Here is a 72,089-nt window from a genome sequence, read left to right as displayed (position 1 = left end):
TTCCCCAGTTTAGAAGGAACATTGCTATTTGAACTACCTAGTGTTTTATCACCCCGGTGGTTTGTATTAGAAGAGAAACAGGAAGGTTTTTACCCCATGCAATGCATTTCATATCATAGAATTTCAAAGTAAAAAAGAAGACTGTGGAATGAAAGCAATCAGGACGGCAAAGGAATTTTTAAGTCATTCCAAAATTATTGCACAGAAATAGCCACATATTCTGAAAATACATAGGACTACTCTAGCATTGCAGAAGAGCTATTATTTTAGAGTCTTACTGTTTTATTCTGGTGGGGTTGGTTTGTTTTACAGAATCACACGCTTCCCAGAACTTCTACAAACTGTTTAAGATATACAGATTAGTACCCTTATTCAGAAGTTTTATAAATTTATTTATTTATTTATTTATTTTGACTGTGTTGGGTCTTCGTTTCTGTGCGAGGGCATTCTCTAGTTGCGGCAAGCAGGGGCCACTCTTCATCGCGGTGCGCGGGCCTCTCACTGTCGCGGCCTCTCTTGTTGAGGAGCACAGGCTCCAGACGCGCAGGCTGAGTAGTTGTGGCTCACGGGCTTAGTTGCTCCGCGGCATGTGGGATCCTCCCAGACCAGGGCTCGAACCCGTGTCCCCTGCATTGGCAGGCAGACTCCCAACCACTGCGCCACCAGGGAAGCCCCCGGAAGTTTTAACAAAGTGGATTAATGATCAGCCTTTCTGCCACAATAGTAAAGAGAGCCAGCTCTGCAGACAACCTGCCTCAAATATCATACAATCACCCAGCAGCAGAGTGCCAACCATACCTCAATATCTCATCTGTAGCTTGACTCGGAGGAAAATGAAACTAAACGATGAATGTAAACTACTAAGTCTTCAATAAAGAGTAATTCTTGTTGAAGGGCAGTACAGTTGACTCTCACTATTCATGATAATTTTGTTCTATACAGTTGCTGTGAACAATAAATTAACCAATACTGAAAAGTTGTTTCCAAAAGAAATGCAGGGTTAAATTCCTGTGAACCTCTTGTCACATTTTTGTCAACTGATCAATAATACAAAATCATGTTTTATGTGTGTGCTGTTTAAAGACACTTTATTTCATACATATGGTTCATTCATTGACATTGAACTCACAGACAACAGCACTATAACTCAAGCCTAAACGATGCTTATCTAAACACACATATTTTCTCTCTAATGCTTATGACAGCCTTTTTGCCTTTTGGAAAGCAAGACAGCACTTCACCTCTTCTGCTTGAGTGCCATTTTTAAACAGAGAAATCCTCAACAAACATTACCAAAATGCAAAAACTGTGGCACTAAGTAGACCATGAGAAGAATACTTGCTTACAGTATGAAAGCCCCAACGATGACAGAGTATTGCCCTGTTGGACATCAGCTGGGAATGTACATGTCTAGTGACTCAAATTTTTGGCTGCTCTGCACATGTCTGCAAATGACCACAAAAGTGCAGCAGGTATTGGTTTGGGAGTTAGAAATAAATTTTAGCAAGTAGGTGAATTCAAGAACATAGAATCCAGGAATATTGCAGATCAACTGTATAATGTTGTAGTGAAGGGTCTGTAGTCTGTAACCATCAGTCTGCCCTAACTGCTCATCATCTGTGTAGTTTGGAGAAAGTGTCAGTTTCCTTACCTGTGAAATAAAAATAACCACAACTCCAACCTCTTGTGTATGTGATGAGACTTAAATGAGAAACTGCATGTAAGGTGGCACATGACCAGTTATCAAAAATTACTAATGCAAGGAACACTAAATAAGGCAGCAAGAATTAACTTTAACATAGGTGGAATTTTCTTACTAACACTTCTCAAAATGCTGGGGAAAAAAGATCTGACTGAATAATTTACTTTTTCCTCTTATTTCCTATGTATGAGCAGAACCAATTTTTGTGACAGATATAATGGTGTTATATTCGAATACAAAAATCATTTTGGTGAAGTATTATAAATCAATAGTGTCGTTTTAAGGATCTTAACTAAAGTATGCAGATGCTAAGTTTTAAATGGAGCCTTGTGCTAGAATTTCAATTAATGTAAATGGAAAGTTGAACTGTAAGTACTAATTTTATTTGCCTAGATTAAGCCAGGAAAAAATGAGCTCATGTCTCTAAGGATCTGATCTCAATGCTGAAAGATAAATGCACAGAAACATAGTCACATGACCTAAAATTTCATCTTTTTTGATGTGTTTTAAATAGTTTCTATTTTAGATAAACACTAGCTTTTGCTGGAAATCCTAATATTTCCAAACTTTACCATCCTTCTGTACATCGGTGATAACAAAAATTTAAAAATGAAAAACTGCCTTATTAGTTATTAAGCCAAGAATTCCTGCTCAAAAACAGTGGCCGGGCTTCCCTGGTGGTGCAGTGGTTGAGAGTCCGCCTGCCGATGCAGGGGACACAGGTTCGTGCCGCGGTCCGGGAAGATCCTACATGCCGTGGAGCGGCTGGGCCCGTGAGCCATGGCCACTGAGCCTGCGTGTCCGGAGCCTGTGCTGCGCAACGGGAGGGGCCGCAGCAGTGAGAGGCCCGCGTACCGCAAAAAAAACCCCAAAAAACAGCAGCCACTTAATTCACTGAAAGGATACTTAAATTATGTCTCACTTTATTTCTATTAGGTGTATGCAATACTCAAAATTTCACCAGATAGTGCAAAACAGAACAATGAATGATGAAAACTGATGAAATCATAAAGAGAGCAAATGAGTGGGAAGTGGTTTTTTCGTGTGGTACGTTGTGATTATAGACTGCCAGGTAGTGGTGAAATGACAAACTTTTCAGGTTGACCATACTTCATTCAATTTAAAACGTTACCAAAATGATTTAGAAAAAAATATACTAAATAAGTATGGTTCTCGATCATTTTGGGACTGCTTCAAAAATCTAAAAAAATAAATACATAAACTAAAACTAAGGAACTTTCTCCCCAGAAAAGTTCACGATACATATACACACTTAAAAAAATACACATATGCATTTTTTATAATGTTACTGTGCTTAAGGATGTACCCCAAGTTAATAATCTTCTCCAAAGTGATGGGAAAAAGTCACATTTAATTGCACATAAATTGATTTTCATGTATGAAGCTTTTGAAAATAATAAAAGATAATAATTTAAACCACTTTTAGGGAAGTCAAAATATATGTTTCTATTTCTATAGAATTTTGTAATTTCATTTCCCCCAACACTCTCCCATAGATATTAACTGAAAATTGCTGCTTAGAATAAACAAAGCAACTTTACCTCTTTTTAGCCTTTTTGTACTGACAGAATTTTGTGGATTTTCATTAAATTGGTATAGACCTTCAGGGTCTTGTCCAGTGGAAAATCTGTACATACTGTTGATTTCAATAAGGAAGGCAAAATCGGCAAATTGTGAAGGAAAACAACTCTAAAAACAAGAACTAAGAATATATCATTCCATTCTGTGATGTTTGATGGGTACTATTTGAAGAAATTATTCATTTCCTCCATAAGCCCATGGCCAAAAGCAAAATAATATCATCATTTGGGTCAACAAGTGCCCCATATTACCATTACCTATAATCTTGCATATTTCACATTTCACTATGCTCCATAGACATATAAGGATTCATCTCAATCATATTACAAAAACATTCAAAGACTGGAAGCAATTCATTTTTCAAAGATCCATTGGTCACATAACTTGGCTTTAACAGAAATATACAATTGTAGCTGATAATGCTATTTTAAACACTATGATCCAGCGGTTCAACCTGACACCCTTTGGTGTTTATCTTTGGCATCATCCAGAAGCTGTATCAGACGCCAAGCTTGGTCATGCAGAGAAAGTAAATTTAAAGAGCGATTTTCATTTATAACAAACAGACCCAGCTGGGAACACAGCTGTTAAATGGGAAGTCAAATCAAAATTTCCTGCTACCTGGAAGGGTCTAATTATAAAACCACCTAGACAAGTTTTCAAAAGCCATAGATGAACTAGCCCACCCTCAACGTGGGTTTAACTTAAAAAGAGAAAAAAAAAGAGAGAGAAATTATCTGGATCACACATTACAGAAGTAATCAGGAGTATTTTATAAAGTCCTAAGATCTATATATGTCTAAATTGAACCTGCCTTTGATTCTTAACATAGTTTCCCAGCTTCTCTATATTCAGACTTAAAATCTAAAGTTTGGAATAACCCAGATAGAAAGAAATGTGAATTATAGCTTTTTAAAATTCTATCTCTCCCATGTCCTTCACTAAATAAACAAGAAAAGATCAGCAAGTACAGTACATGAAAACAAAATCTAGAATTTTGAATATAATAGCTAAAGTTCTTAATAGTCAAGGGAGTTAAATACATTTACATATAGAGTATCTGTCATTCCCTAACACTTTAGCAAGTTTTAGCAATCAAAAAATTTCATTGTCACTGTGGTATGTTGTTCATGGTTGTCCTTTTTGTAAATTGACCTTGGAAAATAAAGTGAGGTGTTTTTTTTTCTTTTTTTTTTAAACATCTTTATTGGAGTATAATTGCTTTACAATGGTGTGTTAGTTTCTGCTTTATAACAAAGTGAATCAGCTATACATATACATATATCCTCAGAGTTTTTAAGCATGATTTGATCCAACATCTTCACAGCTTAGTATCTATTCCTTGGGCATCAGAGACCTCCCAATACAGCAATCTGGGACCCCCAGATGGCAGAGAGGTCCTAAGGGGGAAAGAACTGCAGAGAGTGTTATTCCCTCCACCCATTGTCTCCTTTAGTCTCATTAACTTTCTGAAACACACCCAGTATTCCTGAGATACATGTATAACACATATTAAGTATCTGTCCAGTAGTTACTAGTTAATAGATGATAAATTCTAAAGGGTTACACATGTTGGTCTCTGTGTACAGTATCAGTACTTCACAGTAAATAAGCAGATGTTTCACAGATGCTACTTTTAAATTAAACTTTGGATTCGTTTCATTTATGATTTATCCCATACTAGGTGATCCATGAAGATTCATCTACCCTGTAATGAAACCCCAGCAGCAATTATGAATAGACTTGAGAAGCCATGTTTTTAAGAGCATAACCTGAATTTGAGTTTTTAATTTTTATCACTTCTTTTTTGCTTAACACTTTGCTCCTTTGCATGGAAAAAAAGATTTCATATTAACAATAAACTCTCATAAGATTTTTTTTAATGGAAATGTAATTTTTTTTTTTTTTTTTTTTTTATGCGTTACGCGGGCCTCTCCCGTTGCGGAGGACAGGCTCCGGACGCGCAGGCTCAGCGGCCATGGCTCACGGGCCCAGCCGCTCCGCGGCACGTGGGATCCTCCCAGACCGGGGCACGAACCCGTGTCCCCTGCATCGGCAGGCGGACCCCCAACCACTGCGCCACCAGGGAAGCCCTGGAAATGTAATTTACGTAACAATATTGGATCTGGATTTTACCTAACAGATATCTGAGAAAATGAGACACATTTTAAAAATTATAGAAATCGAACTTGTACAACCTTGCCTCCAGTTGTACAGCATTTTGTCACATTATTCTTAATTCTTTACTTTTTCACATTTCTGCATTTATGTTTAGACTTGGCACCTTTCCAACTGAGACCATCCTGTGGTTAAATAACCCTTCCTGCTTTATAGTGGAGATGAGTGTTCAAATACTTCCTCCAACAAAATAATGTTAATATGCTAGTAAATTATATATTTCCAAAAGACCCTAAAAATTTGAGCACAAATGTGGTGCCCTTCAAAGAAACTTCCTCATGGAAGTAAGGAAGGAATAAGAGAAGGAAAAGAGGGAGAAGGGAATAACATTAGTAATGGTTAGAATTTATGAAGTGTTTATTGTGTCGGGTATTACTCTAAGCCATAATATATTCATTTTCTCATGCAATCTTCACAACCATCTTAGGAAGTATTATTTTCCAGATAAGGACACTGGCAGGCACTAAAATTGAATTTATCTATTAAATTTACCTACTAAATTTGATATTTAGGTGATGTTTCTGGAATTATCTGTCCTGGGGTTCTCTGTAGTAGGGTTTGATGTCAGCTCAGGAAGAAGAGACTATATAACAGGGGTTCTTAACCTCAAATTTTTCTGGTGAGGGATCCGTGTTAGGACTCAGTGTATTAATGAACCCAGTAGTATGCTTTTCAAAGCAGTATGAGTGCATACATGAATTTTTTTTCACTATTGTATTCATAGCTTTTATGAGATCCACAAAAAAACCCTCCAGAATAACACCACCAACAACCAAAAGTTTAAGAAGCAATGTTCTAAGGGGTGACATCAGTGAAAATGGTGGAGTGAGGATGTCTGAAACTTTCCCCCTCAATAAAAGCAATAAAATAACTGGAAAAGAATATCAGAATCAATTTTTCACAACTCTGGAAATTAACCAAAAGCTTGCAAAAGTCCAGTTGAATCTCTATAAGAACAATGAGATTTGTGGCATTTTCTCCTACCCTAGTCCTATTCCCTCCCATCACTCCCCAGCATTACAGCAACCTTAAAAATAATATCCAGCATTCCAGTACCAGGCTGAGAAGAAAAGTGTTGGAACTATTTCAAGGCCTCATTCCCAAATAGGATTCATTATTTACCCCAATTAGTGGTTCCCTAGAAGACCCCCCTTGAAAGGCTTGCTTTTATTGACCTCAGTTGAACTTGCTCTGTGCTGAAAGCTTTTTCCCAGAGGCCATTTGTTGAATATTTTAACATCACTATTGCTTGAGGCAACAGATAAGAGTTGGAGCAAACGATATGCTAACAAAAAAGTTTACAAGGAAAAGTTGAGATGGCCGTAGGGGTTTTTGAAAAGCTGCAACATATTCCTGTGAGTTTAGAATGCCACATTCAAGTGTGGAGCCTTATGCATGCTTAGGAAAGATCTGAGAAGTCCCTACACTCTTACTTCTGATTGATACTGAGGCTCTGAAAGCAGGAAATAAAGGCTAAGGCAGAGCTGTAATCTAACTGACTTGAGTGTAGAAGGCAGATCCCAACACACACATAGAACCCTCAGAAAAATGGGAGATTTATTGATTCCAGACATGTAAAGAAATCTCTGTCCAATCATTAGCTGACCCTAAACTAAATGACTAGAGACTTCAGTGACAACATACAACAAAGAAACAGAATTTACAACATTAGGTCAGAAAAGTCAATAAACAAATGACAACCAAAGCAGAAAGCAGCAACAACAAACCCTGGGAAGGGGGAGAATCTGATTTTCAGAGTTTCAAAATTATATTATTTGAAATCAGTTTTCAACATACAATTAGAAAACATGCAAAGAAATAACATAGTATGACCTATACACTCTATGGCAAAGTTCAGATCTCAGAATTACTAGAAAAGAATTTTAAATCAGCTATTTTAAATATGTTCAAAGACCTAAAGTAGCCACGTCTAAAGGGAACAATTATAACTAAGGGGAAATATTATAATTATGTCTCATTCTAATATTTAATGAATAGACTATTAATAAAGAGATAGAAATTATAAAAAGAAACCAAATAGAAATTCCAAAGTTGAAAAGTACAACTTAAATAAAAAATTTACTATAGAGGATAAACAGCAAATTCAATTAGATTAAAAAAAAGAAGCAGCAAACTTAAAGACAGGTCAATTGATGTTATCCAATCTGAGGAACAGAAGTATAAAAAAGTAAAGAAAAATGAACAGATCTTAAAAGATTTGTGGGATGCTATCAAGTTTACCAGCATACGGCGCAGTGGTTGACAGTCTGCCTGCCGGTGCAGGGGACGCGGGTTTGTGCCCCGGTCCGGGAGGATCCCACATGCCGCAGAGAGGCTGGGCCCGTGAGCCATGGCCACTGAGCCTGCGCGTCTGGAGCCTGTGCTCCACAACGGGAGAGGCCACAACAGTGAGAGGCCCGCGTACCGCAAAAAAAAAAAAAAAGTTTACCAGCATACAAATAATGGGAGTTTCAGAAGGAGAGGAGAGAGAGAGAGAAAGGATCAGAAAGAATATCTGAAGAAATAATGGCTAAAAACTTCTCAAATTAAGTTTAAAAATTCATCTACTGAAAGAAAATGAAGTTGGAGGACTGATGCTACCTAACTTCAAGACTTAGAATTAAGCTACAGTAACCAAGACTGCATGGTATTGACAAAAGAATAGACAAATATCAATGGGACAGAATAGGGAGCCTGGTAATAGACCCACATATAGTCAACTGATCTTTGACAAAAGAGCAAGAGTAATACAATGGAGCAAAGATTGTCTTTCCAGCAAATTCTGGAACCGAATATCCACATGCAAAAAAATGAATCTAGATGCAGAAATTACACCTCACAAAAATTAACTCAAAATAGATTATAGACTTAAATGAAATTACAAAACTGTAAAACTCTTAGAAGATAACATAGGGTAGATAACCTATATGACCTTGCTATTGTGATAACTTCTTAGATACAACACTGAATGCACAATTCATGAAAGAAATAGTTAATAAGCTGGATTTCATTAAAATTAAAAACTTCTGCTCTCTGAAAGACAATGTCAAGAGAATATGAGAACAAGTCACAAACTTGGAAAAAATATTTGCAAAACACACATATGATTGTTATCCAAAATAACAAAGAACTCTTAAAACTCAATAATAAGAAAACAAACAACATGATTTTAAAATGGGTCAAAGATTTTAACAGACACTTCACCAAAGAACATATCAGATGGAAAACAAGCATATGAAAAGATGTCCTACATGACACATCATCAAGGAAATGCAAATTAAAACAGCATGAGATACCACTGTACACCTATTAGAATGGCCAAAGTCTGAAAGACTGACAAGGATGTGGAGCAACAGAAATTCTCATTCATTGCTGGTGAAAATACAAAATGGTACAGCTACTTAGAAGACAGATTGGAAATTTCTTACAAAACTAAGCATACTCTTACCATATGATGCAGAAATTGTGCTCCTTGATATTTACCCAAAGGAGTTGAAAACTTATGTCCATATAAAAACCTGCACATGGATATTTGTCATAGCTTTATTCATAATTGCCAAAACTTGGAAGTAAGCAATTGCCTTTCAGTAGGTGAATGGATAAATAAACTGTGTAACATCCAAACAATGAAATACTATTCAACACTACAAGAAATGTGCTATCAAGCCATGAAAAAACATGGAGTAAACTTAAATGTGCATTACTAAGTGAAAGAAAACAAATTGAAAAGGCTACATCCTATATATTTCCAACTGTATGACATTCAGGAAAAGGCAAAACTATGGAGGTAGTAAAAAGATCAGAGGTCAGGTTAGAAGGTGGAATGGGATGAAGAGTGGGAAAACAGAGGATTTTTTTTTAACATCTTTATTGGAGTATTATTTCTTTAAAATGTTGTGTTAGTTTCTGCTATATAACAAAGTGAATCAGCTATATATATTCATATATCCCCATATTCCCTCCTTCTTGCATCTCCCTCTCACCCTCCCTATCCCACCCTTCTAGATGGTCACAAAGCACCGAGCTGATCTCCCTGTGTTCTGCAGCTGCTTCCCTCTAGCTATTTTACATTTGGTAGTGTATCTATATCAACACTATCTCACTTCGCCCCAACTTACACTTCACCCTCCCCGTGTCCTCAAGTCCATTCTCTACATCTGCATCTTTATTCCTGTCCTGCCCCTAGGTTCATCAGAACCTTTTTTTTCTTTTTTAGGTTCCATGTATGTGTGTTAGAAAATGGTATCTGTTTTTCTCTTTCTGGCTTGCTTCACTCTGTCTGACAGATTCTAGGTCCATCCACCTCACTAAAAATAACTCAATTTCGTCTCTTTTTATGGCTAATATTCCATTGTATAAATCTACCACATCTTCTTTATTCATTCATCTGTCGATGGACACTTAAGCTGATTCCATGTACGGGCTATTGTAAATAGAGCATCAATGAACATTGTGGTACATGACTCTTTTTGAATTATGGTTTTCTCAGGGTATAGGCCCAGTAGTGGGATTGCTGGGTCATATGGTAGTTCTATTTTTAGTTTTTTAAGGAACCTCCATACTGTTCTCCATAGTGGATGTAAATAGGTGCTGAATTTTGTCAAAAGCTTTTTCTGCATCTATTGAGATGATCATATGGCTTTTATCCTTCAATTTGTTAGTATGGTGTATCACATTGATTTATTTGCATATATGAAGAATCTTTTCATTCCTGGGATAAACCCCACTTGATCATGGTGTATGATCCTTTTAATGTGTTGTTGGATTTTGTTTGCTAATATTGTGTTGAGATTTTTTGCATGTATGTTCATCAGTGATATTGGCCTGTAGTTTTCTTTGTGACATCATTGTCTGGTTTTGGTATCAGGGAGATGGTGACCTCATAGAATGAGTTTGGGAGTGTTCCTCCCTCTGCTATGTTTTGGAAGATTTGAGAAGGATAGGTGCTAGCTCCTCTCTAAATGTTTGCTAGAATTCGCCTATGAAGCCATCTGGTCCTGGGCTTCTGTTTTTTGGAAGATTTTTAATCACAGTCTCAATTTCAGTGCTTGTGATTGGTCTGTTTATATTTTCTATTTCTTCCTGGTTCAGTCTTGGAAGGTTGTGCTTTTCTAAGAATTTGTCCATTTGTTCCAGGTTGTCCATTTTACTAGCATATAGTTGCTTATAGTAATCTCTCATGATGCTTTGTATTTCTGCAGTGTTAGTTGTTACTTCTCCTTTTTCGTTTCTAATTCTGTTGATTTGAGTCTTCTCTTTTTTTCTTGATGAGTCTGGCTAGGTGTTTATCAATTTTGTTTATCTTCTCAAAGAGCCAGCTTTTAGTTTTATTGATCTTTGTTATTGTTTCCTTCATTTCTTTTTCACTTATTTCTGATCTGGTCTTTGATTTCTTTCCTTCTGCTAACTTTGGGGTTTTTTTTGTTCTTCTTTTGCTAATTGCTTTAGGTGTAAGGTTAGGTTGTTTATTTGAGATTTTTCTTGCTTTCTGAGGTAGGATTGTATTGCTATAAACTTCCCTCTTAGAACTGCTTTTGCTGCATCCAATAGGTTTTGGGTCATCGTGTTTTCATTTTCATTTGTTTCTAGGTATTTTTTGATTTCCTCTTTGATTTCTTCAGTGATCTCTTGGTTATTTAGTAGCGTATTGTTCAGCCTCCATGTGTTTGTATTTTTTCCAGTTTTTTTCTTGTAATTGATATCTAGTCTCATAGCATTGTGGTCGGAAAAGATACTTGATGTGCTTTCAATTTTCTTAAATTTACCAAGGCTTGATTTGGTAATATCAAAATGACTCAAGATATGATCTATCCTGGAGAATGTTTCATGAGCATTAGAGAGGAAAGTGCATTCTGTTGTTTTGGGATGGAATGTCCTATAAATATCAATTAAATCCATCTTGTTTAATGTGTCATTTATTTAGTTTCATTTTGGGTGATCTGTCCATGGGTGAAAGTGGGGTGTTAAAGTCCCATACTATTATTGTGTTACTGCCAATTTCCCCTTTTATGGGAGTTAGCATTTGCCTTATGTGTTGAGGTGTTTCTATGTGGGGTGCAGAAATATTTACAATTGTTATATCTTCTTGGGTTGATCCCTTGATCATTATGTAGTGTCCTTCCTTGTCTCTTGTGATAGTCTTTATTTTAAAGTCTTTTCTCTGATGTGAGACTTGCTACTTCAGCTTTCTTTTGATTTCCATTTGCATGGAATATTTTTTCCATCCCCTCACTTTCAGTCTTTATGTGTCCCTAGGTCTGAAGTGCATCTCTTGTAGGCAGCATATATACAGGTCTTATTATTGTATCCATTCAGCCAGTCTATGCCTTTTGGTTGGAGGATTTAATCCATTTACATTTAAGGTAATTATCTATATGTATTTTCCTATTACCATTTTCTTAATTGTTTTGAGTTTGTTTTTGTAGGTCTTTTCCTCCTCTTGTGTTTCCTGCCTAGAGAAGTTCCTTTAGCATTTGTTGTAAAGCTGGTTTGGTGGTGCTGAATTCTCTTAACTTTTGCTTGTTTGTAAAGGTTTTAATTTCTCCATCGAATCTGAATGTGATCCTTGCTGGGTAGAGTAATCTTGGTTGTAGGTTCTTCCCTTTCATCACTTTAAATATATCCTGCCACTCCTTTCTGCCTTGTAGAGTTTCTGCTGAAAGATTAGCTGTTAACCTTATGGGGATTCCCTTGTATGTTATATGTTGCTTTTCCCTTGCTGCTTTTAATACTTCTTCTTTGTATTTAATTTTTGATAGTTTGATTAATATGTGTCTTGGCATGTTTCTCCTTGGATTTATCCTGTATGGGACTCTCTGTGCTTCCTGGACTTGATTTACTATTTCCTTTCCCACGTTAGGGAAGTATTCAACTATAATCTCTTCAAATATTTTCTCAGACCCTTTCTTTTTCTCTTCTTCTTCTGGGACCCCTATAATTTGAATGTCGGTGCATTTAATGTTGTCCCAGAAGTCTCTGAGACTGTCCTACAATTTTTTCATTCTTTTTTCTTTATTCTTCCCTGCAGTAGTTATTTCAACTATTTTATCTTCCAGGTCACCTATCCATTCTTCTGCTTCCGTATTCTGCTTTTGATTCCTTCTAGAGAATTTTAAATTTCATTTATTGTGTTGTTCATCATTGTTTGTTTGCTCTTTAGTTCTTCTAGGTCCTTGCTAAACGTTTCTTGTATTTTCTCCATTCCATTTCCAAGATTTTGGATCATATTTACTATCATTACTCTGAATTCTTTTTCACATAAACTGCCTATTTCCTCTCCGTTTGTTTGGTGTGGTGGGTTTTTACCTTGCTCCTTCATCTGCTGTGTGTTTCTCTGCCTTCTGATTTTTTTTAAACTTACTGTGTTTGGTGTCTCCTTTTTGCAGGCTGCAGGTTCATAGTTCTGGTTGTTTCTAGTGTCTGACCCCAGTGGGTAAGATTGGTTCAGTGGCTTGTGTAGGCTTCCTGGTGGAGGGGACTGGTGCCTGTGTTCTAGTGGGTGGGGCTGGATCTTTTCTTTCTGGTGGGCAGGGCCATGTCCGGTGTTGTGTTTTGGGGTGTCTGTGACTTTATTATGGTTTTAGCTAACCTGTCTGCTAATGAGTGGGGTTGTGCTCCTGTCTTGCTAGTTGTTTGGCATGGGTGCCCAGTGCTGGAGCTTGCTGGCCATTGGGTGGAGCTAGGACTTAGCTTGAGACAGAGATCTCTGGGAGAGCTCTTGCCAATTGATATTATGTGGAGCTGGGAGGTCTCTGGTGGTCCAATGTCCTGAACTTGGCTCTCCCACCTCAGAGACTCAGGCTTGACATCAGGCTGATGTCAAGACCCTGTCAGCCACATGGCTCAGAAGAAAAAAATTATAATAAATAAAAAAATATAAAATTATTAAAATAAAGAAATTTTAAAAATTATTAAAATTATAAAATTTTTTTAAGGTAATAAAAAAAAGAAGATATCAACCAAGCCAATAAACAAATCCACTAATGATAACAAGCACTAAAAGCTATACTAAGATAATCATAAAAATCAGAAACAAGTCAGTCACAGACAGCAAATCCCAAGTCTACAGTTGCTCCCAATGTCCACCGACCCAATTTTGGGATGACTCATTTTCTATTCTGGTATTCCACAGATGCAGGGTACATCAAGTTCATTGTGGGGATTTAATCCGCTGCTCCTGAGGCTGCAAGGAGAAATTTACCTTTCTCTTCTTTGTTCGCACAGCTCCTGTGGCTCACCTTTGGTTTTGGCCCCACCTCTGCATGTAGGTCACCCTCAGGCATCTGTTCCTGTCCAGACAGGACAGGGTTAAAGCAGCAGCTGATTAGGGGGCTCTATTCATTCATGCCAGTGGGGAGGGAGGGTTAGGTAGTTATAATCGGAATGCAGGGCAAACCAGCTGTGGCAGAGGCCGGCCTGACTTTGCAACAGCCTGAGGCATGCCATGTGTTCTCCCAGGGAAGTTGTCCCTGGATCACGGGATCCTAGCAGTGGTGTGCTGCATAGCCTCTGGGTGGGGGTGGAGGGAGGGCGGGGCAGGCGTGTGGATAGTGACCTGTGCTTGCACACAGGATTCTTGGTGGCTGCAGCAGCAGCATTAGTGTTTCATGCCCATCTCTGTGTTCCGAGTTGATAGCCGTGGCTTGTGCCCATCTCTTGAGCTCGTTTAGGCAGTGCTCTGCCTTCTGTGGGCAGACAGGGAAGACATCCCCTCTCCTCACACACCCTGAAACAGTGGTCTCTTGCCTCTTAGGCAGGCCCAGACTTTTTCCCAGACTCCCTCCCGGCTAGCTGTGGTGCATTAACCCCCTTGAGGCTGTGTTCACACAGCCAACCCCAGTCCTCTCCCTGGGATTTGACTTCTTAAGCCTGAGCCTCAGCTCCCAGGCCCCACCAGCCCCAGCAGGTGAGCAGACAAGCCTCTCAGGCTGGTGAGTGCTGGTCGGCACTGATCTTCTGTGGAGGAATCTCTCTGCTTTGCCCTCTGCACCCCTGTTGCTGCACTCACCTCTGTGGCTCCGAAGCTTACCCCCCGTCACCCCCCGTCTCCACCAGTGAAGGGGCTTCCTAGTGTGTGGAAACTTTTCCTCCTTCACAGCTCCCTCCCAGAGGTGCAGGTCCTGTCCCTATTCTTTTGTCTCTGTTTTTTCTTTTTTCTTTTGTCCTACCCAGGTATGTGGGCACTTTCTTGCCTTTTGGGAAGTCTGAGGTCTTCTGCCAGCATTCAGTAGGTGTTCTGTCGGAGTTGTTCCACATGTAGTTGTATTCTTGATGTGTTTGTGGGGAGGAAGGTGATCTCCACGTCTTACTCTTCCACCATCTTGAAGAGTCCCCCAGACAGAGGATTTTTAAGGCAGAGAAAATATTCTGTATGACCCCACAATGAAGGATACATGTCAGACATTTGTCCCAACTCATAGAATATACAATACCAAGAATGAACTGTAATGTAAACTCTGGACTTTGGATGATAGTGATGTGTCAATGTAGGTCATCACTTGTAACGAACATACTATTCTGGTGGGGGATATTGATAATGGGGGATGCTATGCTTGTGTGGGGACAGGAAGTATATGGGAAATCTCTATACTTCCTCTTAATTTAGGTGAACTTAAAACCCCTCTAACAAAACAAAGTTTTAATAAAAGCAAATAGCAGCAGCAAAAAATACACTGGATTCAACCTCGGCATTAAATCAATCCAGCGATTTTATTAATTAATCAGGTTAAAAAATTTATCTATACATCCAAGATGCTCAACAAACCAAGCATGGTAAACTAAAAGAGATTTATTTCTAGACACATCATAAACCAGCTTTTGAAACCAGACACAATGAGAGAATCTTGAAAGCAGCAAGCAAGGTGACTTATCGTATACAAGATATCCTAAATAAGTTGATTTCTTGCCAAAAACTATGGAGACCAGAAGACAATAGCATGATATATTCAAAATCCTTGAAGGAAAAAACTGTCAATCAAAGCAACCTTTAAAAAAGGAAAGAGAATTTAAGATATTTCCAGATTTTTAAATATTGAGATAATTTATTGTTATTTGACTTGCCTTACAAGAAATAATAAAGGTGGTCCTTCAAGCTGAAATGAAAGGATTTTAAGGAAAAACTCACATCCAAATGAAGAAATAGAGAGTGCTAGTAAAGGTAGCTACATTGGTAAGACATAGGTAAATTTATAAAACAGTATTAATGTATTTTTTGTTTTTTTATCCTACATTATTTAAAATACAATTGCATAATGCAATCATTGTAAATCTCAGTTGATGGACACACAACATATGAAAATGTAATTTGTGAAAATAACAGCATAAAGGAGGCAGGAAAACAAAGTTATATATAAGAGAAGAGTTTTATATATCATTCATACTAGGCTGCTATTAATCAGGACTAGATTGTTATAAATAAAGTGGTTAATGGTAATTCCAAGCCCAACCACTAAGAAAATAATTCAAAAAAATATAGTGAAAGACATGACAAAGCAATTAAAATCATATACTGGAACACCAAAAAAGGGCAGGAATGGAATAAATGAGAAACAAAAGGATATAGGACATATAGAAAATAACTAGCAAAATAGCAAGTATAAATCCTACCTAATCAGTAATTACATTAGATGTAAATAGATGAAACTATTCAATTAAAAGGCAGAGATTGACAAGATAGAAAAAGAACCCAGCATGATTCAACTATATGCTGTATAAAACAGAAACACTTTAGATTCAAAGACACAAAAATATTGAAAATGTAAGATAGAAAAAGTTATTCCATGCAAATGAGAACCAAAAGAGAGCTGGAGTACCTATATACTAGCATCAGACAAAATAGACTTTAAGGCAAAAGTTATTAGTAGAGATGAAGAACATTTTACAGTGATAAAATGCTCAATTCATGAATAATTTATACCAGTTATAAACATATATGCATCTAACAGCAGATCCTCAAAATACATGAAGCAAAGCTGAAAAAGAATTGAAAGTAGGAATAGATGATTCAAAAATAATAGTTGGAGACTTCAATACCCCACTGTCAATAATGGATAGAACAACTAGACAGAAGATCAGCAAAGAAACAGAATACTTGGACAATACTATAAACCAACTAGACCTAACAGACACATATAGAACACATCATCCAACAACTTCCTCTCAGGCACACAATAAACATGTTCATAGCAGCATTATTCATAGTGATCAAAATATAGAAATAACCTGAATGTCCCTCAACTGATGTGTGGATAAACAAAATATGTTATATATTGGGTTAGCTAAAAAATTTGTTCAGGTTTTTCCATAATATCTCAGGGAAAAACCCAAATGAACTTTTTGGCCAACCCAATATAAACAATGGAATATTACTCAACCATATAAAGGAATGAAGTACTAATATGTATGACAACATGGATAAACCATGAAAGCCTTATGTTTAGGGAAAGGAGCCAGACATATTGGGTAATCCTGGCTCCTACCATGGCTTCTACTACAGGGAGGACTCAGCACTGATCCACATGTTTTGGCTCTTGCCATGTGAGAACCCTAGGAGAGCCTAGAAGTAGAGCCAGTAAATTGATAGAGTGGTCAGGGACACTACTGTGGTGTTCACAGCAAAATGATTAAAGGTTGGGTTGGGAGTCCAACCAGGTACAAATCCCTATTTTGATGCTGTTTAATAGCTTGAGACCTTGGGCAAGTTACTTAGTTTGTCTCAAATTTTTCACCTGCAAAACATGGATGGGATCTATCTCATAGGATTTTTGTAAGGATTCTATAATAAAATGCCCAAATTTCTTAGCAAAAATCTATGCTAATAATAAATGCTCAAGCACTGTTAGCAACTTTCATTATCACTCCAATGGAAAAGGGCAGTAAAAGCAAGATAGAGAAAATAGATGACTGTATCCCTTTTACTAATTATGGCTGATTCACCAATTTTTAAAAACTGCTTTCAGTTTAATCAAAGTAAAAATAAACAGACTTGTGAAAATATGGCTTTACTATTTCCACTATGTAAGTTGATGCTGTTGTTTAAACGGTTTGCAAATTATTTTTCAAGTTTTTAAAGCTCATCTTGATCTCTGAATAAGATATTCCTCCATTCGCAGGGTGCTAGTTTCTGCAGGGAGCTCTCAGGTGGACTGCTAGCCATGTCTTAGTCTTACCATCCTGGGGATTTATCAGTTAAGTCAGGCCCATGATGGAATTCTCTGTATAATTTTCTAGAAGGCAAATTACATACAAACTGCTTGAGTTTGCCAGCATTAGTACATAGCCGAAGTCACCAGACACATACATATACCTTAAGCTGTCAGTAGTTAATACTGGAATCTGGAGGAAAAGTGAGTAGGATATTTTGAAATGAATGTAAGAGGTCAGTCTGTGAGCTTGCTATTTTGTTTGCTGGAGGGAACAAGGCTGACTCCTAGCTGTAAACAAAGTTAACTAAGGTGTGGGATAGGGAGGGGGTGGTGCTCCAAATATACAGGAGAGCCGGAGAGGACTGAGAATTTTCCTCAGTGGGATATATTTGCCTCCTCTGTACTCCTTGAAGAAGAATCAGTGCCTGAGCTAAGGAAGACATTTTTATAAAGACCTACTAAATGTATCAGATTGTAGGAAAAATAAGAATGTAGTTATAGGAGCTGCAATCCTCAAAGAAATTTGGATTCTAGGGCAGCAAAATCTCCACTGAGTCAGCCAGCAGTCATTAAGAAGTGCTTCTGATTTTCCTGCACTTTGTAATACAGTCAGTGCCATTGATTGCCTGGTGTGCTACTGAGTTCCAGATTCCGTAATTCAGTGACTCTCAAAGTGAAGTTTTTGACCAGTAACATTACATCACCTGGGAGCTTTTCAGAAATGTAAATTTTCAACCCATACCTACAGATTTAGAAACTCTTTCATAACAAATCCTCTACGTGAGTCTGATGGACCCTTAAGTTTGAGAACCACAGATATAACGATATAGTTTATGGAGGGATTGTGGAGAATGACCACGAAGACCTCCAGGTCAGGTTAACCCAAGAACCCCAGAAGCAAAATGTGTGACAGAGGCAGGATTTGTAGTGGAATTTCATGGGAAAGTTAGAAAAAACTATAGTTCAAACTAAGACACCAAAAGTTCATGTGTGACCTTCCTGAGAGTAATGTGTTTGACTTTTTGCCTCTAGTTCTGTTTCTCACTGATGCAAGTTGATGTCTGAATTACAAAAAAAACATAAATGATGTAAGAATTCTTGCATAGGCTCTGCCTTTCTAGAAACAATAGACAAAATTCTAGACAGAAGAAAGATCTTGGAAGGAAGCCAGAAAGTCAAAGAAATTTAAGGTGGTGAAGGGGAATTAAAACTGGAGTCAAGAGGCTGAAAGTAGGACAATGTGATAAAAAGAGAAAAAGAAGAAAATACATTCAGGACCATCTTAGCTAAATAGAAGTTATGATCTGCTCTCAAACTGTATAAATCCAGTCCTTCTGATTCCACATCTAATACAACAATAAAGAAGATTCATATACACAATCAAATGTAATGCATCTTTTTAATAATCCTGAGAGGAGGACATGGGATGCTAAGAGTCATGCAAACATGACTGTGCCCAGAGACATATGGAAAGACTACCAAAACTCAAATCTCCTGACATTACTCTGTTCCTTTTAGTTCATGAAGGATTGGATAATTCAGCCAAAATAAACATGAACTCCATCTCCATTGATGTTGAAGCCTTCATAGGAAAGAGAATAATACAAAAGTTTTTTTCTTTTCTTCTCAATTGAATACTGTCAGTTTGGAAGAGAATTTGGCAGAATGTATGAATATAAAATTAAGAACAACTTGTTGAAGTACACTAGTTTCTTCATCATGATTGATATAAGAAAATTAGGTCAATGATGATATCATGAAAACTGAAGGTAACATTTTCACTTAGGGCATCATAATTTGGCCCAGTGAATTCCAAACAAAATCCCTCTAATGAAAAATAGATGTGATTACAGGAAAAAAAAGAGCAATAGTAGTAGTGACTAAAAATCCTTAAAAGAACACAGGAAAGAGGGAAATATAGAACTTCAGATGTCTTTAGTTACAATGAATTTTAATAAAAACAAGCAGTTTTGGTCCCACAAAAATAACCATGTCCTGGTGGTAAGACACATGATTGCCAGGGAAATGGAAAGATAGACCTATTTAAACAAAGCATAGTGGGATTTACAACTATGTGCCGAGGAGATACTTGTATAAAATTCACAAGGCTGAGGACAAAGGGAGGTTGAGAGCAAGTGAATGAGTGTGAAAGGAGACACATTCTGGACTGTCTAGTCAGGGTCAGACAGGGTATGTTAGTTACTTGCCTAATATAGAGGGCAAAACTGGAGCAGAAGTTATTAGTGGTTGGGGACTTTAATTATCTGTATATCTGCTAGGTGTTTCATTCATCTGAGGCCAAAACAGCTGATAAAATATTGCTAAAAATGTCACTCAGAAGAGACAGAATTATATCATGTACGTGCAGAAAAGATTTTCATGCGAGTCGAGTTCAATTCCCTCCCCTCAAATTTAAATCCAGGAAAGCCAAGACCTGGAGAAGTGGCAGAGTTAATTATACATGAGACAGAAATAAAACACTAGTCCCATTTCATTCATTCACTCTTCAAATACAGAGTGCCTTCTATATGCCAGACACTGTCCTAGGTACTTACTATATGTTAGTGAATAAACAGACAAAAGTCTATGTATTCAGGGCTCTTATATTCCTGTATAATGGGACAACAGACAATAAATAACAAGTAGGTAGACTATCTAATAAAGCATTGTGTAATTTGGTAGCCACTAGTCACATGTGGCTATTTAACTTTAAATTAAAAGATTAGCCTGGGTTTCCCTGGTGGCGCAGTGGTTGAGAGTCCACCTGCCGATGCAGGGGACGCGGGTTTGTGCCCCGGTCCGGGAGGATCCCACATGCCGCAGAGCGGCTGGGCCCGCGAGCCATGGCCGCTGAGGCTGCGCGTCCGGAGCCTGTGCTCCACAACGGGAAAGGCCACAACAGTGAGAGGCCCGCGTACCGGCAGGCAGTGTTTGAGGTGTAAGAGGCACAGCAGTGAATAAAACAAACAGTGGAAAGACAGTGGAAAAGATAGAAGGCAATCAAATAAGCAAATCAAGATGTAATATGTTGGCTGATAGCAGTAAGCGTTATGAAGTAAAGTAAAGTAGGGGTAGGGCAGGGGTAAAATGAATGGTATTAGGCTATTTTAGGTAGGGTGGTGCTGTTGGTTGGGAAGAAACCCAAAGGCAGTATCTCAGCAAGCCCTATGGTTATCAGAGGGAAAAGTATCCCATGCAAATTGAACAGCAATTACAAAGGTTCTAAAGAAGGTGTACGTGCGGCATGTTCATAGAACATTAAGGAAGCCCAGGTGATTGGAACATAGGAAAAAAAGAGCAGAAAAGTAGGAGAAAGGCTGGAGAGGGAGTTTCGGGACCAGATCACATAGAGCCTTGTAAGTCAAAGTCTGGATTTCGGAACTTACTCTACGTGTAAAGGAATGCCCTTGGGAGAGATTCAAGGATCAGATGTACATTGTAAAAGATTTACATTGTAAAAGAATACTAAAGCTGCTGTATGGAAAATAGAATCTAAAAGGGCAGGCACGAAGGAGGGAGACCAGTCGTTCTATGGATAACCACATCTGCCAAGTCTATTTGGCATGTAAGGTAACATATTCACAGTTTCTGGAGGTTAGCCCACCACAGAGTTCTTGGTTAACTACACATTTAAACAAAGTAAATAATGCAATTCAGCTATTAAAAGATTATATTCACAGAAATGACTAATTCTGTTTTAAGACCACAGGACTCTCATAAAATCACATTCTCTTAGGATGCAGCTCTCATGTCAGATCAGCAAAAGTTCTTCCACTCAATTCACCTTTTTTATTACTCCCCCCTTTCAGGAATTTGGCATTAGTTTCCAGATGGGCCTAGTCAAGACACAGATTGATAGTCTCAGGGCTGTACACACCTCCATATTGACTCTGCCATCCCCCTCCCCTTGCTCTTTAGGGTTGCTAATCTCTGTCGCCCTGTCACTGTCAGGGATACAACATGAGAGATTAAAGGACTGTCATTGTTCCAAACTGCTTGGAAGTCTTAGCTCTGTAGATTAGCCATCAAACCCAATGTGTTTGGTCAGTTTCTTTCTCCCATGAGTCTCCTTCCATTCTACCAAAAAAAGAATGTCTACAATCCTTATTTCTTACCTGCACCAACCTACCTAAGCGTACCTAAATTTACAGTGGATACATATACAGATGAGACCTTCATTCACTAGGATCAAAGAAGAGGAAGCTGTTTTGAGCCTGGGCCTGGCAGAGAGAATTTTGACAGGCATCCTGGGCCAAGTTAGGAGGGAAGAAATCCAACACCAAACGTGGAGTCACAAAAGTTAGAGGCATATTTAGGGAATAGCAAGAAATTCACTTAGGTTAGAACCTTATTCATATTTTCAGTGCTCCTGACATGAAATTAGACAATTTCATATTTGAATCTTAGCTAATAGGCTGTGATTTTTGTCACTGTGACTTTTGTATATTTATAAGTTTAACTGAAATACAAAGGTACTAAAATTATGCTTTATACAGAAAGAAGCATAATATCATTATTGTTGAAAAACTTACCTGCTGTGCTTATAATGCTCTTGTTGACTACCCCTGGGAAGTCCATTATGATAAATTGATTAAGTTGGTGGACTCTTTGGTTCATAAATGAGAACCACTGCTGAATAAAAATATTCTATACGTTTTTCATAATGAAGCTTTTTTTTTTTTTTTTTTTTGCCTATGTGCTGGTAACCCACTCATTAAAGAGAAGCTCATGACTTGTACAAGAAAAGCATATTTTTCTCACTTTCTTTTACATCAGGTTTGAAGCCAGTTCTTTCTCTCGGGTGACTTCTCTAAATTACGAAACAAATTAACAGATATCTAACTATAGGGACTTCCCTGGCGGTTCAGTGGTTAAGACTACAAGCTTCTAATGCAGGGGGTGTGGGTTCCATCCCTGGTCAGGGAAATAATATTGGGGACCTAAGATCCCACATGCCATGTGGCATGGCCAAAAAATTAAAAAAAAAATCTTTTTAAAGATGTCTAACTATAACTATATCTAGTAGATCATATTTCTCAAATGAGCCATTTAAAAGAGGTTTTAAAAATGTGTCTGGGGTGTCTGGCTTGCTAATATCAGTAATTAACATTGGTATTTGGAAATCTGTGATCTTTGACACAGATTTAAAAGTATCTCTATCAGAACTGGCGAACTGGAGGCCCATGGACCTAACCATTGCTAACTTAATTAAACAAGGAGGTCATCTGAGGTGGCCCCATGCCTTCACTAAGGAAAACCAATCACAATCAACGAGCCTTTAAGCAATAGCTAATCAAATCAATTTCTTGCTTAGCTTCCCCACTTTCTCTCTTTAAGTTCTTCTCCTGGCTCCTGTCGGAGGAGCCCTCCTATACATTTGGGTTTGGTGCTACCCAGTTTGAATTGATTTATGCTCAAATGAACTCAAAAATTTTAATATGCCTCAGTTTATCTTTTAGCACCATGTTGGCTGACATGTTTGGTTTTGCCAATAAGTGTTTTAAAATGTTTATATTTCACAAAGTTTTAGGCTGTCTTCTATAGGATAATAGGAGGATTTTGCAACACTGAGCTGGAATTCCTGTGTGCCATCAATTGGATTAAACCAATGAGTAACTCTCAGTTTGTACCAGGCTCCATGCTTCCCTCCACTATCTTCTGTCTGACCCTCTTCACTCCCTTATGTCTTTTTTTTTTTTTTTTTTTTTTCGGTACGCGGGCCTCTCCCTGCTGTGGCCTCTCCCGCTGCGGAGCACAGGCCCCAGACGCACAGGCCCAGCAAGCCATGGCTCACGGGCCCAGCTGCTCCGCGGCATGTGGGATCTTCCGGGAACGGGGCACGAACCCGCATCCCCTGCATCGGCAGGCGGACCCTCAACCCCTGCGCCACCAGGGAAGCCCAATGTCTTGCTCCAGGCTTCTGTAAGCATTTGTGTTTGTTATCTAATTTCTTTGTCTGATACTTATTGTGGAATCTTATTGTTTAATATTTCTGTAACTTAAATCAGTCAAAATAAATGCCATATCCTTCATATTTTGCAAGGGAAGAAGTATCGAGTCAAGATCAATCCTTTGTAGACTTCTCAAAACCTTATAAGGATTTTCCACACCCTAGTCCATATATGGTGCGTAGCCGAACACTCCTCTCAAACTTCTCACACAGTGGTAAGGAAATGTAGGAGGGCAAGATCTCCAGGAGTGCATATTTATTTGCTGACTGTATTCAGCTGAATAGAGAGAGCACCTGTCATGTTTCACTCAATTTCATAACACCCCTGGGGGGGAAAGAAAACCCCGTCCAATGAAAACCAATATTTTTTTTTTTGCTTTGAATTAAAAAGATAAAAAAGAAAACAAACAAAAATCCCCAATCTTCTCATTTTTCCCTTTTAAAAAAAACTCCTTTCATTATCATAATGGCATGACTGGTGGTGGGAGTTAAGAAGATCTTAATAAGTAGATCTTAATTTGACTCTTGGCATTATAATTTACTTAAGGTTAACTGAACCTTCTTTATATTCCGTTTCAGCAGTAAAGCGGGGCTGTTAATAGCTAAGCCATAGCATTGCTAATGAAGTTCCCAGGAAATGTATGCAAAACTGAGCACATTGGAAGTGAATAATTGGCACCATGTTATTATAATTTGAGCTAAATACCTTCATCTAACCTCTAACTTCTGTAGACAGAAACAGTTGCCAAGAACTGGATTTAGACACGTTGCAGTGTTAAAGGATGACTTCTGATTATTAACCCCAACCTTACGTGAACCTAACCATCTGCTTTCCCTACACCTGTGCCCATGAAGTGAGCACAGCTTGGAAAAAAAAAAAATCATGTAATGGGGCAGATTTCACTGTATGTTGGATTGCTAAATTTAAATAGGTACTGATCACTGTCTAGTTACCACTACCCGTAATCCCATCGTTGTTTTCTCTTTCAGCTTGTTCTTCTGCAGAGATTAGTTCATTAACTTCTCACTTTTCAAATCCCTACCCTTGTTTTCCCCTTGTTTACAGCTGACGTTCATGCCTTATGCTTCATTGACAAAAAACAATTAGTGTGCCGGAAACTGCTCATATTCTCATCAATAAATCACAGGGCACACATCCTTTCCACCCTCCCTTTTGCTCCAGTATGGGCAGTGTCACTACTCCCATCACAGGCTAATTTTGCCATTTGCTTCCTTGCTTTGTCCTGCTTTCTCAAGGCCCTTACCCTTATATTCTCATCATCACTCTCCCTCTCATCTAGATGTAACCTTTATGCACACAAATGCACATCCTTCATCTTAAGCAACTTCTCTCTTGACCCTATATTCCCTTTCATCTACTGCCTCTATCTTCTGTTCTCATCTCATTCCAAATCACACTTCCATAATGAATTATTTACATGCTGTGTTCACTCCTTAATCCTAACTGTTCTTCAGCCCATCTGGTTTCTATCCCACTACACTGAAATAGCCTTTCTCAACTCAGCCAAAGACCTCCATTTGGCTTACTCAAAAGTTAATTTTACATCTGTTTCTAAAGTTAAATATGCAGATGAATCACCTGGGCATCTTTTAAAAACGCAGATTCAGATTCAGTACATCTGAAGTGGTACCCAAGATTCTGCCTTGCTAACAAGGTCCCAGGTGATATTAATGCTGCTCATCTCTGGACCATGGTTGTGCAGCAAGTGGCTTCAGATTTCGTGTTTCCGTTTTTATAGTCATTTTTGGTTTTGTCTTTTTTTTCCCGTTTCCTCCTCAAAAATTCTTCTTTCTTATGCTTTGCGTGTGGTATTCTTATCTTTCAAATCTCAGGTAAAAATTGGCCTCCTTAAAAAGTCCTTACTAGACCACCCATCTAGAGGGGATGCTTGATATTTTTTCCTAAATATATAGATAGGTAGGTAGATAGATTTATTTAACAATAAAAGCACTCATTTTGTTACATATTTTGTTTCTTTTCCTGTTTTTTTTGTTTTTGTCGTTGCTGACGTCCCCACTAGACTGTAGACTCCAGAGAATGGGGATCATGTCATGATTATTCACCACTCTAATCTAATGTAAAGCTAGACATATAGTAGGATTTTAGTAAACATTGAATTAATAAATACCTGCAAGTTATAGGTAACCCTGCAAGATTATGCTCTCTGAGTTCAAATTGAAGTTTGAAAACCTTCAAAAGTGCTTTTGGTGTTTTTTTTCCTACCCAAACCCATTGCCATGCTGGATTCCTGCTCCTGTCTTCAAATATTTACCTCCCATTACCCTTGTCTCAGTTTCCATCTCGTGATGGTGTAAAGTCAAACCATAGTTAGGTCCTGACTCTTCTTAGAAAATCTCCCAACTAGTACTTTCCAGTGTCGTCTTGCTTGACAAGAAGCAAGCATTTCTTCCACTCATGGGAATTCAGTATATAATATTTTGAATAAGCCACCTTATCTTGGATTTATCATCTCCTTTCCTAAATGAATAGTAGTTTCCTAGAATTCAAGGACCATAGCATAATAATGGTAACAATTTACTAAATACCAATTATATGCCAGTGCTTTACATAAATAATTTGCAGTCTTCAGAACAATTCTTTTGTAATTTTTATTGTGCCAATTTTATAAATTAGAAAATTATGGTCCAAAATGTTACTTTCCCGAGGTCTCCTTGGATAAAGATGGGCAAGTGTGAGCACAAAATCAATGTTCCTTCCACCACGATTCCTTTTGTTATCACCCCATATCTCCTTTTTCCTATGTATTGATCTCTAGCACCTAGAAAAACTCTCTCACATTATAACTGTTAGCAAAAATCCTGGCCCATATCCTCTCTGGATCCTGAACTAGAAAGAGACTAAAATGACTAGAAATTCCCATAGCCCATCCTTTCTCCCCAGAGGTACCTATGCTAAACAGTGTATGACATAGGAACCTACTGCTGTTCTTACCTTGTCTTTTTGCAATCCTGCTATTTAGACAGTGAAAGGAAACTCATGATACCTCTCTTTTGCAAAAACATATACTGAAAGTGCTCACAAGTTTTCTCACTTTTATGGCAGTTTTTATAGAATATTTATTGCTTGATAAGAGTAAAATCTTAGAGGAATTCAGGAATAAATATACAATAATCATTTTCTCCCTTAGAATTTCATAACTTTTACCTTTGGGAATAAAAAGGAATGCTCTGAAATATGGGGGCATAGTGAGAAAAAGGGCATTCCTCCTCAGATAAGCAGGGAATGGATTTAGTCCCCAGCATGGGGGATGGAGGTAGAAACAGGGCTCACTCTGCTTTTTAATCCCTCGTGAGTGTTGTAAGGCTTTATTTAGTGGGGCAGGTAAACCCTCACACTTCTCAGCAAACTCTGAAATTAAGCACGTATTTGAGAAGTATGTTCCAGTCATAGAAAGGAGAACAGCCCTGTCTTAAAAGTCTACAATTAAGCATACCCTAAAAGAGACGTGGGGGGCTTCCCTGGTGGCACAGTGTTTGAGAGTCCGCCTGCCGATGCAGGGGACACGGGTTCGTGCCCGGGTGCGGGAAGATCCCACATGCCGCGGAGCGGCTGTGCCCGTGATCCATGGCCGCTGAGCCTGCGCGTCCGGAGCCTGTGCTCCGCAACGGGAGAGGCCACAACAGTGGGAGGCCCGTGTACCGCAAAAAAAAAAAAAAGAGATGATCAGTAGGAAGTATGTGGAGTCTAGCCTGAGGGGCGGCATTCCACAGGTCCTTGCGGCTGGCCCTAGAAAGTCACACATGGAAAGCAAAGCCTGCTAGAATTAATACGTGAATTTTGACGGGATGACAATATATATGGTTGATATAAGAAAGATTAATATACAACAATAAATTGTGTCTCTATATTCTAGCAGTGAACAACCAAAAGCTGGAATTTGAAAAATAGACTATTTACAATAGCAACAAAAATGTAAAATACTTAAAGATGAATTGAGTTTGACAAAATATGTGAAAGTCTTATATACTAAAACCTATATGGCATTACTGAAAAGAAACAGAAAGCCAAAATAAATTGATGTGTCATATTCATGGATTGAAAAACTCATTACTGTTAAGATAATAATGCTCCCCAAAATGATCTATATATTTAATGCAGTCCAAATAAAACCCTAGTAAGCTTATTGTATAAAGTGGTGAACTACTTCTAACATGTATATGGAAAAGGAGAGGACCTAGGATAACCCAAACAGCTTTGAAAAAGGAAAGCAAAGTTGGAGGACTTATGCTACCTGACTTCAAGACCTATTATAAAGCCACAGTAAATGAGACAGTGTGGTATTGGAATAAAGCTAAATAAATAGATCAATGCAATCCAATTGAAAGCTCAGAAATAGACCTACACGTTCATGATTAATTAATTTGCTAATTGATGTGAAGGCAATTCAATGAGAAAAGAGGGTTTTATCAACAAATGTTGCTGGAACAACTGGATAGCCAGAAATAGGATGACATTTTATCATAACTCACACCATAAAATGTGAAACCTAAAACCAGAAAACTTCTTGAAAAAGACTTGAGAAAATCTTTGTGTCTTTTCTTACATACAAAATCAACAGCATGATCCATACAAAAAACTGATAAATTGGACTTTATCAAAATTAAGAAATTCTGTAATTTGAAAAACTGTTAAGAGAATGGAAACACAAAACACAGACTAAAAGAAAATATTTGTCAACCACATTTCTGATAAAAGACATACTCAGAATGCATTTTTTAACTGAAAATAAGGATGCAAAAAATCAGTAAAAACTGACAGATTTTAACAGACACTCCAACAAAGAAGGTATTATAGATGACAAGTACATGAAAAGATGCTCAACTTCATTCACCATTAGGGAGATACAAAATAAAACCACAATAAGTTTTTATCACACTTATTAGAATGGTTAAAATGAAAGAGACTGTCCATATCAAAGACTGGCAAGATGTAGAGGAACTGGAACTCTCATATACTGATGGTGGGAAAGTGAAATTATACAATTTTGGAAAACAGTTTGGTGTTTTTGTAAAATGTTAAACATACATCTACTATATGATCCATTTATTGTACCCAAGAAAAATGAATTTATATATCCATGCAAAGACTTATATGCAAATGTTCATAGAAGCTTCATTTTTGATAACCAAAAACTATAAACAATCCATATATTCATTGATCAGTAAATGAATAATCAAATTGTGGTGTATTCATTCAATTAAAAAGTACTTAGCAATAAAAAGATAACAACATGGATAATTTAAAATAATTATTCTGAGTGAAAAGGAAGCCAGACTAAAAGAGTGCATACTCTATATTCCATTTATTAAAAATCCTAGAAAATGGAAACTAATCTATAGACTGAAAAAGTAGTGATTGTCTTCGAATGGGATGGTGAAGAGGAGGGGGGTTGTATTACAGAAGATCTTGAGGAAACTTTTGGGGGTTATAGGTACATTCAAAATCAAGATGATATCTTGATTTTGGTGATGGTTCCATAGATGTATTCGTAAGTCAAAACTTAGAAAATTGTTTAAGTGGTGTGTACATTTTACTCTATGTTAATTATACCTCGAGAAAAATGGTTTTTAAAATTAGTGTAATTTAGTTGTTTATAATAATTGCATTTAAACTTAGAGTGTACAATATTGAAGAAATTGTTCTATGTGCTTCATATACATTAATGTAAGCCTCATGAAGTGGGACAATTACAATTCCCAGTTTCTAGGTGATAAAACTGAGACACAGAGAGACCAACTAAGTTTCCCAAAGTCACACTTCCAGTAAGTAAAACAGCTGAGTTTTGATGCGAGGATGTCCAGTTCCATAGTCTGTGGACTTGTCCGCTATACTACACTGATCCTTAGGAAGGGTTGAGATGCTGTGCTGAAATTAGATCACAAGCCTAAAATGAATAAGGTCCTGGTTACCACTGCATTTTGCATTTGTTTTTTGAGTTCAACAAGCCTGTGCTACCATGTTTCTTGTGTTGGCTCAAATCTTCCACCATTTTCTCTGCTGAACAATTTGTTTATCTAATGCAGGATGACACCATTTTATTTTTTATGGAATCAACTCAATATTAAATTCACAGTTGTTCTTTTCTAATTGGTATATAATATATACAATGGAATACTACTCAGCCACAAAAAAAGAACTAAATAATGCCATCTGCAGCAACATGGATGCAACTGGAGATTATCATACTAGGTGAAGTAAAATACCATATGATATCACTTATATGTGGAATCTAAAATATGACACAAATGAACTTATCTACAAAGCAGAAACAGACTCACAGACATAGAGAACAGACTTGTGGTTGCCAAGGGAGAGGGGGTTGGGGGAGGGATGGACTGGGAGTTTGGGGTTAGTAGATGCAAACTATTACATATAGAATGGATGGACAACAAGGTCCTATTGTATAGCACAGGGAACTATATTCAGTTTCCTGGGATAAACCCTAATGGAAAAGAATATAAAAAAGAATAGTTAGACTGATAGATAGATAGATAGAGATATATATAACGGAATCACTTTGCTGTACAGCAGAATAACACAACATTGTAAATCAACTAAACTTTCATTTTAAAAAGTTAAAGAAAATAATAATAATTAGATTAGTAGTATATGGCACTCATGGCAATTATGAAAATATTGGCCATTACAAACACTGAAATGGCCAGTATTATTTGATTATAATGTAGTCATCCAGATGACCTGGAGTATGTTTAGGCTAATATTTTGTTATTATCATCAAACTGAAAACAGGATAACTTGAGAGCCTCCAGAAGTATGTCTACCAACATCCAGAAATCTATGAAACCCAACTGGAGAAACATTGTTCTAGAAGTGGGAAGAGCTAAGCAAATTTTTTAGTCTCTCACCCTATAACCTGACAGCCAAGAACAGTTCTCCACAGTTCTCATTTAATAATCACATTTAAGCTTTCCACCTTGTAACCATGAACCATTTAGTTTCAGCTGAGGTTCAGTTTTTTCATTTATTAAATAGATATCATAGTTTCTTGCTCCATAGATGTTTCTCTTCAAAATAGAATATACATATAAAATGTTCTTTATATATATTTTAAGGTTGTAGTGTGATTGAAGAGAATTTCCTTCTTAAACTGACTTCATATTTTATAACACTTGCATTTGTGCTCTATGTATTGCCTGCCACTTCCACAGTTCACTAGCAGTGTCATCCTGGCTCAGTTACTGAACAGAGGCTACCTTGGACTCCTTATGTATAAAATGGGTATAATAACAGACCTACCTCACAGATTGTTAGGAGGATTCAATGAGTTAAATCTTAGCTGTTGGAACAGTGCCTGGCCATGTAATTACTCAATAAGTATTAGCTTCTAAGAGGGTAGGATATTTTATAAGGATTACTCTATAAAAATGGAATGCTTCCCCCTGCTCTTTGACAAGCCATGTCTTATCTTTTCTCTTTAAATTTTTTCATAGAGTCATCTTTCCCATAATCAAATACAATAAAGTTTTCTATTTTTTTAGCAACAGAAATTGGTTAAAATTTACAAAATTGAAGAAGGTTATATAATTCTTTTTTCAAATCTAAACTTTTAAAAATAACTGATGGAATATTTTAAAAAATGCTTTTAGGATATGTAAGAAGAAATACTCATATCATGTCATGCTGAGCAAACTACAGACTTCAATCACCTAAGCAATAATATAGAATAGGAAAATTTTTAGAAGTTTGAATAAATTTATCATGACATTACTGTAGTTAAGAGGTCAGATCAAAAGTTTGGAGATATTCTTCAAATTTTTCCTTATATTTTAATCTCAGGTTAAATTTACAGGTTTGAATTAAATTTTTCTTTTTTTTTCAGAACTTGGTAATGGGAGTAGTAGGAGGAGAAAGGGTCTTTCCCTTCTCCTCACTAGTACTGCGAATCTTCAGTACCTTCTCTTGGTTGATTAAATTTTTCCCTACAGCTGTCAAATTAGAGGATATGAACCATCACAGTTCTGTAACATCAGGGCTATATTAAAAACAAGAATACTAAAGGTATGTTAGCTTATTTTACAGTAAACACAGTACATGAACACCCACACTCATTTAATCTTCACAGCAATCTTATAATGAAAATATATACTAAAATTCAAATATTTTGCAAATGAAGCAACCAAGGTTTGCTTCTAGGTTTATAGCCTAGACCAATATCAAGTCTTCAGATTGCATTTCCAGAACACCTTCCCAGGTTTTTACTTTGTTCTTAATTCTTTTTTTTATAATCCCTGGCACTGTATTGACTTTTCAGCCCTGAAAGCACATAGGACCACTGTCTTTAGGGTACCACCTATATCACTTCTTAAATGTTTCCTTGGTCTATACCAATTGCTCAGAATCCACTTTCATATAAATATGGTTTAAGATCGGTCTCATGCCCCATCAATCAACCAGTACCTTACAAACCAAAAGAACCTAAAGTCAGCCCCAATATTGGAAAACTCGCTGCCATTTCCCTACCTACAACTGTTTTATGGTCTATACTGTGTCTTATTTATCTTTATTTTATTTCATTTTACAAATGTTAATATAATGCTTACTATGTGCCGAGTCATGTTCTAAATGTTTTACAAATATTATTTTTTCAATCCTTATAAGTTAAGTACCATTATTACCCTCATTTTGGAGGTGGAGGATGGAGAGGCACTTGCCTAAGGGCACCAGGCTAGTATGTGGTAGAGCTTTACACAGTAACAATTATAAAAAACAGAGTCACAACAGCACCATAAGTCCAATTGGTGAAATTCTACAGTTTAGACTAAAATTTGAGCAGTGTCAGATGAAGACCTGTACATTAACAGTCTATCAGCTCTAACACTGAAATCAATAAATGACTGTGACTAATTCAGGGTCTAAAGTCGGCCTGGTAGATTAGAAGGCAGTGTAGAAATTCAATGAAAGAGGAGGAGCTAGATCAGAGCATTACCCGAGGCACTTCTGGCCAGGCTGTACACATATATGTGTATATACACACACAAACATATGTGTAGATAGGTAGGTAGATACACATGTTTATATGTATATATAACATTATATAATATACATATATATTACATTATATATATTCAGTTAACTAAACATGGAAATTTCATTGCCATCACATAACTAGCCATGGAGCATTTCCTTGAGAGAATAAATTTCTTTGCTATTAATCCTTTTGTAATCTTTGCTTAGAGTTAAAATAAATACTTCAGTTACTGTTAGGGAAAACTTTGATCTCTGAGGTAGATCTAAATCACATTTACAGTCATTCTATTTTTGTCTAAAAATATACTACACTTAAACAACAGCAACAAAATGACTAAATTTATTTTTCACTGATAAATTGTCCCTACTGTTTCAAATGAACAATTGCTGTGAAGTTATTTGAGTATTTTTTAAAAAGAAAAATAATATTTAATAATTTGAGTGCTTAATTTGTGCCAGGCCCTTTTCTAAGAGCTTTACATGCTTACCTCACAGAATCCCCATAATAACCCTTAGATACCATTATGATTCCCATTTTGCACTTAAAGGAACTAAAACAGAGCAAATTTACATAATTGGCCCAAGGTGATATAGCTAGTAGATGAAACAGATTTAAACTCCAAATGTCTGACTTCAGAACTTTTGCTCCTAACCACAATGATAGAAATAGTGGTCAGAATAACACGATTATAAATGAAGGCTTTAGATTCAGAAGCCTTGCCCCTATTCTTATTTTAATTTTTCAAAAGTCCCTAGAAAATGAGTGAATATCGTCTGCAGTTAGGAAACCAAAGTGAGATAGTTCCCAAATTCTCCGAGAAAAGAAATATGACTATCTTGTAAAAACTCTACTAATAAACATAACACATTGCTACCTGAGACTGAATGCCAATAGAAGTCATTTTAAAAGACTTGCCTTGTGACTTGTGATCACTGCCCAGGCAAAAGATGAAGTCTTCTGCTGGATTCGTAGACCCTAACAATAGGCTAAGTTTTTGACCAACGATTCCACATTACTAATTTTATGTACTTTTAAAACTCTTAATGGAGGTACTAACCATCTGATGATGTATCTATTTCCAGTTTGCAATTAGTTCTGAAATATCCTTTTTGCTTACCATAAATTTGATCTTTTAACTCTCTCATCACTGGCACATATTATATTAGATCCATGAAAATAGCAAATATAGTCAAAAATATTTATATAGCCTTATTATATGACACAGTACTAAGCATGTCACATATTTTAACTCACTTAATCCACACAACAACTTTATTAAATAAACACAGTTATTATCACCATTTCACACATAAAGAAACTGTGGCACTGAGAGGTTAAACATCTTCAAGGTCACTTACTAGTGCAAATGATAGACTGGATCCAAACCAGATAGGCTGGGCAAAGAGACTATGTTCATAACCTATATGTTGCACTATCATGAGATAATCCAACTATTCTAAAAATGCCATTAGAGCCACAGACCTATCTCTTGGGCAACTTATCCCCAAATACTAACTCATTCACTAAACATTTATTGAGTACCAGTTTTCCTGACCTTCCAAATCTGGGAACACAATGATAAATAAGGCAGAGGAACTTTTAAGAAGAGGAAGGCATATAAATGCTTAATTATAATAGGAGGGTTAAATGCCAGCATAGAGTATATAGAAAAGGCTGCAGAAGCATAAATGTGACTATACTTGGTCCAGAAGCCCTCATGGCGGGGAGGGGAAAAGGGAGAAGACATTTTTGTGGAGGAGAATATGGAGTAAACCGCCTCCCCTAAAAAAAAAAAACAAAACTAACAGTGAATTTTTAAAAATGGAACCTATTACTTTTAGATTTACCTCAAGGAAAAAAAGGTGATTAATAATGCTACAAGAATATGAATCAATTTATAGTCAGGATCCTTGCAGGACACATAAAAGTGATAACTGACACAGTTTAATGAAGGGACTGTTTACAGACTTGTGCGGAGGGTTAAAGGCACCAGCTAGAGAAGGAGAAGCATTAGAAACTCCAATAGCCAGAAGCTGTTACCATCTCCAGTCCATAAGAGCAAAGCGGTGTTGCCGTCCCTGAAGCTGACAAGAGCTGCAATGGTGGGAGAGGGTCTGACCCAGTAGGAGCTGTGGCTCTGGGTAGAGGAACACAGCCACTACCAAACCACACTCCAACAAATGGGTGGGGTAAATGCATACTGTGACCTCATTATCTCCCATCCACCAATCTCCAGCTGGTGTCTCCACTGGCTGAACAGAGGGCAGGGGAGTTTACATGATGCAGTCCACAGAAGTCAGAATCCTGCCACCCAGAGCAGGATAAGGAGGGGAGAAGGGTCGGGTGCTGACCTGGTAGGACAGACAAATGGAGAATAACCAACACCCGTTTATTGCTCAAAAGACAGTACTTGGTACTTACTTCATCACCTTGGAGGAAAACGGATAGAAAGAGACACCTATATTGGGTGAAATGAAGACTCTTTTAGAAGAGCTACATAATTACTAAAATCAGCTACACCAACATGGACTTTGCAGAAATCTCGTGAGAAGATTTTTAAATACAAAATTTGCATCACTTTTTCTGGGCTCAGTTCTCTCTCATAGTACTAACTACTTTAAAAAATTTTTTAAGTGAGACAGTCCACCTACAGACCCACCAGGAACCACAAAGGCACCAGGAATTTCACAGAGAAAGATCCGTTACTGATTATGTTTTCCAATTTGCATGTAATCTGCAATAATTTTAACTGTGCAAAATTAGCATTTAATTACCATTTATTCTTTTTGGTTTCTTTTAGGGAGCCCCATTAATTAAGGTACGAATTTAGATGAATCTGGTTCTGCTGAATAAGCAAAATTACTTTGATCTTTATGTAAAACTCAGGCATTCTAAAAATTCCATTAATCAGCATTAATGTTCCCTCTGGTCATGTTTAATTCTTGAGTGTTTAGTACTATTGTCCTTTACTAAACTTTCCTTTACAGTGCTCTCAACAAAGATTTAAATTGTGCAATATTTCTTATTTGTTAATCTTTTTCTTTGGTGAGCATGGAAAAATGGAACCAATTGTCAAAGCTGTCCTTGAGGGTAAAAAAGAAGGTAAGAGGGACTTCCCTGGTGGTGCAGTGGTTAAGAATGAACCTGCCAATGTAGGGGACACAGGTTCTATCCCTGGTCCAGGAAGATCCCACATGCTGCAGAGCAACAAAGCCCATGGGCCACAACTGTGAGCCTGTGCTCTAGAGACTGCAAGCCACAACTACTGAAGCCTGTGCGCCTAGAGCCTGTGATGTGCAACAAAGAGAAGCCACTGCAATGAGAAGCCCGCGCACTGCAATGAAAAGCAGCCCCCTCTCGCCACAACTACAGAAAGCCCACATGCAGAAACAAAGAGCCAAGGGCTTCCCTGGTGGTGCAGTGGTTGAGAGTCCGCCTACCGATGCAGGGGAAATGAGTTCGTGTCCCGGTCCGGGAAGATCCCACATGCCACGCAGCGGCTAGGCCCATGAGCCATGGCCGCTTAGCCTGTGATCCACAATGGGAGAGGCCACAACAGTGAGAGGCCTGCGTACCGCAAAAAAAAAAAAAAAAAAAAAAAATTCTGGTGAGAAACGAAGACCCAATGCAGCCAAAAATAAATAAATAAATTTATTTTTAAAAAAAGAGGGTAAGAAGTGATGGAAAAGTAGCAAGTATAATCTCTTTCTTTTTCTCTTCCCATGATGCTGCAGAAAAAAAAAAAGGATTTGGAATGTATTAATGGATCAGGAAAGTGAAAAATAAAGAATGGGAGAAAGGGAGTGGTAACTGTAAAACTCAATTCTCATTACTTTAATATATGTATATATATTATATATTTATATGTATGCTTGTAATACATAGATAAATATTTATAATATATACTTTTTTCAGGTTTATATTGGGACAGCTGATGCCACGTGAAACACATTCATCTGCTCTCTACACTATCTGCAGAACTAAATTTAAGACCCTCATACACGTTATACTTAATCAAATGTATGTCAATAAATATTTGAATACTTAATCTCTTCCCAGTCCTCTCTGAGTGTTCTTAGGAGAACACAGACATTTAATATATGACTCTACAGCAAAAAAAATTGTTAATAAAACTAAAACTTTTTTAAAAATAACAGTGAACACTGCCAACCCTCTATGATTAAAGGCAGTATCATCATTGTGAGAATTAAGACATATAAAACTCAGACTAGTTAGAATAGCCTTTATGGAAGGGATAGGTTTGGAGGAGGTGGAGGGTTTAGTTAAGTAGTCAGAAGATGAAAGAGGTAAGAGGGAAGAAGGCAACAGCTAAGGCTGTCTACAGAGTTTCATATCTTTTAGGCTTAATTAAGGCTAGACACACAAAAAAAAGGCTAACACATTTATTGAATACCATTTATTTCCTAATTGACACTCATAACAAAGTAATGAAATAACATAATATTATGGTATAAGGGTAAGATATTGATCATAATATGGTACAATGACCATAAGTATCTTATTTAAACTTGCCAAACTTAACAAAATTTAATTTCCTCATCTATGAATGGGGAAAACCATCAACATTACCTATTTCATTTGTGAAGTTTAAATAAGATAATAGTTATAAATTACTTTGAACAGAGTTCAGTCTCTCAGAGCTAATAAATGGTAAAGCTCACAGCCTGACTCCTAGACAGAAACCTAACCCTGTGCTGTGGGTGTGAAAGGGGCACAGAAAGATAGAGAAGATCCAGATCCACTTAGGCAATATTTCTCAAAGTGGTCCAGTCCTACCTCGATTGCAATCATTTTGACAACTTTTCAAAAAAAGTTTCATTCCACTGTTTAAGATGTCAAACCCCACCCATGGGTTTATCTTCTACTTTTCTCCCTTCTCTCTCTAAAATGAAAAGAAAGGTGATACTCATGAAGCTGGGCAAAGTGACACAGGAAGAGCCTGCAGCAGGGAAGGTGGACTCTCCAGTTCAATGGAGGCTTGGAGTGAGTTGTAGTTTATTAGAAACAGGCTGTCTTTGAAAGTCCTTTTATGAAACAGTAGGCCTCCTCCACCCCTCTTCCCTATCCCAAAGCCCCCAAAACTTGGCAGTCGGATGCTTTCACTCAAGGCAATAGAATTCCATTCTTATCTAAAAAAATTGAGCAAATCAGTGTGACATAACATAGTGAGTTCATATTAGCACTGCGGGGGAGCCCCTGAGGATGGTGGAAGGGTGAAGGGGAACTGAGATTTTGCCTTTTCTTTGCTTGTCAAACACTGTCATCCACACATAAAGGGCACCCACAGGAAGAGGGTGCACAGTGGGTCTACCCAAAGGCCTTTTCTATTTTTATTAGTCTAAAGAAGTCTCCGTTTTCTGTTTAATTTATCCAGAGCTGGTGCCTTTTTCTATCCTGTCTTCTCACAGAGGATGCCTTTTCTAGTTTCAACAGTGATGCAGTGCAGGTTAACAAGTTTAACAATGATGGAATTAGTGAGCAGAAACCTCCACATGCTGGCATCTAAGGGCCCCCTAACACTATCTTCTCTGCTAACACAAAAGCAAGGCATGCCTTTATTTAGCTAAAAGCATTACCCACTTACCCAGACCTCCATATTCAAGAGAGGTGGCTGATAGGAAGCCATTCTACCTCTACATTGACTGAGCCAATAAAGAGGGGGTCAGCACTCTGTGTTCTTGGACTAAATCCCACTTGCTACTTGTTTTTGTACAGCCTGTGAGCTAAAAATTTAATAATTTGTATGGTTGAATAAAGTCAAAAGAAGATTAATATTCTGTGCCTGTGTACACTGTATGAAATTCAAACTTCTGTGTCCATAAATAACATTTTTTTGGAACCTAGCCATGCTCATTAACTTATTATTGATGACTGCTTTGGTACAACAATGGCAGAGTTCAGTAGCTGTGATAGAGAGCATAGGGCTTAGAAATCCTAAGATATTTGCTCTCTCATCCTTTACAGAAAAAGTTTTTCAATCCCTACTCTAAAGTGTTTATTTTAAAAATGTTCCTTTCCTTGGGCTTCCCTAGTGGCACAGTGGTTGAGAGTCCGCCTGCCGATGCAGGGGACACGGGTTCGTACCCCGGTCTGGGAAGATCCCACATGCCGCGGAGCGGCTGGGCCCGTGAGCCATGGCCGCTGGGCCTGCGCATCCGGAGCCTGTGCTCCACAACGGGAGAGGCCACAACAGTGAGAGGCCCGCGTACCGCAAAAAAAAAAAAAAAAAAGGTCCTTTTCTTGATAGTTGGAGGGAATGGGTTGGAGGGCTGACATATTGTTATAGACTCTACACTTTCCTTCGCTGCTTTTTTTTTACTTGCTTTCTTTTGGGCTAGTCTATGCATAGCATCTTATATTTCACATTACTTGGTGCTTTCACCCTTGTTAAAAAGCTGAAAGTGGAACCACATAAGCAAGATCCATGTCCACCCTCTTGTTGTTGGAGGGAACCAATGCAAAGGGCACATTCTGAAAAAGTCAGGCTGAATTTGGGTATGTGTGAGGGAGTGGGGAAGTCAGGCCAAATCTTTCACCCCATCTTTAGGACCTAGAATTTCAAAGAGTTCTGTATAAACAGCCCCAGAGGACCAATGCTTAAGAACTGGTTGTCATCCTTTTCAAAAATATTTTATTTATTTTTATTTATTTATTTTGGCTGTACCGTGTGGCATGTGGGTCCTTAGTTCCCTGACCAGGGATCAAATCTGTGCCCCCTGCATTGGGAGAGTGGAGTCTTAACCACTGGACCACCAGAGGAGTCCCTTGGTTGTTGTCCTTTTATAAGAATCTTCTTTTGCCCTCCTGAACCTATGCAATAATATTTTATTTGTATCTTTTCTCTGGAAACAGGTTTAAATCAAACTTTCACCACTGCCTGATTTCATGTTCCTACAGAATGGCCTTGTAATAGCTCTTTTCCTTAATACATGTGACTAGATGTTCTTTTATAGGTGCAGGAAATCAGCTCTCAGGTCCTGAAGAGGAGACAGGAGCTGAACCTGAATAAAGAAGAGAACTATTAGAGAACCCCTCAGAGCCAACATGGGGTTTTCCAAAGGACAACAGGTACGCCTTCATTTTCAGTTCCTGACATGTTATTGAGCTGCCCTGAAAGAGACACCACAAATCATTGACATTCTGAGAGCTAGGCAGAATTTTTGCAGTGTTATAATGCTTTCCTTTTATGTCCTAGATATACCTGAAATAATGTGAATTTCCCTTTGGGAATTTGTGTTCTTTCAGTGTTTTGACATAAGCGCATGAAGAAGCCAGAGGCACCTACAACATTAAAAGTGAAATCCAAAGAAACAGAATGAAGAACAAACACAGGGTTTGTCTGTGGATTACTTACTCCAGAATTCCCCAACCCGATAGCACCTAGACTACTTAGAAATGAGGTAACCTTAGAGGGCTTTGGGGTTGGAAACAGAAGATTTAAGTGCGCAAGTCTAATTGGGGACCTAGTTATGCTTATGGCATAATTCTAAAGCTAAAGGTAAATTAATATTTGATTTTGCAAATGTGTGCCCAATACCAATCACTGACTACAATGCTGTTCTTTAAAAGGGCAGTAATCTTATTTGTATTCATACAAAGCACATACTGAAGAAACATGAAGAAAATCTATTTAGAATGGTTGCCATTTGTCTTCTGGACATTACTAGAAAGGCTGCCAGTCTATTTACCTTCAAAAAGACAAAGACAAAACTCTCAAAAGCAAACTGGTCCTTGTAATGCTTTGGGATTTATTACCTAAACTCCAGTAAAGAAGATAATATACATACTCTGCAATGAATTTGTGAAAAGATAATGTGTCAAATTGAAATTATTATAATTATAATCATGTGCCATTAGGAAGACAGCCACTATGTTTTACTCATGTACTGACTCTAGACAGAATTTAACATCAACATAACATTGTGCTATACAGCAATTATGGTAATAGTCATCTAATTCATTATTAGATGGATTCACAATTGTAATGAAGTAATTCCATGAATTCTTAATAAAACACATTAACCCCCATAGCACTACCAAATTCTGTACACTTTCTTCCAGAAAATAATATTTTTATATTTATAAAATATTAACTTTTAGCAAGATGGAGATATTTAGACTTTGTGGCATAAAAATATATACATTATTTTAGAATATACTGTTACAGTAGACATTACAAGAACAGAATTTGATACTCATTATATATAACAACTAAATTATACTGAGAGATGCTTTAAAACATATATATATATATATATATATATATATATATATATATATATTAGCCTGCTCAAGCTGCCATAAAAGAATACCAGAGACTAGGTGGCTTAAACAATAGAAATTTTTTTTTCTCATAGTTGGAGGCTAAAAGTCCAAGATCAAGGTGCCAGCAATGTTGATTTCTGGTGAGGCCTCTCTTCTTTTCCTTTGTGTGTACGTAGAGGCAGAGAGAGATCTCTGGTGCCTCTTCTTACTATTATAAGTTCACCAGTCCTATCAGATAAGGCTCCACCTTTATGATCTCATTTAACTTGAGTCACCTCCTTAACGGCCCTATCTCCAAATATAGTCACACTGAGGCTTAGGGCTTCAACATGTGAATTTTGAGGGGATACAATTCAGTCCATAACTATATAGACACAGGAAGTGCATTCCCCTTTTCACTCATTGTTTTAATTATTACAGAAAAATATATTACATTTTGAGCTTAGATCTCCTATTCATACCCTGTTAATAAGCCAGCAAAGAGCTAAAGGAAGTATGTTGATTCTTACCACAGGTGGCCTTTTTGGGGCACTGTGAAAATAATGGTAACCTAAAATGATATCTTTTAGTTGTGAGAAAATTCACCAATGTTTTTAATGGAAAGCAAATTAATCTGCTCATTTGAACATTTATTGTATTTTATGTACACTATTTCTGTGATGCCCTTGTTTTAAAATATGGTATAATGAGTGGAATTAAACATCTTGATTCTGATTTATTGAGATACCCAAGAACCTTTTTTAATCTTTGATATTCTTATTATTTTTAAACTTAGAAAATCCCTCCTCCAAAGTTCAAGAGCAGTAAGTAGCAACACTTGAATCCAGATCTTTTAGAAGAACTTATTTTTCCCTAATTCCTTGCTACACAGGGTGAGAATGCTGTATGACTTATGATTCCAAATAATGTTTGCTACCACTGTTATTGTTATTGTTTTTTTATGACCTAAAGGCTGAAAGAAAGAAATGGTTTGGGTAATTCGTGGTAGATTAATGTTTACCTACTTTCATATTTTGGAATTGGAAAAAGTACCTTCAGTTCATATGAAGAAAGACCAAGCATCTTCATAGCCCAAGTGTGGGGAGAAGGATAACAAATATTAGGGAAAGTAGAGAGGTGAAACAGTGTGAATTAGCACTCCCCTCCTTAGGATATGTCAAACAGCAGAATGCAATATGCTACTGTTTATTAAACAATAGAATAATAGTAGCCACCAGTCATCAAGTGGCAACTATGTGACAGCCAGTGTAACAGTGGACTTTTGATAATCTTTATTTCATTTAATCTTTATAACTCTATGCACAGCTACCATAATTTTTTCTTATTTAACAGATGAGGAAGCTGAAGCTCAGAGAGGTTACTCAGCTAAGCCAAGGTTACACAGCAAGTGTCCAGGTCAAAATTCCTACCTAGGACTGCCTTCTGTATCCATGTATGTTGTATTTATGCTACAATTCACACCCATATGTCCAAAAAAGTATAATCTCAGTTTACAGAATGCTTTGTATTTCTAAATAGTATAAAAATAGGAAGTTAAAGGGTATCTTCCCCTCCAAATGGTATGAATAGAAGGAAATCACATAAATGGATATGGTAATAAATACCATAAGCTATGAGTGCACCTGGCAAAATCTGACTGCCTATATGTGATTTACGTGATCCTTTATCTTGAAATAGCCCCTCCACATGCACCACCCTCATTCCTGCTTTTTTGCTTTCTTCATGTTTTCCAGCCATCTTGGAATTCTTTAACCTACCTAATTCCATGAATTCTTTAAGGAACAGCTAAAGTCTAACTCCTTCTAGGGACCTTTTGTCAGGTGTTTTAACCAAGTGATCCCACTGCTTTTATGGTCTTTACCCAGGTCTTAGCCCTTGATTATAAACTATAAGGTATTTTTCTCCACTTATATGTCCAAATTACAAGTGTTTTCAGTCTCTCTACAGCAAACTTTCAGCACATAACAAATGCTTAAAATCAGTTATTTGACTAATGAACTGTCAGATCACCTTATGTCTTTTAAATTATGTATGTAGTAATTGGTCCATTTATTAGAGTATGGAGTCAAAGGTACACATATATCCTGTCAAACCAATATGTTATTTTCCTAAAACTAAACTCTGTTCCAACTCTGGAGACCATTCCCAAACTCTAAATAGCCATTTCAGAGTAGAGAATATAGATGCCTCATATACTCAAACAGAAATTTATTAACTTCTCTGTCCTGAGTTCAACATAAGGGACTGAACGAGGTCCCTGTCCCTGCTTGTAACAAATGTAGCAGTCTAGTACAGAGGACACAATTGTATAGACATATAAGTTAAAATATTCGGTGAACTTGCTGTTTCATAGGGATTTAGAAAGAAATAGCTATGTCACCAGAGAAAAGCCAGCCAGCTGGACATCTGGAAGTCCCACAGATTAGCATCAACTTGGTAAAATAGAAACAATAAACTTCTTATTTAACTGGCCCAGAAATTTGGTCTTGATAACTCATAAAAAAGGTTATAGAGTCTTGAGGACAAATTTCCACGAAGGAAATCCTCTGCAGAGTGATGTTAGTGTGTTCATTTATAATTAAAAATGAGGTATTTAAGATAACCAACAAGGACCTACTGTATAGAACAGGGAGCTTTGCTCAATATTCTGTAATAACCTAAGTGGGAAAAGAATTTGAAAAAGAATAGATACATGTATATGTATAACTGAATCACTTTGCTGTACAACCAAAACAAACACAACGTTGTTAATCAACTATACTCCAATATGAAATAAAAATTTTAAAAATAAAAAATGAATAGATATCCTGTCCTATGACCCACTCATTCTTTCTCTGTAAGATATGGCAGCCAAACTGTAGCCAGGTTTTTGGTGAGAACTGAATCATAGTAATTAGTTCTGTAATTACTACCACATGACCTTGGAAAATTAACCACTTTTTGTCTTAATTTACACATCTGAAAAATAGTGATCGTGATGATACCTACCTCTAAGATTCTAGTAGGAGCCGAATGAGTTAATACATGTAAAATGTTTACAATAGTTTCTTGCACAAGTAGAAGCACAATAATAAAATAATATTATTGAAATATTTAATGATGTGGTTTATAACAGCCTGATGTACACAATACACAGCAGAGTTATAGAAGCTAAGAGAATGGATTTATTCATTCATTTAATCATTCCTTGATATCTATGGAGCACCTAACGTAAGTCATTCACTGTATTTGGTGTTCGTAATAGAATAGTCAACCAATCAAACTGATGTCTTCCCTTAACCAAACTTATATTCTAATAGTAAACATCAAATAATTACAATAAAATGTGATGGCCATTATTGTTGGGGGTGGGGACTTAAATTCCTATTCCCAATACATCCTTCCATGTGGAGGAAGATCCATGAGCATAACTTTCTGAATATTTTCTGTGTCCTCACTCATTTGCCTCCCAGGTAGGAGGAGTAAATTCCCTAAAAGGTGAATTTTGGTTAAGAAAATTGGGCATGCATGGTTCCCTGTCCCTTTACACTTCCTCACTAGCTCACCTACCTGATAAGAGCATGTGCTCTCTTCTGCAACATAGCCCATTTTTGCTCTTCAAGATCTTTAGAAATGTCAAAATAGCCAAACTTCATCTTAGGTTATATTCTCACTTTTTGTCATCGGAATGCTTTCAATAATCCATTTAAATTATTGCTCTTTTAGAAGTTAATTCTCCATCATTTGTTATAATAATAGCTACAATTATTGAGTACTTGTCTGTCAGGGAGTATGCAAAGAACTTTATATACATGATCTCATTCGATTCTTGTAAAACCCTAATTGGGATGGTGTTACTATGCCCATATTCAGATAAGAAAATTAAGGCAGAAGAGGCTTGTCCCCAGATCACATAGTTAGTAAGTGGCAGAGTCAGGGTAGAAACCAATTACATAATTTTAACTCCCGTGTCTATCTCCAGTAATTTTTAATCTAATTCTCATTTGATTCAGGACTTAAGAGGGTAAGAGAGTTATTTGTTGGATATCTTGAATGCCATCTCCTAACAATCATACTTTACCTTCTTAAAAGTTAATGTTATTTCTAAATTTTGCATTACTTGTTTTATCCCCTGACTAATTATGACAAGACCATGCAAACAAACTTCTATAGGATGTCAGCAAGGAAAAAGGCACTGCATTGCATCCAATCCCTTCCACTGGCAGACCAATCAAACTACAAGACCTTTTGATGCAGAGTAAAATGTGTGGTTTTTGGGTGGCAAACATGGTAACTTTTTTCCTTTTTGATTCACTAAAACCCAAGCATAATTAGCTTTAATGAGGTGTCATGTGATTTTGGAAATATATTTGCATATATATCAATGTACACTGTAATGCCTAAATTAATATGTTCCTTCCTGAGACTTTCTCATGAACAATTTTTGAACTACAGAAATATATGTTTTGAATTAACTAAGTTAAATTCAACACAAATTTACTAAGCATTAGCAACATGCAATTTTGCCAGGAACAACAAAGAATAAATTCTATCTTCAAGGATATCACAATGTCTGACATTGTGATTTTTTATTCTCATTTCTATTCACAGAAGTAATTTTATTATTTTCTAAGTGAACTTCCTGTTCTTCTTTTCCTATTTGTTTTGTTGTCCAATATAAATGAGAGATGGGTTCCTTCATAAACCATATTTTTATTGCTTTGCATCATAGCAAAGAAAAAAAAACAGGTGAATAAGAATTTTCTGTTTCAAACTAAAATTTTAAATAGCACCTAGAACACTGTCATCATAAAAAATAGATTGTGGTGTCAATGCCAGCATTTATTTCCTTGGCACTTTATTTAACTGAAAACATTATAGTGAATGAGAGGCTTTACCCATTCTAAGTATCACAAATGGCTGACAAATATCCCCCTATATTCTGAAACCATTCTGAGACACGTACAGTAATCTGCTCCAAATTCACCACCACAGCTAAAAAACAATCGGCATAACAACTGCTCCCCAGGGGCAGAGAGTTTAGAAGGAAGGAGAGCCAACAGGAGGAATGAGAGCCTGCTTAGGAAAAATGCTTCCTAGCAGAAAGCAGGATTTATGAAAGGCTGTCTCCCCTCTAATAACCACCTACTTTTTTACAGAGGCAACTTATTGTAAGTTTCTGGAATGCAGGCTAGAAGTTTGCCCTATACTTCCTGGTATGTCATATTATAATCAAGGTATATACCCTATAGATGTTAAATGAAAATCACTTTATACATTGATGGATTCTGTATGCCTTCATCGTGGCCTGAGTCTTCCATGTTTCAATCTACACTGATAAGACGTTAATTTAAAGTGAAAATACAAGTCTTTTAAGGATGGTATGCAGAGAATGAGGAGGAGAAGAAGAGAGTCTTTTCAGCAGCACAGAGAGTCTAGATTGGATAGAGAAAAATAAAGAATGGCTCTCTGTATCAGCTTGTCTTTCTGTAATTACAACAATCACTTTTAAGAACTGTCTGGATATAAAAATGGTAAAACTAAAATCAATCTAATTATCCACAGTGAACCTTCCTTCCATCAATTTCCATTACAGAGGAAACAAAATTGGCCATTACTTACCACTTCAGTATTAATGCTGGCTGCAGCCCCACTGAGAAGTACTTAGATGCACACCATTTTTTAGAAATCTGAAAGCGATCCCTTTGACTATTAGCATATGCACAGCAAGAGAGAAGAGACAGGGAGAAATTACTAACTCTTTTTTTCTTTCAACAAATAGGCACTGGGCTTAGCCCCGGGACTATAAGCATATATAAGATGTTATTTCTTTATTCAAGGAATTCAGAGTCTGTTTGGGGAGTCAAACACATAAACAGATAATAATGAAACAATGAGGTAAGAGCAATGCTAGACTCAGACAATACTGAGAACCACTAACTAGCCAAGTCAGGATGTTTGTAAAAAAATAAGAAGAGGGATGTTAATCAGGGATGTGACTGAGCGTTTCTTGGGAGAAGTTGGAAAGAGGAAGACAGCACTTCCTCTAGAAGGAAAGGCCTCAACAAAAAACATGGAGGTAAAAAATAGTAAGAGCTGGGCTTCCCTGGTGGTGCAGTGGTTGAGAGTCCGCCTGCCGATGCAGGGGACACGGGTTCGTGCCCCGGTCCGGGAAGATCCCACATGCCGCGGAGTGGCTGGGCCCGTGAGCCATGGCCGCTGAGCCTGCGCGTCCGGAGCCTGTGCTCCGCAACGGGAGAGGCCACAGCAGTGAGAGGCCCACGTACCGCCAAAAAAAAAAAAATACTAAGAGCTTAATATGGAACCACAAGCAACTTGCCTTTCTAACCTGATGAGCAAGGCAGAGACTGCCAGACAAAGAGGCAATGGGGCAATAAAAATATTGTGTTTCTTTTTTTTTTAACATCTTTATTGGAGTATAATTGCTCCACAATGGTGTGTTAGCTTCTGCTGTATAACAAAGTGAATCAGCTATACATATACACACATCCCCATATCTCTTCCCTCTTGCGTCTCCCTCCCTCCCACCCTTCCTATCCCACCCCTCTAGGTGGTCACAAAGCACCAAGCTGATCTCCCTGTGCTATGCAGCTGCTTCCCACTAGCTATCTATTTTACATTTGGTAGTGTATATATGTCCATGTCACTCTCTCACTTTGTCCCAGCTTACCCTTCCCCCTCCCTGTGTTTCATTTTAAAGAACAGAAATTTAGCTAACAGGAGATGCGGGAGTCCAAATATTTATAAGCAATGGAGCTATGTTGTAAGATCTGTGTGCTGGATTGTTCCACTACACTTCAAGAGCCATTCTCCACTTGTTTCAATTCTGTGCTCTGCCTTGGAGACTAACTGGTACAGATTACATCAAGGGGTTCTCATGCCTTCTGATATGTATTTGGGTTTCCCAACAGGGTCCCCAGTCAAAGATTGGAGGGAGGGTGGGATTGAGGACGCGGTATTTATCTGGTGTGATATGAACAAACTTTGGTCTGGGATGTCCCTTGAGTAATCAAAGATCTCTGCTTTTTTCAAATCAGACACTTTATTTTTCTGTGTTCTAGTAGCCACTCCCTCACGTCATCCCATGGGATGTAGAAGTGGTAACAGCTTGGCCAGACTATTACACCATCCGTTGTAGTTGTCCTACACCCAAACCTGTGGACATAATCTCTTTGTGAATAAAGCTTCCTTGAATTAATCTTATTTTGAAGGTGCCCATTGTTTCCTGCTGGGACTTGAGCCTATACACTTTGCATTTAGATAAGCCAAACTGAAGTCTGTAAGGGAGATGGTTTAAAAAGAAGAGAGAGGAGAGCACCCAGCAGAGATATGGTGAAGAACTTAATTGTATCTATGATATTTGTATCAGGGAAGCAGGAAAAAGTTTGGGAAATACTTGAAGGTAAAATCTGTGGAATGCATTGATTGACTGGTTGAGGAGAAGGGGGAAGGAGAACAGGAAATAAAGTTTGTTTCCAATTTTCTAACTTTCAAGTTTTCAACTTCAGTGACTAGATTATAGATGACAGATGATGGTGCTACCGATGGAGACTACAGATGAAGGAGCAGGTTTATGGAGTAAGATAATAAGTTCACTTTTACATGTATTGGCTTTGAGGTGTCTGGGTCTGCTGGATATATGAAAATAAATGGTCAGGACTGAAAATGATACCTTTGAAAGTTGTAAGCATATCAGTAGGTGGTACTTAAACCATGAGATTGAGAACAGTGAACTGGAAATGAAACCCTGGAAAGGGCTGACATGTAAGGAAATGTTCTCATATTTTAATATTTGTGAAGTTCTACTCAGAAAGCTGGTTAAAATGCATCATCCAGGGACCCTAGTTTAGTGACTGATTCAATAGATAGAGTGGTGGATTCAGAGATGGTGTATCCCAAACACATATCCCTAGTGATCCTGATTACATAGTTTTCAGACCACACTTAGAGAGAAATACTCATTTAAAGAACGGAGGGAGGAAGAAATGCTCACAAAAGAGAAAAAATGGAATATCAAGGCTATATAGAGAACTCCTAAATCTCAACAACAACAAACAACTCAATTCAAAAATGAGCAAGGGACTTAGACATTTCTCCAAAGAAGGTATATAAATGGCTAAGTAGCATATAAAAAGTTGCTCAATATGACTAATCATTGGGGAAATGCAAATAAAAAACACAGTGAGACAACACTTCACACATATTAGAAAATATCATAAAAGAGAAAATAAGTTTTGTTGAGGATGTGGAGAAATTGGAACACTTACACACTGTTGGTGGGAAAATAAAGTGGTACAGCCACATGGAAAACAATATAGCAGTTCTTCAAAAACTTAAAAATAAAATTACCATATGATCCAGCAATTCCATTTCTGGGTGTATATACAAAAGAACAAAAAGCAAAGTCCTAAAGAGACATTTGTCCACCCATGTTCTGCAGCATTATCCCTAAGAGCTAAAATGTGGAAGCAACCTAAATGTCCACTGACAGGTGAATGGATTAGAATGTGGTATATGCATACAATGGAATATTTTTTTAACTTATTATTTTATATTGGAGTATAGTTGATTAACAATGTTTTGATAGTTTCAGGTGTACAGCAAAGTGATTCAGTTATACCTACACATGTATTTATTCTTCTTCAAATTCTTTTCCCATTTAGGTTGTTAACATACTATTGAGCAGAGTTCCTGTGCTATACAGTAGGTCCTTGTTGGTTATCCATTTTAAATATAGTAGTGTGGACATGTCAATCCCAAACTCCCTAACTATCTGTTCCCCCAACCTGTCTGTACAATGGAATGTTATTTGGCCTTAAAAAGGAAGGAAATTCTGACATATGCTACAACATAGATAAACCTTGAGGACATATGCTAAGTGAAATAAGTCAGTCACATAGAGACAAATACTGTATGATTTCACCTACATGAGGTACCTAGAGTAGTCAAAATCATAGATACAGGAAGTAAATGGTAGTTGCCGAGGGCTGGGAGCAGGGAGAAACGGGGAGTTACTGTTTAACACGTATAGCATTCCAGCCTTAAAAGATGAAAAGAGTTCTGGAGAGGAAGGGTAGTGATGGTTATACAACATTATATATGTACTTAATACCACTGAATTGTATGTACACTTAAAATGGTTAAGATGGTAAATACTATGTTAAATGTATTTTACAAAAATACAATGTAAAATATAAAATAAAAATAAATTCACCATTTTATTCCAGAGAGGCAAAAGAGAGAGAAAAGTCATCAAAGTATGAAAAAAAGGAGAATTTCAAGATGGAGAGAGCAATCAACAATGTCAAATGAAGCAGACGACTATATGCTGCAAACAGCTTATTTCACCATAAATAGCAAGGAAATGTTGTCCCTAAATTTCAATACATTTTCTGTATATCTCTCAGCAAAATCTGGTGCCCTCCTTTGAGTAAGAATATAATGTTAAATATTGCATATGTTCTCTAGAATTAGATTTATCCACCAAGAAACTGAATCTCTCTTCTTTATGAATGAGGCATTCATTAATTTTAGAAATATGCATAGAAGAAACAATTTTTAATACAAAATAAAGCATTCAAACACAAGACAGCTTAAAGGTCACAGAATTCTGGCTGTCTGCTTACTCCACCAGGTCACATTTCCCCCAAGAAGAATATGAAAGTAACAAACAATAACCATAACATCAAAACCTTAGGCCTGTTTGCCAGAAACATACCAAGCTGGCATTAGGCAGATGTAGGTTTCCGTAGTCTCTGAATATCTGAGAAGAACAAGGTTTCTTGAGAAACTTGCTGAGCTCTCACTTATTTCATATTAAGCACCCCCTAAATCTGCAGATTGGACCTGCCATTTCTCAGAATCAATATGAAGCATAGAAACACAATGTATCATTGGGAACATTTAGTTCTTTCAAAGGCACTTATCTTTCTGCCTGTTCACAGATCCACTTCTTTTTGAGCCTTCGGGTGATAATTATCTGTGCTCTATGCAGCTTCATTTTTCCATCCCTCAAACATTTGAAAGGGACCACTCTTTGAAAATACATCTTGCCATTTTCAGTTTAAGATCCCATGTACCGGGCTTCCCTGGTGGCGCAGTGGTTGAGAGTCCACCTGCCGATGCAGGGGACACGGGTTCGTGCCCCGGTCCGGGAAGATCCCACATGCTGCGGAGCGGCTGGGCCCATGAGCCGTGGCCGCTGAGCTTGCGCGTCCGGAGCCTGTGCTCCGCAGTGGGAGAGGCCACAACAGTGAGAGGCCCGCATACCACCAAAAAAAAAAAAAAAAAAAAAGATCCCATGTACCCAAACAAATAGCAAATATTAATTTTTAAAGGAGAATAATGGTGAGGATTATTCAAAAGATTGGTTATATCACATTAATTTTATTTGGTTTATGGTTTCAGGAAAGTACATATTTATTTCCCTAACTGTGCTTATCCTGGACGTAAGTTAATGCTTATGCTGATTTCCCTTCCTGAAAACAAATGACACCTTCCTAAATCCACGACTTTTTCTACTTCTTTATTGATCCTGAAGTTGGATTTCTCTCATTGTGTACTTTGGTCCATTTCCATTGCATATTTTCACAGTTTATCTGTCCATTCTGACCTTACTCACTTATTCTCCCCAAGTCCTAAGGCTTGGACTGTCTCATTTTAAAGCTGTTTCCTAAGTAGCTTGACCACTTTGATATGCTATTCTGCTACCATGTCAGTTTTGCTTCTTGGGGTAATTGCTGTGAATAACATACGTTGGTTGGATGCACTGCAAATTAAACTATATTTGTAATTTCAGAAGCAGTATAGATAGTGGTTAAGTGGACATGTGACATTTAAGCTGGGTTGTGCTAATCACCTGAACTCACCAAGTTTTGGTTGTCTCATCTATAAACCAGGGACAACAGAAGACCTCCATGTAGCTTCACAATTGTCTAAATCCAAATCTCTCTAGCCATCCTCCAAAACTATACAGATACATGAGCCACACAACTCCCTTTCTTTCCATATAACAAACTCAAAATTACCTGTAAATTTAATAAAGTAAGATAACATACCTATTTATCAAGCCCTTGATGCAAGCCTTTGCAGAGAGGCCCAGAGGTCCAGAAAAACTGTGCTAGAGAACAAAAGATTGAGATAAAATCTCCCAGAAAGGGAAAGTCTTCCTTACATGCAAAACTACTGAAGAAGAGTTCTGGCCTTTCAGAACACTGACTACAGAAAGGGGATTTAAAAACATACATGAGGAGGCAGTCTTGGGAAGGTGATACTACTGGGGAAACAAAGGTAAAAAGGAAGGGAGAGACACTTTTGTGTGGTTAAGTGTAAAAGAAGCAAGAGGAGAAGTTTTACAATCCCCCAAAACAGAAGTAAAGCAGAAATTTCAAGGTAAACAAACTTCTCCTAATTGAACAAAAAAGAAAAAGTCAAAATAAAATAAAATAAAATAAATAAAAGAAAAAGTCATCCACTAAAGAGACTGCAATCATTTACTCTGACATGAAATGTCCTTGAACTATAATCACATAAGCATCCCAAGCCACCACACCTGTCCAAGAAATATAGAGATGCAAACAGTATTTATTATACAAAGCTACTAAAAAGAAAAAATTTAAAAATGGGAATTAAATATTTCTGCTACCATCCCCCCCCAAAAAGCAAAGAAGTACAATAAAACTGTAACAGAACACTCTACACTGAATCAAATAGCATTAAAAAAGCAAGTGGAGATATGAAACTAAAACACCTTGAATCATAAACTCAAAGTATAAAAATAACTATACATATAAAAGCATGAATAAATGAAATGAGAAATGATTCAACTCAAGGAAGATGTGGAAGAAAAAGACAAAATGATATAATAAATGATGACAAAATTACAAGATTCCCAAAAGGAGAATAAACTCAAAGAAAATTTAATAAAAGTTATTTTAAAAAAGGAGGAAAGCAATCAAAAGGATGAAAGTGTAATAGTAAAATAAGTAAATAGAAAAAAAGAAGAAAGAGAAAGAGAAAAAATGCAGGAAGATAGCAAAGAAAATTCAACAGATATATAATTATTGATCCTAGGTAAACAAAATGAAACAATTGAGCAAAACTAATATTTAGAATATAATCCAAGAAATCTTTCCAGAAATAAAAGAAGAGCTCATTCTACATATTGAAAGGGCCTACCAAGTTGCTGGGAAAATTTGCCTGCAGCAATCAACTCAGTGAAGTATACTATTAAAATATTTGACATTAAAAGATGAAAAAAATCCTCAATGCCTCTGGGCAATGTCATCAAAGAATTTACAAGGGATAAGGAATTAGACTGGCATCAAACTTTCAAAGCAACATTCAAAACATGGTAACAATGGAACAGCATTTTCAAGAAACTCAAGGACAAAAAGTGTGGACCAAGGATTTTATACCCAGCTAATCTCTCCTTCAAGTATCAAGGTTATTGAAAAACAAATTTAAACATTCAAGAGCTGGGAGATTTCTGTATCTCTGAGCTGTACCCATTCCTCTTGAGAAATATAGTAGAGAATGACCTTCATCCATCCAGGAGATAATTGGAGAAACTTTAACAAAAGAACTGGTGGTGAAGAAATTATATATTACTTAATCAGATCTAAGATGAAAACAAAGGTTGGAGACAATATTGAAAGAATAATATATAAATATTACATGGTTTGAAAAAGAAATATTGCAACTAAAAATGGGAAGAAAAGGGAAAAAAAAAGTTGAATAAATTTATTGATTGTTGGATAGGCAATATATAGGTGTCACTAAAAACTGACACTAAATATCAATAACCCAGACACTTAATGGTCATATTAAGAAAACTTGATAAAGGACATTAAAAAGTATAAAGTGTAAAACTCCTGGAACAAAAATATAAAACTTCATTAAAGAGAAAATAATGTTTAAGAAAAGGAAACATATCATGTAGAGAAAGAAAAAAGGTAAACATGATATAGCAATGTATAATATAAAATGATATGACAGTCAAGTTCAAAAATATCAGTCATATCAATAAATGAGAATGGACTTAACTTACCTAGTAAAAGAAAAACATCTCGATTTGTCTCACAAGGCAATAATTATATGCTGTGTGCAAGAGATATACCTAAAACAAAGTGATTCAGAGAGGTTGAAAATAAAGCAAAAATTAATGTTATACCAGTCGAATGGAAACAATAAGAAAACTGGAGTTTCAATATCTATATCAAGCAAACCAAATCAGAATCCAAGCCAAAAAGCATTAAACCTGACAAGGAAACTTTTTAATGCTGAAAACCACAATTCACTATGAATACATAACGTTATAAATATCTGTCTATCACACAATATAGCAACCACTTTGTAAAGCAGAAACACAAGAGATTCAAAGAGACATTGGGAGAAAAACTTACACTAGGAGAATTTACACACTACTTTCAGTCAAAACAGACCAAGTGGGCCAAAAATAATGAAAGATATGGACAATAACAACATAATCAATAAAGTAGATTTTATATGAAATCTACTAGTAGATTTCATATTTCATGTGAATGTATGTTGAAATTTACATTCAAATAATTAAGAGCATATCCTCATCTCAAGTGTATACGGAACATTCACTAAGATCAATCTCATATTAGATCACAAAGAAAGCATTCGTAAGTTCCATAAAGTAGAATTGCTACAAACAGCACTTTCTGAATACAATACAATAAAACTAGAAATGAATGAATGAATGAATGAATGAATGGACATATGGAAAATTTTGTACACAGGGATGATTAATACAAAATGATAGCAAGAAAGCTTATGGACTGTGTAAAAACTTTAACAAGGGACTTCCCTGGTGGCTCAGTGGTTAAGAATCTGCCTGCCAATGCAGGGGACATGGGTTGGAGCCCTGGTCCGGGAAGATCCCACATGCTGCAGAGCAATTAAGCCCGTGCACCACAACTACTGAGTCTGCGCTCTAGAGCCCCCAAGCCACAATTACTGAGCCCGTGTGCTACAACTACTGAAGCCCACACGCTTAGAGCCTGTGCTCCGCAACAAGAGAAGCCACCACAATGAGAAGCCTGCGCACTGCAATAAAATGTAGTCCCTGCTCACTGCAACTAGAGAAAGCCCATGCACAGCAACAAAGGCCTAACACAACCAAAACTAAAATTAATTAATTAATTATTAAAAAATTAACAAGGAAAGTGGCTACCAGATTTCAATTGTTTGGCAAATGAGAGAAGTGGGATAAGGGCTGAGCCAGGTGATTTCTTACAGTCTCTCCTCTGATGCTTTAATAAATAGGTGATTTAAATAAAATAAAGTAGGCAGCTAGAAGACTAGACTATTTCTTTACACAGAATATATTCTAATTGTTCAACTTCTTTAAAGAAAAATAAGGGGGGGGGGGCAAAATATCCAGAGCTGAATTGAGGACAGAGCAAGGAGTAATGAGGTTTTATAAGATCTGACAATTTCGAAGAAAGAGCTGAGCCTTCTCTCGATAACCCTGCCTAAAAGACAAAGTACCTTAAGAGGAAACAGTTAAGGATGATTGGCAAGCATTCTATTTAAAGAGGGATCATATCTTATGTTCTGCAAACACCATCACATTCAGAATGATGGCAACAGCATCTTTATCATGAAACAGGAGAGATGGAGTAAATACAACAATAGCTGAGAGATATCATGTGTGCTTCCTTTTGGGATTGTTAAACTATTCTACACTGAGGGGAAAAAGGATCCTAAATCCAGCAGAAGGACAGTGGAGGACGGATGATAATAGCCTCAGTATTCTCCCTTTCAACAGTGTTGGCTACATCCTTCTAGTTGCACAAGAGAATATTATTTCGTGGAGATATAATTTTCATATGCTTCTGTAATAATTATTATAACTCTTCACATGTGTTTAATAACCTACTCACCTACAGCTCTTTGTGATGACTTAAGGTTTTGCTTAAATATCCCCAGGAAGTAGATTTTTCTTCCCTTTTTGTTATCAAATATCAAAAGTATACAAGCTACCAGGAAAATTTCATTAAGACTGCAAAATATTTCATATATCTTCTTCACAGTTTCTGCAAACCTGTAGTAATTGTTGAGCACGGTTACCTTTGATTCCAAAAGAAAGAAGGGCAGAGCAGATAGAACTTAGTGTATCTCTGTCAAAGAAGCTAAGATCAGGGCTTCCCTGGTGGTGCAGTGGTTGAGAGTCCGCCTGCCGATGCAGGGGACACGGGTTCGTGCCCCAGTCCGGGAAGATCTCACATGCCACGGAGCGGCTGGGCCCGTGAGCCACGGCCGCTGAGCCTACGCGTCCGGAGCCTGTGCTCCGCAACGGGAGAGGCCACAACAGTGAGAGGCCCGTGTACAGCACACACACAAAAAAAGAAGCTAAAATCAATCACTAATCCCCTCCTTCTATTTTACCTCTGTCCTGTCCCCCATGGCCCTTTATGCAGCTGTGCAAGTTGTTCACTGTACACAGGTATCTTTACAAACAGGTAAGTGGAGGCTGAGATGTAAGTCACACTCCATTCACCAAGGCATGTGCTCCAACATAGGGCTGCATTTCATCAGCACAGCCACCTTTTTCAAATTCTCAAAGATACCCTGTGAGCTCACAACTGCTTTGCCTGTCTTTAACTCTTGGGGCATGGATGGAAATATTGACATAATGCTAGGCAGTGATCTCTCCTGCATGAGCAGAAAGGTCCCAATAGAAAACTACAAGTGAGTATCAAACATCCCTTTCTCCTTCCTCCTGAGAAAACCTGCTTCTATTCATGATGGCAATATGCCCAGTTGAAAACATTCAACTCCTTAGACTCCCTCAAACTAAGGAGCGTTCAAGCTACACAGTTGTGGCCATAAGATAGAAGCTGAAGCTTTCCAAGTAAGCTTTGCTCTTTCTGATATAAGTGCCAGCCCTTCCTGTTTCCTTTCCTTTTTCTTTTTGCTTGCAAAGCAGATGTTGTGCTGAGGACACCTCAGCCATTTTGTGATTAGATGACAACATGAAGAAAAATATTCTTCCGTGGAGAAGGGTGCACCACCAGGAAGATAAAACAATCCAGGCGAGTAAGAGCATCATGAAGACACTTCCCCAATACAAACTTCCCACCTCCAGGCTGCTTGTTGTGTGCAAAACATAAACTTTTTTGTTAAGCCACTATATACTGTCCCACACAGCAGAAAGAACTCTTAACTGACATGTCAATCTGGCCTCTGCCTTGGAAGAGATGTGTGAAAAAGTTGTTGCTAGTTTTCATTTCCAGAATAGTTTTTGTATATTAAATTCATCCAGTTCAAAAGTCTCCTCATTAACTACCAGGGAGAACCTAACTTACTGTTCCTACTACATAGACAAGTAATTTAAGTAGGTTTTAGTTAAACGGCACAGATATATTGCTAAAGACGAATCATGAAAAACACCAAAGTTAGCAGAAGGAAAGAAATCATAAAGATCACATCAGAAATAAATGAAAAAGAAATGAAGGAAATGATAGCAAAGATCAATAAAACTAAAAGCTGGTTCTTTGAGAAGATAAACAAAATTGATAAACCATTAGCCAGACTCATCAAGACAAAAAGGGAGAAGACTCAAATCAGTAGAATTAGAAATGAAAAAGAAGTAGCAACTGACACTGCAGAAATACAAAGGATCATGAAAGATTATTACAAGCAACTATATGCCAATGAAATGGACAATCTGGAAGAAATGGACAAATTCTTAGAAATGCACAACCTTCTGAGACTGAACCAGGAAGAAATAGAAAATATGAACAGACCAATCACAAGCACTGAAATTGAAACTGTGATTAAAAATCTTCCAACAAACAAAAGCCCAGGACCAGACGGCTTCACAGGAGAATTCCATCAAACATTTAGAGAAGAGCTAACACCTATCTTTCTCAAACTCTTCCAAAATATAGCACAGAGAGGAACACTCCCAAACTCATTCTACGAGGCCACCATCACCCTGATACCAAAACGAGACAAAGATGTCACAAAGAAAGAAAACTACAGGCCAATATCACTGATGAACATAGATGCAAAAATCCTCAACAAAATACTAGCAAACAGAATCCAACAGCACATTAAAAGGATCATACACCATGATCAAGTGGGGTTTATCCCAGGAATGCAAGGATTCTTCAGTATACACAAATCAATCAATGTGATACACCATATTAACAAACTGAAGGAGAAAAACCATATGATCATCTGAATAGATGAAGAGAAAGCTTTTGACAAAGTTCAGCACTCATTTATGATAAAAACTCTCCAGAAAGTAGGCATAGAGGGAACTTTCCTCAACATAATAAAGGCCATATATGACAAACCCACAGCCAACATCATTCTCAATGGTGAAAAACTGAAACCATTTCCACTAAGATCAGGAACAAGACAAGGTTGCCCACTCTCACCACTCTTATTCAACATAGTTTTGGAAGTTTTAGCCACAGCAATCAGAGAAGAAAAAGAAATAAAAGGAATCCAAACTGGAAAAAAAGAAGTAAAGCTGTCACTGTTTGAAGATGACATGATACTATACACAGAGAATCCTAAAGATGCTACCAGAAAACTACTAGAGGTAAGCAATGAATTTGGTAAAGTAGCAGGATACAAAATTAATGCACAGAAATCTTTTGCAACTATACACTAATGATGAAAAACCTGAAAGTGAAATTAAGAAAACACTCCCATTTACCAGTGCAACAAAAAGAATAAACTACCTAGGAATAAACCTACCTAAGGAGACAAAAGACCTGAATGAAGAAAATTATAAGACACTGATGAAAGAAATTAAACATGATACAAACAAATGGAGAGATATACCACGTTCTTGGATTGGAAGAATCAACATTGTGAAAATGACTATACTACCTAAAACAATGACTACAGATTCAATGCAATCTCTATCAAACTACCACTGGCATTTTTCACAGAACTAGAACAAAAAATTTCACAATTTGTATGGAAACACAAAAGACCCCGAATAGCCAAAGCAATCTTGAGAATGGAAAATGGAGCTGGAGGAATCAGGCTCCCTGACTTCAGACTATACTGCAAAGCTGCAGTAATCAAGACAGTATGGTACTGGCACAAAAACAGAACTATAGATCAATGGAACAGGATAGAAAGCCCAGAGATAAACCCACACACATATGGTCACCTTATCTTTGATAAAGGAGGCAAGAATATACAATGGAGAAAAGACAGCATCTTGAATAAGTGGTGCTGGGAAAACTGGACAGCTACATGCAAAAGAATGAAATTAGAACACTCCCTAACACCATACACAAAGATAAACTCAAAATGGATTAAAGACCTAAATGTAAGGCCAGAAACTCTCAAACTCCTAGCGGAAAACATAGGCAGAACACTCTATGACATAAATCACAGCAAGATCCTTTTTGACCCACCTCCTAGAGAAATGGAAATAAAAACAAAAATAAACAAATGGGACCTAATGAAACTTAAAAGCTTTTGCACAGCAAAGGAAACCTTAAATAAGATGAAAAGGCAACCCTCAGAATGGGAGAAAATATTTGCAAGTGCAGCAACTGACAAAGGATTAATCTCCAAAATTACAAGAAGCTCATGCAGCTCAATATCAAAAAAACAAACAACCCAATCCAAAAATGGGCAGAAGACTTAAATTAGACATTTCTCCAAAGAAGAGATTTCCAACAAGCACATGAAAGAATGTTCAACATCACTAATCATTAGAGAAATACAAATCAAAACTACAATGAGATATCATCTTACACCGGTCAGAATGGCCATCATCAAAAAATCCACAAACAAACCAAAAAAATCCACAAACAGTAAATGCTGGAGAGGGTGTGGAGAAAAGGGAACCCTCTTGCACTGTTGGTGGAATGTAAATTCATACAGCCACTATGGAGAACAGTATGGAGGTTCCTTAAAAAACTAAAAATAGAACTACCATATGACCCAGCAATCCCACTACTGGGCATATACCCTGAGAAAACCATAATTCAAAAAGAGTCATGTACCACAATGCTCATTGCAGCTCTATTTACAAAAGCCAGGACATGGAAGCAACCTAAATGTCCATCGAAAGATGAATGGATAAAGAAGATGTGGCACATATATACAATGGAATATTACTCAGCCATAAGAAGAAACTAAATTGAGTTATTTGTAATGAGGTGGATGGACCTAGAGTTTGTCATACAGAGTGAAGTAAGTCAGAAAGAGAAAAATACCGTATGCTAACACATATATATGGGATCTAAAAAACAAACAAGAAAATGGTCATGAAGAACCTAGGGGCAAGATGAGAATGAAGACGCAGACCTACTAGAGAATGGACTTGAGGATACGGGGAGGGGGACGGGTAAGCTGGACAAAGTGAGAGAGTGGCATGACATATATACACTACCAAACGTAAAATAGATAGCTAATGGGAAGCAGCCGCATAGCACAGGGAGATCAGCTCAGTGCTTTGTGACCACCTAGAGTGGTGGGATAGGGAGGGTGGGAGGGAGGGAGACACAAGAGGGAAAAGATATGGGGATATATGTATAGGTATAACTGATTCACTTTGTTATAAAGCAGAAACTAACACACCATTGTAAAGCAATTATACTCCAACAAAGATGTTAAAAGAAAAAAAAAAAAAGACGAATTATGACTTTTCCTAAAGTCTTGGTAAGATTCCAAGGAAAGGGGAATAGCAGTTAACATTTAGCTGAGCTCTGCTGTTTTCTCTGTTTAATATGCTCAGCATATAGAATTTTTTAAAAATCTTGGTACATGGTCAGTAAATATTGAATAATGATTACAATGATGGCGATATATCAACTGTTTTAATTTCCAAAAGAATGGTTTATGCTATAGATAAAAATAGACTGGATAAATTATACATCCTGATGTTACAGCTCCTAAAAAGAACATCCCTCCATCCTAGAGGGCAAAGTGTCTTGCTATTTAAGAACTGTAAGGTTTTACTAAAAATTTACTCACAGTAAACTTTGATGAAAGTCTACATAATTATTTTCATGAAATAAGAAATTTTGTGAGTATCATTTAAAAGGAGAGTTCCAGAGAGTTGGTATAGATGCACAGTGTTTGTGCCCTGATGACTGGTACTACGTGTAAGATGAGAAATAATCATTTAGCAAACATCCTTTGTGCCTTATGTCCTCCTCAGAGTGTCAACTCCAGAGGGCACTGTTTTTCAGCCTCTGTAAGCTTGGATCTTAGAATATTACAATTCACCCCCTACTGAAACTTCTCTCGTTGTTTTCCAGGCACCATGTCACTAGAGGTGAAAAAGTAGATTACTGTGTTCTCCTGGAAGTGTTCATGGTCTTTTGGTGGAAATGTATCTATATTTATACCAAAATAAGGAGAATCCAGTAATTGAGGTGGGTAATCACCTTGCAATTGTAATATATGAATAAAAACTGCTAGAAATAAAAAGGGAAACAAGAAAACATAGTACTTAGTAGGATATTTTAAGACATGTCTTTCAGTCTTTGATACAACAAGTAAGCAAAAATAATCCTAGAAATAATAGAAATCTGAATAACAGATCTTTCAAACAGCTCTATAGAGAGGAAAACTTGTATCACATAAATAAATACTTTTTAAAATTGCTTATAGAAAATTTCAGACACTGACTCTTTATTTGGCCACAAAGAAACTATCAAGTAATTCCCCAAAGAATGCAAACAACATTCTCTGATGACTGTGAAATTAATCTACAAGTAAAAAAGATATAAACAGCCAATGTGCAACCGCTTAAAAATGTTAAGAAAAAATATTTAAATAATATTGGGGCCAAGAAAAATTAAAAATCTTGCTTTCAACTTATTTAGAAAATAATCATTAAAAAATATTAAACATCAAAACACATAGGCTGTAGTTAATGCTATTGCTATTTACAGAAAAATTTATAACTTTAGAAAGTTTCATTAATAATTAAGAAAAAATAAAGATAAATTACTTGTTTATTTATGAGTTAGCATAAAATCGTAGAATTAAATAATTCTCTCTTTAGTTAGGTTATGAAATATTTTTACCCAGCTTTGATTACTGGGAATCAGTTAAAGCAAAAATTCTTACCTGGGCCCATAAATACTTTTTTCTGTGTTCCTATGGTATAAAAGGCTTTTTTTTTTAACTTGATGAGGAAACATATAAAACAAAAAGCTTAGAATAATTGTTTAATCAATCAAAGAAATTTCTCTGTAAGACTAGACTTAACTGTATCTTTACATGATATAGCAAGAGAAAAACTCCATGTGTGTATGTGTGTGTAATTTCCCTCCATTCAATATAAAGAGACAACTCTTGTGTTTTCCATATGTTACTAACTAAGCTTGTGAAATTTTGAAGATGGCTACCATGTATCATCATTTTCCTTTTGGAAAAGAGTTAATCAACAATATTTTTAGAAAAAAGTGCTTCTGGTGCTCAAAAAAACCTGTATGTAATATGGAGCTGATTTATTTCTCATTAAAAAAAAAAGGAGAATAAACCCAAGGAAGTGCAAGGGTAGAATTCAAATGATAACAGTGAATTAATAAATTAGAAAATGAAAAATCAAGGAAAATTATTTGTTATGGTGGTTTTTGGGGAGAGGGATAGGGATAAAACCCTAGGTATACTAACTAGAAAATTAATGTATAAAATATGAAAGGGCCATGTGTAATAAGTACAGATTAAAAGAAACTTGAATTGCTTATATGAGAATTCTGCATAATAACACCATAATGATAAATTTCATGTTAATGATACCACGCAATGATAAAGTAGACTATTGACTAAATGTATAAAAAAATTGATCTAAGAATAGGGCTGACAGAATTTGCAAATAAAAATACAAGATGCATAGTTAATTTGAATCTCAAAAAACAAATAATTTTTAATTAAAAATTCCCCATTCAACAGTTAGGCCATATTACACTAAAGCATTATTCACAGTTTATTCAAAATTCAAATTTAACTGGGCATTTTGTGTTTTATCAGACAACCCTACTTAAGAAGAAAAATGGCTACCTTCGAAAATAGTACTGAAGGAAGTCTTTCAAACCTTTCAAAAGACCTATTTACTTAGTATGTAAATGGTTCCTAATCATAGATATGTTTCCTTTTCCAAAAAAATCAATAAAGGCAATGTAACAAAGATAATACAATTTCACAAAAATAATACAAACAAAATTAACTATAAACCATTTAATTCTGTAAATAAAGATGCAAAAGTTTTAAATAAAACATTCATAAATAATTACAGCAATGTATTAAATTAATGGAACACCTTGAACTGTCCTTCATTCCAGTAACAGAAATATGGTTCAAATGGGAAAAGGTGCAATTATAACAACCACTTCTATCTATCCTCAATGTCACCCTCTAGTTTTCCCCTTCCATATTCTAACAAACTGCAGTCTTTCTGCATCCATTCTTACTCTTTCAAACTCATTTTCCAACCTGCTAACAGAGAAATACTGTATTTTGAAAACACATATATTATCATTTCACACTCATTCTCAGAACACTTAAATCATCTATATATTATCTGTAGAATAAATCCCCAAACTCTTAACATGGACATACAAAGCTCTCTCAAATCTACATCTGCATTATTTATTTTCTCTTTGTATATGCAAGTATGTAAGATATATGTAAGCTATAATGCATAACAATGAAAGCTTAAGAACCCAATATTTAAATCAAGAACTAGAACATCACCAATAATGTGTTCTTTTCTCAGCATATCCTTCTACCTACTCACCCCCAACCAAATCACCACAATCTTGAGTTTTGTGATCATAATTCATTCGTTCTGTCTTTTTTTTTAATAAATTTATTTATTTGTTTTATTTTTTGGCTGTGTTGGGTCTTCGTTGTTGTGCGTGCGGACTTTCTCTAGTTGCAGCGAGCAGAGGTTACTCTTCGTTGCAGTGCACAGGCTTCTCATTGCCGTGGCTTTTCTTGCTGTGGAGCACAGGCTCTAGGCACACAGGCTTCAGTAGTTGTAGCACATGGGCTCAGTAGTTGTGGCTCGCAGGGTCATAGCACGCAGGCCTAGTTGCTCCACAGTATGTGGGATCTTCCTGGACCAGGGCTCTAACCTGTGTCCCCTGCATTGGCAGGCGGATTCGTAACCACTGTGCCACCAGGGAAGTCCTCTGTTGTTTTTTTTTAATGAATGAATTTTTAAGTAATAAAGTAATTGGTTTGCTTGTTCTTGAGATTCACAAACGTGGCCTCTTACTGCATAATTTTCCAAGACTAGCATTTTCTTTCAACCTTGTTTTATTAATATTATTATCATTGCATGTATATGTGGGGAGCTACTTTAAGCTGGGTTGGGGTTTTACCAGACTGGTATGATGGATGGAGAGAGACCAAGGAAGCCGAACATGTAAGCAAGGTTGTGATTATAATGATTGCCTATGGAATTTAAAGAAGATATTGATCACACAAGAGGGATGAGGAGCATGGAAAACATGACTTCATCAATGCTTTATAGGTCCTGGTGGGAATCAAAAGATTGTTAGAGTCAAACAACTAGTGGAAGTAAGTTAGAAAGATAGAAAGTGATATTGAGAGAATATATTTCAAATATTAATGAATATGAAAAGATCAAGAGAGCAAAAAAAAGATGTGAACTTTTAACTAGATGCCAAAAAAGCCTATTTTTTAAAAATTATAGATAATTTTATAAAAGATTATGAAAAGGTATATTTCAAACCAAGACCTAGCACTATATTTAAGGGTGATATCATGTCTATTAAAGGTAGGACTAAAACAGTCTTTTGCCTTATCATCAATGTTATTTAGCATTGTTCTGGAGGAATTACTCCAAAAAATTGAATTTTAGCTCCTGACTAAAAATATTCCTCTTCACTCCAAATTTCTGGCACCATTTTCAGTGATATCAACATTCTGCTCAGATACAATGACCTTTCTCTTTACTTCAGCAGACCTTTGCATCAACCAGAGACCAAACACCTCCAAAATCTCAATTTCTTACACTGTACCCTCTGAACAATTCCTTTGAGTTTTCCCACTCTCTTGCTCACGTATACTCCCTGTGACTATAAAGAGATTGAACAAATTTAAAAACAACAACAATAATACTGTGGGTTACTGGACTTAAAATTATTTCATTATTCTCAATTGTAATTTTGTTATTTTCATCACTTGTTTTACCATCAACGAACCACTTTTGACCCACTGATCTGTTGTAATACAACAGAAACCAATGAAGCATGCAAACTTAATAAATGTAAACATTAATATGCAAATGCTATGAAAATAATTACTCTAGGAATTACACTCTTAATTTAATGTAAGTTGAGACAGTGACCAATAGTCCTTAAGTATATGCACAAAACTTGAGAACATTAATTTTTATTAAGAACATAATAAGGTTACTATGAAAATTATAATCAGTCTTAGAGTTCAAATTTATTATATGTTTGAAAACAAATTAATTACATTTATTTTTCTTCTGCATATGCTAACCTGACCATGGAACCACAAGAGGTCCAAAGAACCCTCATTGTGTAACACTCCTATAGGTTTATTGATGTGGTAGGTTGTCTCTGAATACGGCCAATATCAGTTCTGTTCCTCCTCATATTTGCATGTCACACCTACGTCAAATAGTTGAACCTAATTCCCTTCTTCTTGAATCAGGCCAGATCCTATTGTCTGACTAGTAAAATTCTGTGGGAGTGATATTCAAGAACTTCTGAGGTTAAGTTTCTTCCTGCACCTCAGAATGCTCCTTCTTGAGACTTTCCCTCTTGGAACTCAGCTTTTATGCTGTGAGAAGACCAAACTACAAGATGAGTCTATGTGTAGGAGCTCTGGACTTGAGATCCCAGACAGTGTCACCTGCTGGCTTTCTGAATGAGCCATCTAGAATATCTAGCTTAGTCAAGCCTTTAATGCCTCCAGTCTTACCTGTGAGAGACCTAACTTAGAACTGCCCCACTGGGGCTCAGTCAACCCCACAGAACTGTGAGAGATAATATTTTATTTTAAAGCATTATGTTTTGGGGTGATTTTTTACACAATAGATAACTGGAAAACACTCCATATTTTTGTAAATTAAGAAAAGTATCTTTTGGGCTTCCCTGGTGGCACAGTGGTTGGGAGTCTGCCTGCCGATGCAGGGGACACGGTTCGTGCCCCGGTCTGGGAAGATCCCACATGCCGCGGAGCGGCTGGGCCCGTGAGCCATGGCCGCTAAGCCTGCGCATCCGGAGCCTGTGCTCCACAGTGGGAGGGGCCAAAACAGTGAGAGGCCCGCGTACTGCAAAAAAAAAAAAAAAGTACCTTTTAATAATTCTGGAATATACTTTTTGCTCAAGTATTTTTCTCAGATCCTTCAGATTTGCCTGTTGAAATTCATCTTTTTTTTTTTTTTTTTTTTTGGCGGTACGTGGACCTCTCATTGCTGTGGCCTCTCCCGTTCATGCCCCGGTCCGGGAGGATCCCACATGCCCCGGAGCGGCTGGGCCCGTGAGCCATGGCCGGTGAGCCTGTGCGGCTAGAGCCTGTGCTCCGCAATGGGAGAGGCCACAACAGTGAGAGGCCCGCGTACCGCAAAAAACAAACAAACAAGGAAATCTTGCCATTTGTGACAATCATGGATGGACATTGAGGGCATTATGCTAAGTGAAATAAGTCAGAAAGACAAACACTGTATGATCTCACTTATATGTGGAATCCAAAAAAGAAAACGAACTCAGAAAAAGAGATCAGATTTGTGGTTACCAATTATAAGATAAATAAGTACTGCGGATGGAATGTACAACGTGATAACTATAATTAACACTGCTATATGATATATATGGACGTTATTGGGAATAAATCCTAACACTTCTCATCATAAGGAAAACAAATTTTTTCTTTTGTACCTATCTGAGATGGTGAATGTTAACTAACTTATTGTGGTAATCGTTTCATGATAACTAAGTCAAATCATTACACTGTACATAATATAGTGCTTTATGTCAATACAGAGCTTAAGCATATACAGTGCTGTCTCTCAATTATATCGCAATAAAACTGGGGGAAAATTGTGATCAATAGCCTGATCAGTCCAGGCAGGTTGCTCCAAGCCTTGGTGCTGGAACTGACTCTCTGGGCAATGCTGTTTCTGGGTACTTGGCTGAAGGAACTTTTAGGGAAACATTATCTCTCATCGGTTCTTCTGTGGCTCTACAGGCTCCAGCATTTTTACGACCACCGTTCATGCCTACGGGACCACCATCCTTGTTCTGGCTCAGGAACTATCTCAGTCTCCCAGTACAGCATCCTTTTACGACCACCGTTCATGCCTACGGGACCACCATCCTTGTTCTGGCTCAGGAACTATCTCAGTCTCCCAGTACAGCATCCTTTTGCATTGTCCTTGCATTGTTCCTCATCCTTCTCCAAGTTTCCTTGCCTCTAACCTCTTCTTCCTTAAACACTTATAAACCCAAACTTTATTCAGCTCCTTTTATTTGAAAATAAAGACCATTAAAAAGTTGCTATCAGAAACAATCTCTAGACCCTAGCAACATAAAATTATCCTTTTCATTGAGTTCTAATCTGAATTTTATCTCACAGAGTAAGAAAATATGTAATAAAAGTTTAGTAATTTAGTTATAATACCCTGGTTAAAAAAATTATGTGTCAAGGTCTGTAGTTTTTGCAAAACACAAAGTTAAATAATTCTAGAAGAGGAAAACAACTACATAAAACTCAGAAGGAACACTGCTATAATAAAATATTTAAAACATTCATTATTTTTGAAGTAAATACAATTACTTTCTCCCTTTGTGTACAACCATGGCTAGTCCACAGAAGAGGCAATGGGAGAATTATAATTTAGACAATACAGTCAATAAAGCTAACCTTACTGTCACTGAAAACCTCCCAATCCATTTAAAGTAAGGAAATAAAACACTCAGAGCTTTTGGCTATAGCTGCAAAGATAAATGAAGTAATGGAGTTACATTAAGTGGCTTAGGAAGAGATCAAATCTAACCATGGGTGGGAAACTATAAAAATATATGAACTAATTTTTGTCCGCATACTTGCAGATAGGAAAACAAAGAGAAGTAGATCCAGGCACTTTTATATGGAAAAATTATTTGCATAAATCTTCATCACTGAAGAAAGTCCTAATGACCATGGAACATTTTACCAAAGATTTTTTTATATATTTATACTTAAGTTTAATGTACGTCCAAAGAATTACAAGAATCACAGACCAGTGCTAATCAAAGGAGATCTATATAGTACCAAAATAATTAAATTACAGTATTTCAAGAAATAGAACTTGGGTCCTTAAAAATGATTGGAAATAAAAGTGGTAGCCAAAATTCTGTTAGATTCTATTTTTTAAATACTATAGAGGATTTCTTCTTCCACAGTGTTACTCAGGGAAAATTATTTTATCTGTACAGAAACCCACAGAAAGCTGCAAAACTCTAAAACAGCTAAGGTTCTATCCCCTGTGTGCTGGCTACAAAGAGAGAGCAAAGAAAAGGAAAAAAACAGAGTCCAGCAAAAGACAAACTGGGATTGAGAAATTTGTTGGGCAAACTCAGAGGTATGTTATATTATTTCTGCCTCACTAGCATTACAAAAATATCCAGGTTATAGAATTTTATTCAGATTCCCTTTTTTTTCTCTCTACCATGTCTGTTGTAAAGAGTGAGTTCAACTTGCTTTTGCAAATACATTATATGATATCAAGAATATATTTCCACACTTTTGAAGGCACGTAATTATATTAAGAGGAGGTAAGCATTTATAATTATTGAGCAATTGGTTTATTTTTTAAGCTGCTTATATTTCTCTTTTGCAAATATGTCTATTTCCAAAGTCTAACCAACAGTTTTACTTTAAAAAAAATAGGCAATAAGACTTAAAAACATATACACTTTGACAAAGATCTCTAGACATTACAATAAAATGGGCTAAGATATAGGAAGCACAACTTTTAAAAAAAATAACAAAATTAGAAAATAACAATATCACATGTTTTACAACAATAAGAAAAACTCATTAAACTGGAATCTCAAACTTCAGGTGATTATATGAACAAATCATTACAAACCATTAATATTACACTGAATCCAGGCTTCTAATGTATAAGAAATATTATGTTTTAAAAAAGCAAACACCTACTATTAGCAATTAATAACTCGAATCAAGATAAATAACTACTCCTCATCTTTAAAAATTAAGAAGCAGTCACAGAAACCATGTAGTTTATCTGGTCCCTTCATTGAGAGCAGCAGGATCTTGGCATGCCTTTACTAATCTCATTCTCTGATTCCAGAATATTCCTCCATCCTTCACCCTGCTCGAGTCCCAATCATGTCTACCTCTCCCATTTGCAGAATACACTCTTACTCTTCTTCAATGTTCAGCTGTGGCATCACCTCCTGAGCAAGCCTCACCTGTCCCTCAGCCCTTGGTCCCTGCAACACTGAGTACGAGATAAAGTAACTTTATATCGATATTATCTCATTTCATGCTACTTAGTTAACTGCCTTATGCTGTCTGGGTGTCTTCAGGTGTGAAGCAGCATCTTATTTACCTTTCTCACTAAGTCCTATGCCTGATGTTTATTAAGCCTTTGAGAAATATTTGCTCTACTAAACTGAATGGAATTTAATTTCTTCCTAGTCAGTTTAACAATCTCTGAAGCTCTATTAATTTGGGCCAAAAAAAAAAAAAGTTGAGAAGAATTGAATAAATATTATGGAATGAACTATGTAGCCTTAAGCATAACAATAATAGCAAATCTTTTAAAAATGGTTAAGACTGGTGTCTGATTATTGTATGAATGATCAGCCCTTCCACTCTAAGACATAAAACTCTTAGTTAGGTGCCCCCAAGGGAATCTCTCTGTCCCAGATCTGGTCCAGATATGCTTCTACTATTTTTACCTTCTTTTTTTTTTTTTTTAAACCACCCACTAACCCTGTTCTGTTCCCAAATTGGTTCATGTCAAGCTAATTACTTCCTTTTTATAAGAGCTTCTATACAAATCTCAAAGACTTCTCAGTCTCTGCTATAATTGATCCAAGCTGACTTTAATGTAGAAACTTTCTCAACTCTATTCCTATAACCCTAACACAGATTTGTAAGTTGGCAAATTTTCCATAGATGTGATTCTTTTCCAAATCCACTTCTGTCAAATATTTTTCAGCAGCTGGCTGAGAATTCCCAGAGATAGTTTTTCTTTTTACTTCTGGAGGCCACTCTGATATTTAGGAGAAGAAAATAACTTCTAAGCTAAATAAAACTCTTCTCCCAACATTAGAAAGAAGAAAAACTCTATAGTTACATGGCATTTTAGCATCCAAAAATGCCTTATGTTTATTAATGTTCCAGGTACATTTATGCACATTGCAATTTGCAGTACCTACACAGTGTACACAACTCATTTACAGTGAATCATAAGTCTCTATTTAGATATAAAATTTATTCAATATTGGAGTTTATTTTAATATGAGAATTTGGGATAAATTGTAGATATCAGCTAAAATAGAAGCCAACTCACATCATGCTTGAGTCTTCTGCAAACTTTTTCAAAACACAAAGCCTTAAAAAAAATCTCATTTTTTCTTTTTACAGAGACAGTAGTAGCAGCACTTAAAATAGCAATTACTTTCCACTTCCATCACAACTATTCATGTGTATATTCACAAGATATTGCTCTCAATGCACTTTAAGCAACAGTTAAAAGAAAGCATGTTCATGTCACATTCTAAAAGGCAAAGAGAAATGGAAAACTATATGCACTAGAATATCTCAAAACAAACAGTAGAAAGATAATCTATAGGCAACTAAAGGAAGAAAAAAGTTAGAATTTTGAGGTGAGAATTATATGTTAAAAAACACATGATTAAAATAGGAAACAAAGATCTTTATGAAGCTTTATTTTTATTGGGGTAAAGCTCTTAGCCAGTTATATGTTCTTCTTTTAAAATGAACTCAAACTCTTGCATCAAATAAAAATAAATCTGTTAGATTGAATTTGCAAGCAAAACTATATTCAAGCACAGAGAATATCTGTCAGTAATAATATTGAGGAAATAACAACATTCATAATAATGGAAAAGCTAGGTTTCACACAATTTGATTTAAAGCTTTTCTGACTATAAAAATAATAGAAGCTTATTGTAGAAAATTTAAAAAGTCTCTGAATAAAAATACATGTAATTCTATCCCTCAGAATTACATTTTCACATTTTTCTTTGCATACACTTTACAACCTGAAATAATATTCGAAATTAAAAATTATGTGGGTTTTTACTATTTAATATTACTATTTAAGTATTATCTGTGTCTTTGATTTATTTGCAGAGAATTGAGACACAACTGAAAATGGCTTAAGCAAATAAAGGTAAATTTTAGCTTGTATGAATAAAAAGGTTACTGAAAAGGCCAGGAGTAAGCTTGCTTGGGCTTTTGTGCTCATATGAATTAATCGAAAATTCATCTCTATCCACCTCTTAGCAGTGGATTTCCCTGTGTTGATTTTATTCCCAATCAGTTCTTCCTACAAGATGGCAAAAGAATCCTGGAAGCTTTTCATTTAGAAACTCCCATGGAAATTTTCTGCCTCTTCAATAATACTCCCATGGAGGGTTCTCAATGGAGTCCTTCACTCTACCTAGGGGGATATAGCATTATTACTCAGCCCTTAATTGCCTGGGAAATTTGGGAGTCATTGGCATGAAGCTGAATCCAAAGTTCTGAGGCTGGATGATATGACTGCCTAGGGAACAAGTACAGATCCAGAAGAGAAGAGTCCACAAAATAAAACCTAGGTCACACAACTAGACTTGTAAGTAGATAACCATTTGGTAAAGAGCAATAGCAGTGGATTCTTTTTTGTATAAATTCCATAGTCCCGGTGAATAGTCAGAAAGCCATGGACTAAAATGTTCATGTATTCTAACATATACCAATGTTAGTCCCAAGGTGACAGATTTTCAGATGAAAGTATTTCAGTGAACATCACCAGAAAATCAATATCACAAAATCCAATGAAAATAGTACAATTAAAATTTACTAAATGGGTTCAATGAAAGCCTACATTCAACTTTAAAGAAAAAATTCATTGCTCTGTGCCTCACGACTGTAAATTCCTTCACGGTCAAACAGTTGATAAGACAGCCCAGCCTGCTCATCTTCAA

Source organism: Phocoena phocoena, chromosome 5, assembly GCF_963924675.1.
Source record: "Phocoena phocoena chromosome 5, mPhoPho1.1, whole genome shotgun sequence".
Classification (NCBI taxonomy): Eukaryota; Metazoa; Chordata; class Mammalia; order Artiodactyla; family Phocoenidae; genus Phocoena; species Phocoena phocoena.
This window is presented reverse-complemented; position numbering follows the sequence as displayed.